The sequence below is a fragment of the Anolis carolinensis genome, chromosome 5 (assembly GCF_035594765.1).
Source record: "Anolis carolinensis isolate JA03-04 chromosome 5, rAnoCar3.1.pri, whole genome shotgun sequence".
Classification (NCBI taxonomy): Eukaryota; Metazoa; Chordata; class Lepidosauria; order Squamata; family Dactyloidae; genus Anolis; species Anolis carolinensis.
Genome location: NC_085845.1, coordinates 87,485,650 through 87,557,738, shown reverse-complemented (window position 1 = coordinate 87,557,738; position 72,089 = coordinate 87,485,650). Strand labels below are relative to the sequence as shown.

At 39.4% G+C, this 72,089-nt stretch overlaps 1 protein-coding gene across 1 annotated transcript; it reads right to left on the bottom strand.

The window, feature by feature from the left end:
• Nucleotides 1-20,554: 20,554 nt before the first annotated feature.
• Nucleotides 20,555-50,270, bottom strand: gnai1 (G protein subunit alpha i1). Its single transcript, XM_003221527.4, has 8 exons — nt 49,739-50,270; nt 36,670-36,712; nt 36,444-36,585; nt 35,010-35,167; nt 32,345-32,473; nt 29,211-29,340; nt 25,381-25,534; nt 20,555-24,083 (listed from the first exon to the last, which is right to left on the bottom strand). The coding sequence occupies exons 1-8, from the start codon at nt 49,854-49,856 to the stop codon at nt 23,893-23,895; spliced, it is 1,065 nt and encodes a 354-aa protein (XP_003221575.1). The 5' UTR covers nt 49,857-50,270; the 3' UTR covers nt 20,555-23,892.
• Nucleotides 50,271-72,089: the final 21,819 nt, after the last annotated feature.

Genomic DNA, 72,089 nt, shown 5'->3' with positions numbered 1-72,089 from the left:
AAGCAAATATGTTGGATAATAAGGAGAGATTAAGGAGACGCCTATTAAACATCAAATTAGGTTATGATTTTACAAATTAAACACCAAAACATCATGTTATACAACAAATTTGACAGAAAAAGTAGTTCAATATGCAGTAATGCTACGTAGTAATTACTGTATTTACGAATTTAGCACCAAAATATCACGATGTATTGAAAACATTGACTACAAAAATGCGTTGGATAATCCAGAACGTTGGATAAGCGAGGGTTGGATAAGTGAGACTCTACTGTAATAATAATGCAACATAATAAAATTAATTATACATAATATTACTAATAACATTACAGTATAGTGGTATACCGGTAGTACAATATAGTAATATATATAATGCTAATATTGTGCTATGCCATTAATATATTGTATGTACATACCAACCTGTAAGCCGCTCTTGAGTCCCCTTCGGGGCGAGAGAGGGCAGGGTATAAATGTAGTAAATAAATAAATAAATAAATGTTGTTGGGAGGGTTGTTTTTTTTTTTTTTTTTTTGCACTACAAATAAGATGTGCAGTGTGCATAGGAATTTGTTCAGGTTTTTTTTTTTCAAATGATAATTTGGCCCCTCAGCAGTCTCAGGGACCATGAACTGGCCCTCTACTTTAAAAGTTTGAGGACCCCTGAACTAGAGAATGATAAAGGAAAATGATGCTTGATCTGAGGTCTTTTATTGATCTTGTGGACTGCATGTGTTTTCCTTGGAAAAGTTGTGGTAATAATGGATCACCAGGCTCATATCCAAATGGATTGCTTTGTGGATGCATCTACACTGTAGAATTAATGTGGTTTGATACCCCTTTAACTGCCCGGGCTCAATGCTATAGACCCGTAGGAGTTGCAGTTTTAGAAGGTCTATAGCAGGCATCCTCAAACTGCAGCTCTGCAGCTGTATGGGCCTCCAACTCCCAGAATTCCTGACCATTGAGCATGCTGGCTAAAGCTTCTGGGAGTTGGTGGTTAGCTGGAGAGCTGCAGTTTGATGATACCTGGTCTATAGCCTTCCTTCGAATGAATGCTGATGATTCACCAAATGAAAAAATCCTAGAATTCCATTGCATTGAGCCATGGCAACTAAAGTTTTAAACTGCATTAATTCTACCATGTCTTTTAATGAAGTGGGAATGGCAGATAAGATTAATTTGATTAATCAGCCCGGAAAATGCACCGCAACCCATTAATTTGACTGTTTGCAACTTGTTTTATTTATTTATTTATTTACATCATTTATATTCTGCCCTTCTCACCCCAAAGGGGACTCAGGGCGGATCACATTACACATATAACCAAACATTCAATGCCTTTTAACATAGAACAAAGACAAGACAAACATAGGCTCCAAGCGGGCCTCGAACTCATGACCTCCTGGTCAGAGTGATTCATTGCAGCTGGTTGCAGCTGGCTTGCTCTCCAGCCTGTGCCACAGCCCGGAGCTGTTTTAACTTATTTAGAACTGAACTTCTTTTAATTCTATGTGATGTAACATATTAGTTGTCTCTTTTTACCATGAGAATGTAGAAAAAAGTATGCCTAAGCAAATAACATATTGCGGGGGGGGGGGGGGGTCTGCTGCCAGATTCCTTTGACAAGACTGACTTCATCAACACAAAAACTTCTGTAATCCAATGTAGATAACTTCTAAAAAAATATTCAGAGGATAATATTTCTTCTAGAAAGAAACTCGGCTACAAATGTTTATGCAGAAAGATTGCTCAGCTATGTAGAATGTCACTTCTTAAAACATAGTTCTTAGTATGGCTTTGCCAAATGCTATTTTGAGATTTCTTAAGTAACTAAATATGTGAGGAAAGACAGATACGAGATAAGGTCATAAAAAGGCATTCAAAACAAGAGCATAATAAAGAAGGACTTGTGAAATGTAGATCATGGGAGATCTTTCACAATGCAATGTTGTGGAAAATGTTGAATGTGTGTTATTTCGTATAGGAGGAGAAATCAGAGAGAAATCTCAGAATAAGCCTAAATTTGGGGTTGAAATATGTTGTTTTCTAACTGTGAAAAAGAAAGAGCCTCTCAATCTATTATTTTCTGAATTGTTTGGTTCACTGCCCCTTTTGGCAGTAGGTTTTATGTTTGATAGGTTTTCTTCTTTCTATGTTAATCCATCTAGTCTGGGAACACGGAGTGAACATGACAATGGCAATGTCACTGTCATAGCAACCATTATTTAGCTAGGTGATAACATCACTATATAATCATACTTTCATGCCATTCTCAGTGAGAGAACATCAGTTCCACTAACCTTTAGTGAGACATTTTAGTAAATATGAATTCAGCTGTATCACTGAAGGAGTCAAACTGTTTCCCAACTTTAAACAAAAATTGGCTGTCTTTCTTACAGTTCTACTGCTTTGAAACCATATCTGATCTGATTTGCTTTATCTCAGCCCATCAAGAATGAAGATTCTGCTTTAGATTCTCATCAATTAAGTGCTCAGGAAATGCTTTGAAAGGAATAAAAAGACATGATTTTCCTTTGTAAAATCAAACACTTGAAACTGGATCATCATTTCTTTCTCAGTTGTTATAGGGAAGATCCAACATAAATATCAGTAGGTTTATTACACAAAACAATAAGAAAGGTTACATGGTTCTTCTCTTTACTACAAACATGTGAGGTAGGTTAGATGAGAGATAATGACTGGTCCAAGGTAATTCGATGAAATTGTTTTTTTATTAGTAATGATCACAACCATTTCAAAATCCAGAAGAACAAGGCAGCATAAAATTCCAATACTCAGAACAGGAATTTAGCAAAACTGGAAGCATGGAATTAAAAATCCACTTGGAATCACAAAACAGGAACTTGGCAAGACTGGAATCATGAAACTGGAAATCCACTTGGAAATAAGACTGGCATGAATAATCAATGTTGACCACTCTGAGGTAAAAAGCTTGGTTTGTCTTTCAGTGAGAAGAACACATTCCACTTCAATTTCCCACCAGATAACAATTTACTTTCTCTTTTTCCGGAAGGCGGGCTGACCTTCGATGGATCTGTGTACTCTTCCTTTGTTTACAAAAGTCTTGTTGTCTATCTTCTAGCTCATTAACTTCTGCACCTGACAAATCATAGTCAGAAAACCAATTCTCAGAGAAAACCTGTGGAGGGCCTCTCTCCAGAATGTGGCCTTGAACATCCTCAGACTGTTCTATAATCTCAGGCTCAAAGCCAGGCCTGTCAACAGGCTCGAAGCCAGGTCTGTCAAGAAAACCATCATCCCCATTGTCATTAAACGAAGGCCCAAATCCTTCATTAATATCAGACACAACAGACACATTCACAGGCTGGACTACAACACTTACTTCAGACAGTGAATAACAAATGTAAATGATGCTGTACACACTATAGTACAGTAATAAACTTACATATTTTATTGTCTTTTATTAAGAGCATTGGCATCGCTAAGTGCTAAACTGGATTTCTTTTCAGTGTTAATCAAAAACTAAGTAATAATGGGCCAATAATTTTATAAATTTACATTGCCCTTTCACAATTTTCATTGTGTAAAGAAATGTCATCTTGCATTTCTTCCTGGGTAAAGCTTTCCTCAATAAGCATAGCCTGTGAACAGATGGTTTGTCTTGAGCAAAAGAAGTGAATTTCCCTAACTGCTACCATGTCATTCATACCAATGTGTTATAGCAGTGGTTCTCAACCTGGGGTCTCCAGATATTGTTGGCCTTCAGCTCCCAGAAATCCTAACAGCTGGTAAACTGGCTGGGATTTCTGTGAGTTGTAGGCCAAAAACATCTGGGGACCCCAGGTTGAGAACCACTGTATTATAGGTAGTTTGATAAATCTCCAAATATAATGAGCAGGAAAGTTACTGCTTCCAGAAAGTTTAAATGCAGTCAGTTCCCAAATCCTGAAAATACTAGATCAAACATGTACACTTCAGTGAAAATCTTCTTGTGGTACTGTATCAACAAGATGACCTGTACCCCTTTTCAATGCATTCTGCCTTTCAATTTTTTTGTCATTTGTTGATGTCTTTAAGCCATCTTCAACTTATGATCCTATAAAGAGGAGATCTTTGTGTCACTAACATAAACAGTCCTGTTCAAGTCTTGCAGATTCAGGAACGTGGTTTCTTTGATTGAGTCTATCCATGTGGAATGTAGTCTTCCTCTTTTCCTATTGCCCTCCACTTTAGCAGACATTATTGTTTTGACTAATAAATCATGTTTTCTCACTATATGAAAAGGCGATAATAGACATCTTAGCTTCCAGGGAGAGTTCTGGAAGAACTTCTTGACCATAACAGCTGTTCAACAGCTCTAACAGCTCTACCTTAGAATGTGGTGAAGGCTCCTTCTTCAGAGGCTTTTAAATAGAAGCTGGATGGCCATTTTTTGGGGGTACTTTGATTGTGTTTTTCCTGTATGGCAGGAGGTTGGACTGGATGGCCCCTGTGGTTTCTTCCAACTTTATGATTTTATTATTATAAGTTTCTGAATAGTCTCCAAAAATAGTCCAATGTTCAATATGCGATCCGCAATGGGTTGGGATAATCCAGATCACTGAATAGGAAGCACCCCCTCTCATGCACCAGATTCATGCACCCCAATGACACCAACATGGCAAATATACAAAGAGTATTATCACATTTACTGCACCATCTCTGACTGATATTGCCAATGTTGCTGCGGCCCCATCTGCACTGCCATATAATGCAGTTTTAAAATGTAGTTTAACTGCATTGAACTGCATTATATGGCAGTGTAGACTCCTATAGTCCAGTTCAATGCGGTTTATCTGCATTAAGTATTATTATATGGCAGTGTAGATGGGGGCGGAGAAAGAAAAAATAGTGCTGAGGCAGCAATATAGGAGTAAAACTGGGGGGAAAGAGTGGTATATAAAATAAATAAATAAATAAATAAATAAACTTCCAGCAGTACTTTAAGGTGAATAATTCTCATGATAGGCTAGGTAGATATTTTGTATACAAATATCTCAGAGCACTCCTATCAATCTAGAAATAAAAGCAAGGCAATATTTGTCATAGAACATCCCCAGCTCTACGGTGACACACTTTTATTTACTTGAAATCCAAGTCAAAATTCATTTGGAAAAAAAGAACCTGGCATTAAAGCAGGAATTCTTTCACATAGTAGTAGCAAAAAAAACAAAACAAAAACCTCTATTGCTTTTGCTGTTGTGAAAACAAACCTTTCCATGAGGTCTTTGCATCCTAGAGCTCATTCCCATGTGAAATGTTGCTCACGGCCAGCACATTTTTGGCCCATAATACATCATTTATTGAACAATTGCAGGAACAGCTTACTAGGCCATGAGCAGGATGACTTCACAATAATTTGTTCTTGGCAGAATTTGGCCATATCTCCTGGCCGATCAGTATTTCCATACAGATTAATTTTTTAAAAGTGAAAGTGTGTTTAGCATGAAAAGGCAGTAACACAGATTCAATTACGGGTTTGAATTTCTCAGCTCTCTGGCATCATATCCAACAGAAACAGAGGATATCAAAACTGAACCAAGACATTCAAATACAAATGTTGTTATCTGAGTATTTAATGGATATAGATCTTGCTTGTGGGGGAAAGTTCTGGGATTCCTTTTCTTCTAACCTCAGCATGCACAGCTCAACTGGTGACTTTCACATTTTCAGGAACCCTGAGGAGAAGGATCTAATACAGCACGGAGACCAGCAGTCCTAACTGCAAGTGGCTCTTTGGAAAAGGATTGGTTTTATTTATTTATTGTGCAGCATAAGGAGTATTCATGCATCTTTTGCATTCACTGGTGCTTCTGTTTTTATATTCATTTTAATCTGTGTAATTTTGTTTTATATGATATGTTTTATTTTATATGTTTGTATGATATTTCACTGATTTATCCTTAATTGTATGCTAATTGTTTATTATATTTTGTACTGGCATTGAAGTTTGCAATTTTTACTTTAGTTTGGAAGTGGCCCTGAGTCCCCTTGGGGAGAGAGGATGGGTAAAAAATAAAGTGTATTATTATTATTATTATTATTATTATTATTATTATTATTATTATTATTATTATTATTTGGTCATAGTCTTCCAGTGATTACACTTTACAGCTACATTTGCATAGGACTCTTATACATGATTTGTATCACAATGGAAACAATCACATTCCTGGATAATAAGAAGGAAACATACACATGTAATCATAGAGGTACAGTAGAGTCTCACTTATCCAACACTCGCTTATCCAACATTCTGGATTATCCAACACATTTTTGTAGTCAATGTTTTCAATATAACATGATATTTTGGTGCTAATTTTGTAAATACAGTAATTACAACATAACATTACTGCGTATTGAACTACTTTTTCTGTCAAATTTGTTGTATAACATGATGTTTTGGTGCTTAATTTGTAAAATCATAACCTATTTTGATGTTTAATAGGCTTTTTCTTAATCTCTCCTTATTATCCAACATATTCGCTTATCCAACGTGCTGCCGGCCCATTTATGTTGGATAAGTGAGACTCTACTGTACTTGGATTCCATCACTTATTGATGCAGAATATTGTTCAAAAGAGCATATTGTTGCAATCCAGTTTGCCACAGAGAGACTCTATGTGACCATTAAGAACCTTTTTCTTCTGCACATACAGATGCTAAAGCTTAGTTTGGGATAATAAAGGCTTTGAGTTATCTCCCACCTTCCTTGTTAAACACTCCTTGCTTCCTACAGCCATATGTCCAGTAGACACCACAAAGCTGCATACATATTGTGTTCGTCCATCAAATTGAAAGCTTCCAACTAGTAATCCTGCTTGCAGGAAGAAAATGTATGTAGACAGGGCTCCTTCTTCATTGATGCTAAATTCTCAATGTTTCCTTGAGAAAATGTCATGATGTGAAGTCCCTATTTAGCTGGGTTTCTGTGAGAGTTCTGATTTCAATCCTTTGACTGAAAAATCCATGTACTATGTAAAAAGCAAACAGTGGAACTCTCCAACCTATGAAGGTCCAAGTTATTGATGCCATATCCATCCTAGTCTGTGCGCATTCAGAGGAAGATCTACAAGCCACTCTAAACACCTTTGCGGAAGCATACGAGAAGCTCGGCCTCTCATTTAACATTGAGAAAACCAAAGTGCTCTTCCAGCAGGCACCATCCAATCCCTATAAAATGTTAAGAATATAGCTTAATGGTCTAACATTAAGCTGCCTCACAAGTGCGCCTGGTGGGGACGAGAGACAGGGCCTTCTCGGTGGTGGCTCCTCGGCTGTGGAACTCCCTCCCCAGTGACATCTGGCAGGCTCCATCCCTTCTGGGGTTCAGGAAGAAGCTGAAGACCTGGCTATGCACGCAAGTGTTTAATGAATGAACTCATTGTTGACATGGATCGGATTAAGGCTCTTGGCACAAGGTCTGATGGATGATTGGCACAAATATTCTGTGCTGCACTGTGTTAAATCTTTTATATATTGTATATTGCTATGTTATTTAACTATTTTTAACTGTTTTAATTCTTATTTTATTGTATTATGATGTACTGGTAGTGACCCTGACAGTTGTGTAAGCCACCCTGAGTCCCCTTGGGGAGAAGGGCGGGTAGAAATATCGGAAATAAATAAATAACATTAGAAAATGTTGACCATTTCTGCTACCTTGGCAGCCACCACTCCACAAAAGTCACATTGACACTGCAATACAACACCGCCTGGGCTCTGCGAGTGCAGCATTTCTCTGAATGAAGCAGAAAGTGTTTGAGGATTAGGATATCTGTAGGGATACCAAGGTGCTTGTTTATAAAGCTATTATCCTCCCAACCCTGCGATATGCCTGCAAAACATGTACTGTCTACAGATGTCACATTCAACTCCTGGAAAGATTCCACCAGCATTGCCTCTGAAAAATCCTGCAAATCTCTTGGGAAGACAGGCGGACTGTTGTAAGCCATCCTGAGTCCCTACGGGTGAGAAGGGCGGGGTAAAAGTGATGTAAATAAATAAATAAATAAATGTCAGCATGCTGGAAAAACCAAAGACCACCAGCATTGACACAATGTTCCTACACCATCACCTCTGCTGGACTGGCCACCTCGTCTGAATGACTGATCACCATCTCCCAAAGCAGTTACTATATTCCCAACTCAAGAATGGGAAAAATAATGTTGGTGGACAGGAAAAGAGATTTAAAGACGGGCTCAAAGCCAACCTTAAAAACTGTATCATAGACACAGAGAACTGGGAAGTCTTGGCTCTAATTGGAAGTCAGCTGTTACCAACAGTGCTGCAGAATTCGAAGAGGCAGGAATTGAGGGCTTAAGAGACAAATGTGCCAAGAGGAAGGCATGTCAAGCCAACCCTGACTGGGACCGCCTTCCGTCTGGAAACTGATGTCTTCGCTACGGAATAACATGCAGGTCAAGAAAAGATCTCCACAGCCACCTATGCATCCACCACTAAGAAACTACACTTGGAGGGCCATCATCATCGAGCTACGAGGGATCACCTAAGTAAGTACATTCAATGTATATTAATTACTGGTGATAAAAAGTTCTACAATGGCTTCCTCTCTCAACTTTTAAGAAATCACCAAACCAAGAGTAGGCTGAGATTTATTCGCTTTTAAAAAATGGAAACAGAATTCAAAAAGTACACAGCTAGGGAAGATGCCAGAAATGAACAAAACAAGATGCACGCTCTCTTCGCTCTTCGGGGGAGGCCCTCCTCTCGCTTCCAGCACCTTCGCAATCACGGTTGGTGGGGACGAGAGAGAGGGCCTTCTCCGTCATGGCCCCCCGGCTTTGGAACTCGCTCCCTAGGGAGATCAGGCAGGCCCCTACCCTACTCTCCTTCCGGAAGAGCCTAAAAACCTGGCTCTTCCAAAAGGCCTTTGAGGATTAATCTTTGTTGGTTGATTCATCTGCCCACTCAATAATAGGATGCCTGGCCATAATTACTTTCACTTTATTGATTATTTTAGCCATGAAACTACCTCTCCCATGTGATGTCATTCTGCACTTTGGCCCAGATCTGTTTTTGGCCTCCCGTTTTATGCAGTATATTGATTTTTATGACTGTTTTACTGATGTTGATGTCTTATTGATGTGTAAAATTGTTTTTACTGTTTTATCACTGTTATTGTATTTTTATGTCAGGCATGGTCCCATGTAAGCCGTTCCGAGTCCCTACGGGGAGATGGGCGGGGTATAAAAATAAAGTTGTTATTATTATTATTATTATTATTATTATTATTATTATTATTATTATTATTATTATGTCAATGGTAATCTGTAGTGTAAAAGCATAAAGTGCAGTTAAGGGAAGAGGAGGAGGAGGAGGAGGAGGAGGAGGAGGAGGAGGAGGGGGGGGGGGGAGGAAGAAGAAGAAGAAGAAGAAGAAGAAGAAGAGGAAGAGGAAGAGGAAGAGGAAGAAGATCTTTATTTGTATCCCACTTTTCACCCACAAAGGGACCCAAAGAGGTCTAGAACATATTAAAAGCAATACAAGTCCAAAACAATCAGAGTAATTAAATTGTACAACTTGCTGGGAAAAGACTTTTGGTGCATACCTTGGCTATGTGCAGCAGCTTTATTGACTGAAGTGAACTTACTGGGCTGCAATAGCCTACCTGTTCATCTACCTTCATTCAAACAATTCTGCTAATGTCTAGAATAGGCCTGCACAACATGCAAGCCGCGGGTCGCAAACTGCCCACACAAGTCATTGATGTAGCTCACCAAGCAACACCGCCCCTGCCACATGGAATTCTAGGCATCTAATTGTACACAAGAATAAAAGATTATACAAGTCATTTTACTAGTTTACACTGAAAAGCAAGAGTGCTGTGGGAGGCACTCCACCTTGGAAACTTGTCCTTAATAGCATGCCAACAGCCACAGCCAGTAATGGTGAAGGATAATGAGAATTCCTGTCTATTAATATATGGTTTAGATACCCTAAAGACAAAAGATCCTGTATGAAGTGGATGCTAAGCAGGATTAGCACTGGTTAGCACTTGGATAGGAAACCTCAAATGAATACCAAGTGTTGTAGGCTGTATTTCAGAGGAAGGAACTAGCAAAACCACTTCTGAGTTATGCTTGTCCAAGAAAAAACAATGAAATTCAGGAGATCTCTATAGGTCAACAACAGCTAGAGGTGCTGTCGAAGGCTTGCATGGCCGGGATCACAGGGTTGTTGTATGTTTTCCGGGCTGTATGGCCATGTTCCAGAAGTATTCTCTCCTGACGTTTCACCCACATCTATGGCAAGCATCCTCACAACCTCTGAGGATGCCTGCCATAGATGTGGGCGAAACGTCAGGAGAGAATACTTCTGGAACATGGCCTTACAGCCTGGAAAACATACAACAACCCAGCTAGAGGTGCCTCATTAAAAAGCCTACTGTTATATTTCCATTTGTATGAATTTGAACTACCCTATGGATTCATGTCAGAGTTTATAAGGCTATTCACAAATAGGGAAGAGAATGGAATAATAGCTATATCTACATGATTTTGCTTAACAATGGTTAAGTTGCACACATGAGCTGGAACTAATTTCTACTGGCCAGCCACATTGCATGGCTCAATTATCTATGACATGCTTTCATTATGATGAATTACTGGGAGGGGGAATAGTGTGCAGAATCATACTACTTTCTTCAGGGAGGTAAAAAACATTTGTGGCTATGACAGAGATCAGAAATTGAAGACAAATGCAAAGAAAGTGGAAGAAAATAGAAACAAACAAGCTCAAGGACTGTTTGCGAAAGTGAAGCATAGAGCTGTGGGAATCAAAGGAAATGGATGTGACAGTTAAACCCTAAGGAGACATCAATAGTGGTAGAAGGAAAGGGGAGGACTCTCAGATAGTATGTTGGCCTTTCAGGCTTCAGAGACCTTTGGGTTGATTGAAACACACAATGGGGATGGTAGAGATATGAACATGGAGAAAAATGGACCATGATGTGGGGAGCAGACAGTCAGGTACACACAGCAAAATTAGAATTGGTTAAAAGTAAAACAATAAGCCAAATCATAAATAAACGTACTTGTCCACAATTAATGTAGTGTTTATATGAGTTACAGATGTATGGACAAGCAATAGCTGAGAATGTTCAATAGTCTGTAAATGTTACAACCATGCAGCATTGATGCTGTTACTGTGGTAACCATGACCTCTCTCTCTCTCTCTCTCTCTCTCTCAATCTCAATCTCCCCCCCCCCCCCCCGACATGGTAGTCCTCCTTGAAATCCCAAGTCATGTTCCAACAACAAACCAAATCCAGCTCCTTGAGTGAAGTGTTAAGAATTTAAGACAATCCCTTCCCTTTTAGATGAGTTGTTGGGCTGTTGTTGGGCTGTATCTCAAAATGTTGTTCAAGTTTCTTCAGTGGTAATAAGAAATAAAAACAGCAGAAACCTGTCACATGGCAATATTCCAAATAGACAAGGATCTTGCCCTCCAGAATGAGTCTTAAAATGAAAAAGGAACCAAAAGTGCACAAACACAGGAATTGCCTTAAGCAGCACAAGGCTAACTTGTAGCCCAGAAACCTGCTGATGTCTTATATGTAAACTTTCCTAGGGATAATTTGTCTGATGTGTAATATCCATGCTGAGTTCAAAGTTGCAAATCTGGAGTTGCGTGGGTTTCATTTTCAGCATCTATGCATCTATCTGACCTTGATGAAATTGGCAGCACTATTCATTTGTGTATTTAAGAATGCCATAAGTTGTCCATGCAATTGGTTGCATATTTGGATGTGTATTTGGTTGCTATGGTTCAAGCTATCTGTTACGAGTCAGATGCCAGCCAATATAAATAACTCAGTTTATTGCAAAAACAACACAAAAGAGCCCAGGAAACAACCAAAAAGGGGCTCAAAACACTTTCTCTTCAGTGTGAAGTAACAATGTCCAAAAAGAACTCAAAAAACCCAAACTGAGGATATAGTCCAGATTATCCTGGGAAATAATCAGGATTAAAACAAACTAAGCTGAAACGACTGCAAACTCGCCCCACCTACTCAATGGAGCTTAACAATCACAGGAAAGCTACCAGCAACTAACCACAGTGACCAGCGGCCACACTATGCCCCAAAACGACGTGGTCTGTTGAAGCGTCATAAAGGAGAAGTCACAGCCGCTACATCCGGTCTGCATTGTTAGGGAGAAGTTACAGGCATCGAGTTCCAATCCACGTCGTTAGGGAGAAGTCACAGGCATCGAGTTCCAGTCCGCGTCGTTAGGGAGAAGTCACAGGCATCGAGTTCCAGTCCAAGGTCAACACAAAGAGCCAAAGCGACGGAGGCAAGCCGGCAGCTAATGCATAAAACCAACACAGGACAATCCAGCGCAAACCCACACAATGCCAGCCCCCGTTGCTACTGAAAACCCAGGTTAACACTTATGTCCCAAAGCAGTCTTCCAAACACGTCTTCTGAAACAGAGATCCCAAAAAGCGCCCAACAAACACCTTGCCAATTGCAAGGTTACATTAGCAACAAACTTACTTTTATCTACAAGTCCTCCTCCAGCTAACGCCCTATCCACAGCTGAACCTTGTTGCTGCCTATCCTCATCAGAGCTGGAATCGCCCAATGCCCCACCTCTAGCTGCTGCCCTTCTACGATCTCTCCAGCCAGACCACCTTCTATCCAAACCCATAACTCCCCAGGATCCATCTGTATCTTCTCTGTGCCATCCCTCAAATGTACCACTGCTTGTAGGTTCCTCAAGAATCTCCCAGATCTCTCCTGAACCCTAGTCCAATCCATCTCTTCAATCCCAGAGTCTGACATCCAATCCTCCTGACTCCCAGCCCCAAAATCCCCTTCAAAACCCTCAAAGGTATCATCATCAGTGGGTTCCATAAGTATTTCCCAGATTCTCTTCCTTTGTTGCTCCTCATCGGAGTCTTGCTCACGAGTAGTTTTCCTGCCTCTTCTAACACAACTAGTAGTATCTCTACTCGAAGACTCCATCGAAGACACAACCACAACACTATCTGACAGATTGTGGCCGGAATTCATGTACCTAGTCATTGACAGATGTTGCAAAATGCTGCTATTCTGCATAGGGGTTGTATATTTATGCCACAGTATGTATATTTATGCTACAGTAAGTGGATGTTGTACTACACCTATTGATAACTGGCAAATAGAAGGAGAAAACGTGGAGGCAGTGACAGACTTTATATTTCTAGGCGCAAAGATCACAGCAGATGCAGACTGCAGCCAGGAAGTCAGAAGACGTTTACTTCTTGGGAGGAGAGCAATGGCCAACCTTGATAAAATAGTGAAGAACAGAGACATCACACTAGCAACAAAGGTCCGCATAGTGAAAGCAATAGTATTCCCCATAGTAACCTATGGTTGCGAGAGCTGGACCATAAGGAAGGCTGAGTGAAGGAAGATAGATGCTTTTGAACTTTGGTGCTGGAGGAAAATCCTGAGAGTGCCTTGGACCACAAGAAGATCCAACCAGTCCATCCTCCAGGAAATAATGCCCGGCTGCTCACTGGATGGAAGGATACTAAAGGCAAAGATGAAGTATTTTGGCCACATCATGAGAAGACAGGAAAGCTTGGAAAAGGTCATGATGCTGGGGAAAATGGAAGGAGGAAGGAAGAGAGGCCGACCAAGGGCAAGATGGATGGGTGGTATCCTTTAAGTGACTGGCTTGACCTTGAAGGAACTGGGGGCGGTGACGGCCGACAGGGAGCTCTGGCGTGGACTGGTCCATGAGGTCACGAAGATTCGGAAACGACTATGTGATTGAGCAGCAGCAGCAAGTGGATGTTGTACTAAGGCACATGAGCTTGCCCAGAACTTGAGTTCCACAGGAGATGCCCTTCTCTTCCCCACTAGGTACATTTGGGGATGGGGGCGGGAAGGGAGGGAACAAGAGACAATCTTCTCAATGGCTGTTCCAACACTTTGGACCTCTCTTCATTGGGAGGCTGAGAATAATCCCCTCATTGCTGTCCTTGTTTCAGCAGATATTATTATTATTATTATTATTATTATTATTATTATTATTATTATTATTATTATTCAGACAGGCTTTCAGAACTGAAAACCTTTAAGGAAAGTTCTGTAAAAGCCAATGTTATGGATAGCGAGGATAACAATGATGAGGAGATGCTGGTTGAAGGCCCGGAGTTGGAGCTGTAGTCCAGCAGTGCCCAGGAGCTCCTTCAGCTGAGCTTAGAAGAAGAGCCTTTGAGGGTAGCCACCACTTCTCAGTCTGCAGAGCAAGTACAAGCAAGCTCTCTGAGCACACAGAAGCAGGGTTAAGTGTCCCAGCTTTTGTGGACCTACAAAGAGAGAAGGCTCAACTTCACAGGTCCTCAAGATTAGCAGAGAAACAAGCTAGCAATAGGAAACACCCATGAACCTAGCTTTTAAGGAGCAATGTGTTTGGAACTGTGACTTTGGACTATTGCTTATCTTGGATTTGTGATCTCTGGACTTTCCTTTGGACTCTGGCTTTTGGATTGGCCTTGGCCGCTAGACTCCCTTGGATTCAACATTCGACCTTGGAATGAACTATTGGCTTCTCTGATGTGTTACTCTGATGTTGTTGCCCCTCAGCTGGACTATTTTGCTTGAACTTGAAAGGTTTGTTAACTCCCTGCTTCTGAACCGGGTTGAGACTGGGTTGTCTGTTTTCCGGGCTGTATGGCCATGTTCCAGAAGTATTCTCTCCTGACGTTTCACTCACATCTATGGCAGTCATCCTCACAACCTCTGAGGATGCCTGCCCATAGATGTGGGCGAAACGTCAGGAGAGAATACTTCTGGAACATGGTCATACAGCCCGGAAAACAGACAACAACCCTGTGATTCCAGCCATGAAAGCCTTCGACAACACACGGGTTTGAGACTCATGACAACTTGATTTTATTAAATAATTGCACTGTTTAATTTTTAAGATCTTGTTTAAAATGATTAATAGTTTGATTCAGTTTTAAGTTTGACTTTTTGTATATTTGTAATTGTATCTTTTTAATGTGTAAGCAGCCTTGAGTCCTAGTCTTGAGGGTAAAGGCAGGATATAGAGGAGCAGATGCAACCCTGATCTTAGTTCATGGCTAATGATTTCAGCCCCAAGTGGTTACTTACACATGCCAATGGGTATAATAGATACAACACCACAACTAGTATTGTATCTGCAAAGTCTGTATATCCTTGAACACAACTGGTTTCTGTTGAGTTAATTCTACTGTCAATCCTCTCCAGTGTGGAGCAATCAATTGTTCAGCCCTGATGCATATCTAGACAGAAGAGTTGTGTTGTGATTAATCCTGACAGAGTTTACAAAAGGCTTAAGAAACTATGGTGACCTTTGTGGAACACTTGGCCTAAAATCACATTCCACCAGCTCCCTGAGAGACTGTTAACTCTGTTCCTGATCATGTTACAAAGCAATACAAAGGTCAGAACAAGACATACACACACACACACACACACACACACACACACTGCTAGGGTTTTCACAATACGCTATCATTCTTGGATAATAGCAATACAAAGGTCAGAACAAGACATACACACACACACACACACACACACACACTGCTAGGGTTTTCACAATACACTATCATTCTTGGATAATAGCAACCTTCTTAAAATGATACGGCAATGCACAGAAGGAATATAGCTGCACATTTGCTATGTTTGTATTACCTTGGTAATTTGCCAGCCCTTCTCATTTAATGCGTAAACTGTGTTTCTAACTGCTCAAAATATTCATTTGTTGCTTACAATTTGCAGATCTCTCTAGAATAAGGATAGACCTTGTGAGGGGAACCTGAGTGATGAATGTTGGACTATAAATACCCCTGCTCACTGGGTGACTTTGGTGGAATAACAGTTTCTACAAAGAAGGCAAAAGCTAACCTTCTCTGAACAAGAAAAGCCTGTTGAAGATTTGCCTTAGGTTCACTATAAGTGGGAAATGACTTGAAGACACAAAAACAACAAGACATTTAGAGATCCTCCAGAAATGAAACTCCCAGCAGTTGCCCCCAAAATAGACAGTAGTGAGGACATTTGGGAGTTGCATTTCAACATCTGGAGAGCCACAGAATTCCTAACCCTGTTTTAGCAGAATGAGACAAGTGTTTTTCAGGATCAAGGAAAGTTTCCTTGTGGGATTTCTTTATGTTGATTTTTCATGCTAACTTCTCTTCATTCTTCTAAACACATTGGGACAACTGTTTTGGAACTAACCTGATTGTACTTAAGGAAAGAAACAGTCTTGTTCGTATGCCCTCACCTCCATCACTGCTAATTCCTTTTAAGGCAACCAAAGAAAAATAAAGCTTCCTGTTGTGTGTCATAATAATTTATGTTTTTCAGACTATGGACACACAGTGGTGCTGGGTAATCATGGCCCTATTTATAGAAACAACCTTGAGCATCTTCACAGCAGGCATCTCTGTCGGCAAACAATGCTAAGGTCTGTTTTCACTTTCTTTCTCTGTCTGATTAATCCGACTGTTTTCCATTATCAAAGAGCACTTTTAAACGGCCTTATGTAACTGTCCAGAGAAGCATACCTGGATAAAATTCAGTTTAATCAAGTTAATGTTTTTAAAGGAGTATTTAGCAAAAGATGAAGATAAGTGGAATAGAGGTTAAGGCTTAACATTTCAGTTGAGGACAAATCACAGCTGGAATTTGGTGAATTTTGCCAGGTTGTTTTGCAGATCCTTGAAAGTCTGAATTTGATCCCTGAGAATAGAGAAAAAACATCCCCAGAAATCAATGCACTCTTCTTGAAGTATAAGAAACTGTAGCTTGGTGTCAGAGGAAGCATGCAAGAAGCCCCAAGTTCAATTGTTGGCCAGTCCTATGAAAAGCCCAGATCTCTGCTTGAGCTTAGATCCAGATCTTGGAAGAGTTTTCCACTGATGTTCCCATTGTCATCCTTGATGCAAAATCATGGTAGAAGGCAACTCCTTATCTTCTGCAAGACATGACATTCTGGAGCAGTCAACATGGCCATTTTGTTGGGAAAGGAAAGCCTTTCCAGGTCATAAGACGACTAGCAATCCTGAGGGAATGCCCAGTATTGGTTACAAGGAGAAAGGGGAAATATCACATATACTCAGTATCCACTCACATACATTCATCATACTCACCATCTCTCTCTATAAAGTTCATCAGGTTTGTTGGGCGGAAGGAAGCAAGTAGACAGACCCTGTATCCCTGAAGGTCTGGCACACAGTAAAAAAGACTCACCTTATGTAGTAATTCTGTGTTATCCATTATTTAGTTGTTTAAATAACCTCTGTCATTCAGCTCAGATCTACTGGAGCCTCATCAATCCCGGAACAGATAAGTTGTTTAACTTCTTTCTTAAGGTAACAGTGTCTTTGACTACGTAAATAGATGTTGTTTACACCAAAAGTTTTCAGGTTGGTTCAGCAGTTTTCTCATTACACTTTTCATCCCAAGTTCATCAAATTCTTCACTTCCTTTGTCCATAATGCAGTTTTCCAGGTTCCATCTTTAGGATGGTGTCTTCAGCCTCGCCAGACCTTTAAAGGCCCAGCCAGACCTCAAACATACAATTAATTCAACCCATTCATTACAGGAACTTGGGCGAGAGCCTTCTTGGTGGCTGCTCCCATACTTTGGAATTGTTTCCCTGAGGAATCCAGAATGGCCAATCCTTGCTCTCGTTCCATCAAGTCAAAGTATTTTTTATCCCATTAGGCTTTGAAAAGTTAATTGAATTGAAGTTTTAATGCTGTACACTGCTGTTTTTTTTTAATATTTGCGTATGGGCTTTTAATATATTTAATACTTTAATTTTATAAATGGTTCAATAACTTTTATTAATGTTATTGTGTAGTTTTAATCTGCATCATTTTTAAAATGTGATCTGCCTTGTGTTCTTTTATCAGGAGAAAGGTGGAATATAAAATGAGTGAATGAATGAATGCTGTAGGCAAAGCAATCTGAGTTTTGTCTTAGTAGCATAAAATGGGATTGTTAGTCTAGGTCCCAGATTTCCTCTGTCCAAGATTTTGCTAGTACAACTATTTTCATGCCACCAAAATGCCATTGGCACGTGTCAATGTAACATAGGATTAACCCTCCCCTGTTGTCCTTTCACTGGCAGTCAAAGCTCTATTTATCCAGGCAGACTTTTGATAACTAATTAATGCTGGAAAAGAAGCTTTTAGGGAATGGAGTTCTTCCAAATTGATTTTAATTCAATTGTTTTCAATATGACATTCTATTCAATTGTGATGTACTATTATAAACTTACTGTGTTTTACCTGTGCCTGTTTTATATCATTTTCTCTTCTGCCTGGGGATGCAAGATGCTTGCTATAATGAAACAATTACTCAAGAAAAAACAATAATAAAAATAAATGGCAAGCCATAAAGCAGCAATCTCCTAAGTGTTTAATGCAGGCAAATAAAATATTTAGCAATGATCCAGCGGAAGTACACTCAAAGATATGAGTGGAGCTAAAAAGCTGCAATTTTGTTAATCACAGTTTGAGTTTTACTGGATCTTGTGATTTCTCTTTCTTAATGGGTCTTAAACCACCATAGCAGAGGTTTGTTTTCATTTATAACCTGTTTGAGTTGCAGCATTTTTGTAATTGCGGAGCTTTAGTAATTATTTCACTTGAACATTTCTGCTTTCATAGGGTATAATTTTAGAACAAAGGTTTTACATATTTACAATACAGTCCTACTTGCATGCATGCAAAATGAAGTCCCAGTGAGCTTAATGGATATAATTTGTGAGTAAATTAGTATAGGATTACAGTCTTAATTTAAAATATCACATTTGCATTGAGTTTATTGAGATTTATAGAGGAATGATACCTCTGTTTAGCTGGCAGGGAATATTGCATCTCATACAAGTATATGCTTGGGAGTGGTGCCAGCCAGCAGTCAAGCTTCTGCAGCATTCGCCTTCTGTCTCAGTTCTACTCAGCAATTCATCCAAATGCATTTAGAGTTAACTGGGAAGGACTAGAGACCATATTTTTGCTCCCAGGTTGGACCTGGGAAAAATCTAAAAATGGGAAGAAAATAACATTGGGAATAATCACATAGCCATTTCCTATTCTGACTTTTGATTTTGGGGAGGTAACTTCTGACCTCTCTACACACAACAGTTGCATCCTCTCCAAGTGCTCCAATTTAACAGGGACAATCTGAATTAATTCCCAGTCATCCCACTTTTTCAGCTGTTTCCAAAATGTCCCAGTTACTCTCTCCTTTTCCCACTTTACTGCTTTGTCCTCAGCTTACTTTCATGGTTACAAACAAAGTTGAAAGTGTAAAAATAGTCTGTATTCAATTAACTCAGCAAAGGGGAAATTACAGGAGAGTGTGGAATTTTGGCTGGACATAAGCAAGCCTCTCCTAGTGTGTTCCCCCTCATTAGTGATCTTGCATGTTCCAGTTTTCATGTATGAAATGATGGAGGATATAAAATTGACTTTTCTCTCTGGGAGCAGTAAAACATCTTTCAAGAGAAGAGGCAGGGCTCTGTCCAGAGTTGACCATAGGTAATTTTCAAGTGTAAGCAAACAATATCCTCCCCCCCAACTAATCACTGAAAAATAAAAGGTAGAAGGTAGAGTTGAATAGAATAGATAAAAGAGTTACCTTACAAACTCTGACTGAAACTTCTCCCATAATATATATATATAGTATGTGATGAGATATATAGCATGAAACATATATTTTTGACATGATGCAAAAGAAATGTATATATTTATCTACCTCGTTGCCCTAAGCTGGACACGTACCCCTTGAACAAAGATGAAGTGGAGCAGAACACTTAGAAGCCAAGGTGTTGTATGCAGCCCAAGCACCCAGCAATGAGATGCAGGGAAGGGGGGCAGTTATGGGGCGAGGAAAGCAGAAGTGGGGGTAGGTGGGAATGAGCAAGGAAAGGGGGAGGGCCCCTTTGCAAACTGGTGGGGCTGTGGGCTTCCCTCTGCCCTCGAGCGAAGATGCAGTGGCAAAAAAGCAGCAAAGAAAGCATGCATTTTTCCTCCTCCTCCTCTCATTTCTTCCTCTCATTTCCAAGCCAGACAGACTTGCAAGGAGCACTCACTTCTAATATACAGGTCCAGTGCCCTCTCCTCACATCACGGGCAGGCATTTTTTCAGGGCTTTACTTATCCCATGTGATGAAGTCCCTAACTTGGGACTATCAACTGGAGTGAAGGGAACACCTCTGGTGAGGCAAAGCATGGTCTTAATATTATCCTGTGGGGAGTTCAGAAGAAAAGGCTCCATGTGCTTAAAGTGATGTGTGCAAAGGGGGGGGGGGGGTCTGTGTGTAAAGGCAAATGTAAACATCACTCTCTGGTGATGGTTTCTAATGATTCTTAGATGGTCCGACTCTTAAGACAGTCCTTTGTTGCCAACAGTGGAGTGACAACACACGAAAGAAGCCATTCTGAACCAGTTTGGCAAAATCCCTTTCATTAGGAAAAGGTAGTACAATTTTATGTGCATATTTCCACACAAGCCTTTGAATTTACTCAAACTTTATTTCTTTTTCCAGTTGACTTATAATTACAGAAGGATGTTCATCATTTTTGTTCTAATGAAAAAATATCTCTTTCAGACAAGGCACAAATAACTTAGATTGAAATCTTACTGTAATTTAATTTTCTTGCTTAAAAAAAACTGCAATAATATAAAAACCTAATCTTAAGGAGCTAGAAACATTAACTACCAAATACTTTAGCAGACAGAACTATATAAATCAAATACTATGGTACACAACTCTAATTGTTCGAGAGCACATGAATCAATTCCCAGAATTAATACTTCAGAGACCCTTTAGTTTTGTTCAATCAACTGTCAATATTTTCTGTGGCATTTTTTTCCTTTAAAAATATGTAGATTACCCTGAATTTCTTTGAGAGCAAATGAAATTAATATTGGTAATTGCTCAGAATAGTGGGATGAAGAAGGAAGTACTTTAATAGCAATGTGACAATTGGCATAAATGCTGAAAAATTCTAGGCTAAGGAATACGTAACAACACATGGGTTTTTTTCAGGAGTTCTTCCTTGCTTTGGAATAGAAAAGGAAAATAGGGTGCTAACATGTATTTTGTCAGTGCTGCAAAATACATAAAGCTATATTGGCAACTTTGTTATGCTCATATTTTAGGCAATGAATCACTTATTTACAAAACTCCGTTTCCTGTGTTTATGTGTGTATATATATGGCACTACCATAAGGTAATGCATAGTGCACCTGCAAATAAGAATTACGGTACATTTTCTGTAGGAGTGGAGCACAGCACACACAAGCTGGACTTAATTGCACCAGAGGTTTCTATTCCTGGTCATGTTCAATATGCAGCTTGCTTTTTCAGTAGTGGAAGTAGAAGCTATTGGTGAGAAAACTTCAATGGAATCTACATGAGCCCAAATCCAAACTGCTACATGGATTCACGTGCTCTGAAGATTTGTAACATCACCAAATCAACTATGAAGGCTGGAGACCAGAGCACAGTCATCAGAAAGATGAGGGATCTGTACACCAGTTCTTCATACAAGGATGGGAGTACTTTGCACACGTGATGCCACTTTGGATCCAAGGGAGAGGACTGATGAGCACGTATGAAAAGTCAAAGCAAATCAGGAGACAAAACTCCATGTGCTTATAATGGTCACTTATGTTTACCATTTTGGTCACTAACAATGCTGGCATTCCCAATATTCCTGATTGTTTTATAGACTATATGAGATTTCCCATTGCATCCTGGGATATCTGGAGGATACACATCCCAGGATGCAATGAGAAACCTATTATATCTTAACTGCAAGATTTAATGGCAAAAAACAACCCGACAATATAAGCATAATAATGGGTGTGAAGAAAGCAGAAGAACACATTCATGTGGACATTGTACATCCACAATCAAAATGATAGAATTTATAAATAATAGTTCAAAAACAGCACAAAATGAACATTTCAGGACATGTTATTTATGCCATTCAATGTATATGTATAAAATATGTGGATAAACCTCCAGAACTGTCAAAAGAATAAGAGAGCATCTTTCCGACTTGAAAAATGAAAAATTGGGTGCTCCTTTAAGTCAAACATTTCTTTTTGAAACATATTTTATATCAGATATGGTGGTGGGGGGGGGGGGGTGGATTCTGGAGAAAATACACAATCACAATGAATATACCCTTAAGAAAAGTGATATAATGGATTTTAAGATTAAAATCAGAAAAGCCTACAGGACTAAATGAAAATTTTAATTTACAATTGCTCATATAAAAATTATAGTGAAGCTATAATAGTAAACCGAGGTAGCATTTAAGATGACTGTATCAGATCTCTTTGTAACAAACTTCTGGTTCTTTTTTCTCTCTCCTGATTACCTGAGTCCATAGATATTCATGGATAATAATCTAGTGCTCTTTGCTTAATGGTCCATTTCTATGGAAAATATATTATACATCTCCAGAAATTTCTGTGCAAAGGTATGTATTATGTTTTGTAGAATAATGAAATATACATGTTTGAAGATAACATAACTAAATTTGTGTTGTCCTTGCTAATGTATTAATTTGAATTATATTTGTATTTTTGTGAAGTCACTGAGGAAGGCCAATGCTGCTAGTAGACAAAATATGTTGGGTTTTAAAAAAATAAATAAACCAAGTGACCATCATTTGCACATGGGGCTGATGAGAATCCAAGCCATAATGTTAAAGTTACTAAAATGGTGACAATATTCCATAGAAAAATCCATTCCAAAAGTGACCATGCTACCAAACTCCTTGTATTTCAAAAATATTTTGATGATAAAGGATATTGATCTATCTAAAAATAATTCATGTTTAAACACTAGTAAAAGTTAATGGTTAAATCTTTGGGAAGCGGAAAAGAAAGTCAACAAGCTAAAACTGCACTAAGTCTATATCCGAATACTCATTCTGTTATTTGTTTTAATTCCAAGAATGAAATTACACATTTGAGATACTTGCACACTTAAAAAGATACACTCAAAGCAAATATGAAACAGCTTCAAAACCCCTACATTGGATTCTCAATATTATGTTCTGTGCTACTCATGTATAGATCATGTAGTTTGACATATACTTGAGTATCTTGCTTCTACATACTATATCATACCTGCTTCTATTTGTTAAATGTCTGGCAATGAAAACCACAAGATGGAAGAATGGATTGTTTCACAAAATTTTGAAATTGGAAAGAAATCAACAAAACAAAACAAAAAACAATCTTTGGGAAAATCAATGGGGCATTTCCCATTTAATCCTGAGCAAATGTAAAGAATACTTTATACCTTTTAAATTTTGTCAATCTATAAATAAAAAACTAAGGAAAATAAAGCAACCTGCATTATATAGAAAATTATTTTAAAGGAACTGCTTCAAGAATGAGAAATCAACAATCCCTAATATTTTCTCTTACAGAAAAATCTGTTTTTAAACATAGATACTTTGCAGGATCCATGTTATTAACTTATTATATCCAATGTTTGCATACACAAAATACATAGAATTAAAAGCAGACACATAATCAACATGTTTTGATTCCTGACCAACATTATTGAAATTGACACAAACATAAATAAAATCGTTTTAAGGAGTAAGTACTATAGTGTTCTGGCAATTGTTTGCACCTGTTATTATATAAATCAACAGATCTGAATTTTGTGAACTGACTGCACAAACTAATTCAAAACATTATCAGATTACATAAATAAGAACAAACAAGCTCAAAAAATATACATAGTCTTTAAAAAAGGGTTGTGACTCATTCAGTGAACCTAAAATTGGGAGGGGGGAGGAACAACGTGATGTAAACTTTTAGAACAAGCCACAGTCTTTCAGATTATTCTTTATGATAACATCAGTTACAGCATCAAAGACAAACTGTACATTCTTGGTATCTGTAGCACATGTGAAGTGAGTATAAATTTCCTTTGTGTCCTTTCTTTTGTTCAGGTCCTCAAATTGACACTGGATATATGCAGCTGCCTCTTCATATGTATTTGATCCTAAAGGGAAAAGAGACACAAACTTAACATTCACAAATAAAATCTCAAACCCAGAATCATTTCTTTGCTACACTGTCCGTCCAGATTCATAAAATTTGCCAGAAGAGGACTGCCAATTGGATGGCATGGATTTTTACTGATATGATTTCAATGTGTTTTAACCTTAATACTGTATATGTATTTTAATGAAATTATGGTTACTAATGCACTCTGAAAGCAGACTAAATCTGAACTCTTCTTGGAAAGCTTGTGAAGGTATGACCCTTCATCACCCTGAATGTTTACTGGCCAGTTTTCAATTTTTGCCATGGCAAATAAGATTTAGAAATTACTTCCCAATCATTTTCCAGATGGAACAGCAGCACAGCAGATGTATAGCAAAAAAAGTAACGTCATAAAAGTGTATATCCTTTTCAAAGGATCTTCCTTGTCATACATTTACACCTCTTCTAACAGATTTTCCACCCACACATTCTACTAGGAAATGCTCTTCTTTGTGACTCATCCATTGTACAACCTCAAAATCTCTGCCATAAACGTTTATGTGTTGGAAGCAATTCTGAGACATGTTCTAGAGCAGTGGTTCCCAACCTTTGGTCCTCCAGTTGTTTTTAGACTTCCATTCCCAGAAATCCCAGCCAGCTTACCCTATTACAAATTGTGGGAGCTGAAGGCTCGTAAATAGGAACTAGCCAGATGTTCTAGCCTTGCCATTGCTTCGCGTAAATTGGAAATATGTTTTGCAACAGAGGCAACTTTTTGTTACATGAACTTCAAACTTTTCTTTCAAGAAAGCCTGCCTGCATTCCTGATTTTTTCACTTGGGAATCATTGAGTTAAATGGGAGATACATCTATAATCAATACACTAATATCTTTTTAAACATTAATAAGTAGTAAGTTGGTTCTTCAGAAGAAAATAATGGCAAGCCTGAAGCTTTTTAGGCACTGTACAGAAGTGAGTGTATAGCCCATGTCTTCAAGCTTATACTGAATGGATTTTTTTTACAAGCAACAGATCAGTCAAAAGCTTACATCAAAATCAAACTCCATTCACAAATAGATTATACACATATCATTAATCTGACAACAATACTACCAATTGATAGAGCACACTATCTTATGTATGATATCAGTGGAGCCCACATATGCTACAAAATGATTCCCTCTGAGATAGAAAACCATCCAAATCTTACCAGGGTCTTATTATAGTCTTATTAATAAATCTAACACCTTCCCGCCTCAGAGGTGTTAAAGGTGTTATCTCTCCTTGCCCTTCCAATTAAAAATATAAATACCTGGATATTCTGGATAACAAATAGTTAGAGGACTCCTTTTGACTTTTTCTTCAAAGAGATCCTTCTTATTTAAAAAGAGGATAATAGAGGTGTCCGTAAACCATTTATTGTTGCAAATGCTGTCAAATAATTTCATGCTTTCATGCATTCTATTCTGCAGTTGAAAGAGAAGATAATACATCAATTTAGTCTTTCCAAAAACACCAGTATGACCAATTCCCCTCCCCCCAAATCCATTTGTTTGAATGTTGACTATCAGGCCATTCTGCAAATTTTTAAATTTCTGAAGAAGGTAAATGCCCAAAATATTTTTGGATAATTATGTATTTTACATAATAATCTCCATTAACTCAGCTTCTCTCCCATTAATTTTACTGTTTAATGAACCAGTCCTCAATAATGTTAAATTGTGTTCACAATATGCCTTTTACCTATATTAGAATGTGCTGCATCTGATCAAATTAGTTTTCAGGGTCAATTTCAGAAATATTACATTTTCCAATTTATAAAATAAACACGTTATCATCTAACTAGGCTTGAAGATCATACCTCACTAACTCTTTGTGCCCAGTAATGATACATAACAGGTCATCATTTTAATTCAGTAAAGTTAAGACAATAACAAGGTGGTATGTGTGTGCACCTCCTGGAGCACAGGAGCAGTTTTGGGGTGTCTATACACCATAGACTATCACATAGATCCTTCCCATGCCAGCATCACACTTAAAAAAAATATGTAATGCTAACCTTGTAGAATGCTGTTATATGGCCTATGACAAACAAAATGACAAAGTACTACAGGAGTAGTATGCTATCACATAGACCTGAATCATGCTGATTGCTCACAACTAGAGTACAACATCCCAGTGATTTGAATGGTTTACTATAGTTTAGACTAGTGGTCTCCTGCAAAGGATTGTTACCTTGCTGTGGTGCTGGAGCTTGGGCACCTCAATGCTATGAGTGAAACTGTGATGGGACACCCGAAATGGGAAGGTCATGGCAGAGGTCAGACTAAATATGATCCCTGGGGAAAGTAATGGCAACCTACCCAAGTACTCTTGCCATGAAAACTAAACACATTAGTACAACCAGAGATATGTCGATATACCATCAGAAGATGGGACTCCCAGGTCGGAAGATGGTCAAAATGCAAATGGGGAGGAACAGAGGATAAGTTCAACTAGTCCCAGATGTGATGATGCAGTTAGCTCAAAGCTGAAAGGAAGACTAATGGCTGATGGCGCTTGAGGTGAACAACAAATCCGATGTTCTAAAGATCAACACACTATAGGAACCTGGAATGTAGAATCTATGAGCCAGGGGCAAATTGGACGTGATTACTGGTGAGATGTCAAGATTGAAGATAGACATTCTGGGGGTCAGTGAACTGAAATGGACTAGAATGGGCCACTTCACAACAGATGAACACCAGATCTACTATTGTGGACAAGAGGAACACCAAAGAACTAGAGTAGCATTCATAATTAATAATAAAGTCACTAATGCGGTGCTTGGATACAATAAAAAAAATGATAGAATGTTCTCAATTCAGGTTCAAGGTAAGCTGTTTAACATCACAATGATCCAAATATACACCCCAAACACAGCTGCTAAAGAAGCAGAAGTAGATCAGTTCTATGAAAATCTGCAGCACCTAGTGGATAATACACCAAAAAGAGACATGATTTTCATCATAGGAAACTGGAATGCTAAGGTGGGTAGTCAAATGAGAACTGGGATCACAGGCAAGCATGGTTTGGGACAACAAAATGAAGTGGGACGTAGGCTGATAGAATTTTGCCAGGAAAACTCACTATGCATACCACTATCTTCCAACAACCTAAAAGACAGCTTTATACATGGACTTCACCAGATAGTCAACACCGAAATCAGATTAACTACATCCTTTGCAGCCAAAGGTGGTGGACATCCATCCAGTCAGTGAAAACAGGACATGAAACTGACTGTAGTTCAGATCACGAATGTCTTATTGCACAATTTAGAATCAAACTAAAGAGATTAGGGAAAACACACTGACCAGTTAGATATGATCTCACAAATATTCCTAGGATATATGAAGAGGAGGTGAAGAAAAGATTTCAGGGACTAGATTTAATAAATAGAATCCCAGAAGAACTATGTTCAGGAGGCGGCAACAAAGTACATCCCAAAGAAAAAGAAAACCAAGAAGGCAAGATCGTTGACTCCTGAAACACTGGACGTAGCCCAAGAAAGAAGGAAAGCAAAAGGAAGCAGTGATAGGAGGAGATATGCCCAATTAAATGGATAATTTTAGAGATTAGCCAGAAGAAATAAGTAACTGTTTTTAAACAAGCATGGAAGTGGAAGAAGACAATAGAATAGAAAGGACAAGGCTGTGTGTGAGAGAGACTAGTGGTAGGATTTAAGCCGAAATGTCAACAAAACGCACCAAATTAATCTGTTGCTTAAATCAAGAATTTGTATCTGTAGTTGCATGTATTATGGTAAAAGGAGAACAAGAAATACACAAGTGAAGGATTTCCTTTTTAAGAGTTCTGACACAGACACTTCTGAAACAGAGAAGCATGTAGAGTGTTTTCACTATTGGTTGAGTATAGCTTATCTGGAATTCCAAAATCCCAAATACTCCAAAATCCAAAATTCCTCACACATGTCTTGAGATATTGACAACTTTGCTTTCTAACAGTTCAAGGTATACAACATAAAATGTGTGTATAAGAAGGTGTTTATAAAGCATAAATGAATTTTGTGTTTAGACCTGGATCCCCATCTCCATATTATTTCATTATGTATGTGCAATTATTCCAAAATCTTAAAAAATCCAACAGAAAAAATACAAAGTATTTTAAAGTACAAGGCATCAAAGGTTGACTATCCCTTATCCATAATGCTTGGTTTTATATTTTGGATTTAGGAATATAGTACAGTACTTGAATATACATAATAAGATGTCCTAGAGATGGTACCCAAGTCTAAACATGAAATTCATTTATGTTTCATATGGAACTTGAAGGCTATCTTGAAGGTCATGTATACAGAGGATTTTTAATAATTTTATGACTGCACAATGCTTGTGTACGCTGAACCATCAGCAAGCAATGTGTCACTATCTCAGTCACACATGTGGATGATTTTGGTGCCTTTTAGATGTTGAAATTCTGGGTATGGGACAATCAAGCTGTATTGAAAAATAGAGTCTATATGCATTAAAATAACATTTTAAACTACAAAGCATCGCTAGTAGCACAGAAAATATAATTCTGAAGCTATCAGCCTAAATTTAGTATGGTGCTGTCACAATAGGTTCCTTCCTTTCCTTCCATCTTATAGTCCACAGAGCTGCTGTCAAAACAGCTCCAAAGATTTGTGTCAAACTACTGGGGGTTGCTCCACATCTGCTTCCACTGATCTCACTTTACTACTCTTGGAGGTCCAGAATTGGAATGTGTCCACAAGGTACTGTCTAATAATGAATATGAAATACAAAGAGATTTATAGCACCTTTGAGACTAAGTGGAAGAGACTAACTGGGCTTATGCTACAAATTTCTTTCTCCCAGTTTAGTCTCAATGTGCTACAATATCCCTTTATATACTGATTCAGACTAACAGAAGTATATATTTAAATTCTATCATCATGATATACAAGTTAATCTATCAACATGCATTATTATCTATTTACGAAAGGATATTATTACCTCTTAAAAACTTAAAATACGCCTCTAGTGAACTGAAAGAATACACTCCTATAGTAAAAGTAGATTACAGACTAAGTTTTTAAGGTGTTCTACGCCTATCTGATGTTCACAATGTGGGTTTACTTGCCATTTCTTCATCTTCAGCAAGGACCAAGTCATAATCACTTAGTGCCACACAAAAAATTATGGCTGTGACTCCTTCAAAGCAGTGAATCCATTTTTTCCTTTCTGATCTTTGGCCCCCAACATCAAACATTCTGTAACAGAAAACTCAAAAATTAGCATTTTACTAAAAAAAGATTCTTCTGAAAACAAAACATTTCCTCTAATTAGGCCAACTATATAAAATGCAAAAGCTGTCAAACTTCAAGCAAATTAAAACAGTCTTTCAAACCATTTATTGTATTTGTGAAAGCAAAATTAAACTGTGTTACATTTAAAATTGCATGTTTTTATGCTCATTAACACGGATTATCCATGACTCTACACTGAGTACAGAGCTGCAGTAGGACATGTAATTTCCTACTAAGGTGGAAAAAACAGATTTTTGTTAAAATGGATACAGAAAATCAAAGGATGATTTGGACTGAGCTGATATCAATTCTCATGAAATATTATTCCTTTGAGCATTTTGGTATGAGAACCCTTATTGTTTGAGGTTAAATTCTGTTTTGCTCTAAATAACATTGCAAAATGGCATCAAAATATTGGGTGTCTGAAAATTTCCTTTACAATTTCAGTTTGATAACTATAAATTCTTATAACTTAAGTTGTAAAGATAATTTTGTACACCCTGTGTAAGGAAAGAAATGAGAATGAGGACAAAAGAAGAACTACAATTATTTCTGAAATTACCCTGTCCTCTAAAAAAAAAAAAAATCTCCAGTCAACTTCTGATAGATGTTTACCATATAATTGTGCTGGAGGACACAGATAGGTCTACAAAAACAATTTTCACTATGCAGCAACAGAGGTAGCATCAAATACAATAAACTGTGAATAATTAAATGCACGAATGCTTAACCCACAAATGACATGGGATGGCTGTATTAGAAATTACATATTGATAATATTATGATGTAATACACTATTATAATTGTATACTTATATTACATGCAATATTACTAATAATATTGCAATATAGTCGTATAGTACAATATAATAATATATAATGCTTATATAGTGCTTATATTGAGCTATACTAATAATATAATATATTGTATGTATATATAACTTGTAAGCCGCCTTGAGTTCCCTTCGGGGTGAGAAGGGTGGGATATTAATGTCAATAATAAATAAATAAATACTAAAATTTATTACAACCTTTGTCCTATAAGTGCGGTAGTCAAAATTTGGTATGTCTAATCAATTCTACATTTACCCTTTAAAACTATTAATATGTTCAAGCAGTACCATTTCATACACTCTTGGATCTCACTAATTATAATTTCAAGATTTTAAGTACTTTCCTTTTTTTCTGTAAGAAAGGTTAACCTCTGAGATACCTATAATCCAACGTATCCAACTAGAGAGCTCTGGAAAAGGACGTATTTATCTCTGATAGAACCTGGGACATGAATTCTGAATCACAGTAGCATCTACCACAGAAAACGTCAAAGATGCAATTATAACTGAAAGCCATGAATAAGAATATGATCAATTAAGGAACAATTTTGGAGGATAATAAACTTGGCTTCAGTAGTACAGAAAATTTCTGGGACAAGATTCTTCAAAATGATAAAAAGGAGATAACAAAAATTTATGACAAATTGTTAGGCTGGTCAACAGAAACGGAAGTGATAAAAAATTGTATGGTAAAGTGGGCCAAAAATATCGGCCGTTCAATAAATATGGATGAATGGGAAACAATGTGGAAGAAAAAATTAAAATACACCTATGGTTGGGACTTAAAGGAAAATTGGATGAAAATGTTCCACAGGTGGTACATTACATCAAAAATGTTAGGGAAAATGTATAAAGGGACTCAAAACACCTGCTGGAAATGTAGAAATCATATTGGATCGTACTTTCATGTATGGTGGACGTGTCCTGAAACAATTAAATATTGGAAAATGATACATATGGAATTTCAAAAAATATTTTAAAAAAGGTTTCTGATGAAACTAGAATATTATTTATTGGGACTGACAGATATTGAAACAAATTTGAACTCAAATGAAGATAAATTGTTCACTTATATAAATACGGCAGCAAGGCTTATATATGCGAAGCAATGGAAGTCACAAGGCATTCCAACAAAAGAACAATGGCAAGAAAAAATGGAAGAGATTCGAGACATGGATGAACTAACTTTTTTATTAAAAATACATAGAAGACAGCCAATAAAGAAGACAGACTGGACTCTATATAGAGAATATATGAACAATTAGAAAGGAATGACATTGGAAATTGAAGATTCAGATAGACAATAATAGTGCAACCAGGACCATAAAAATAAAAAATTAACAAACTAATAGTCCCGAGATGGAAGGATGGAAGATCAAATATTTTCTACCTTCCCCCTTATTCCCCCCCCCCCTTTTTTTTGGCCCTTTAGCCTTTTCCCTGTTCATTAACCTTATATGCTACCCTATTTACCTACTTTTCCGCTTATATTTCGCTTTTCTTTTTCTTTTTTACCCCAGATCTCATTGCCCCTCCCCCATTTTATGTAAAATGTCTTGTTTTTGGAAAACTTCAATAAAAATTATTTTTTAAAAAAGATTTTTTACTTCCATCAGTCTAACCTTGAATTCCCGAACTTCCACCATCAATTCTTTTTAACAGTTAAGTCCAAGTCCTCCATCAGGCTCATTAAATAATCTAATTTGTCATCAGTTGTCATTACCTTTTGAGACTCTCCAGCTGCATCCATGTTGATATATAGTCTGATTCCACAGTCCACAGTCTGCCTCCTTGTTCAGACGCAGCCTTGAAACTGTTGCTTTCAGTTGCAAGATTTAGGACTTTCTCTGCTTCCAAGTATTTTTGTAACTAGCTTTTAATTGCTAGTCTTTGCCTTGAGACCCTATCAGAGAGTCAGTCTTGCCTTTCATTCATGAGGATATAACCTCTCACAGGGAATTAAATAAATTCACAAAAATCTACAGAGATCGGATCAGATCCTTAACCGCACTGCATGCTCCACCCTCATCTGATATTACACCTAATGTGTTATTGTTGTCAAACCTGTAGACATTTTCTTTCATTATTTTAAATATTTATATCAAAAATATGGACACATTTCTGGTAGTTACTCACTTAAAGTGGAGATCTTTGAAAGTAAAATGAGTTTCTACTATTCCTGTAGTTTTTACTCTGGTCCGGAGAACATCCTGCTGCGTTGGGATATAGTTAGTGTGGGATATCCTGTCCAAGTCATTCAAGTAACTGAAAATATATAATTATTAATAGAATAAAATAAGGATAAAAGATAAAAAATATCAGTAAAACATTATATCTCTATCTCAGGGAATTTTAAAACAATCTGCATGCACAAGAAACACCAACTTCAGATTTGTTTGTTTTTTAAATGCAATACCTTTTAATAAAGTTAATAGCAAATTGTTTTCCATACACAATTGAATTTAGGAGTAGGTTGGAGAAGTGACTACATTTAAAGTGCACTCTACTGGGTTTACCCTCAGGCAAATACATACAGAGTTGCAATCCAATAAAACGAATCCTCTACACTTCTCTGGAAAGATGTTACACTGAACATGAGGGACTTGTTTCTGAATTAAAGTACTTCTACTGAAAGGCTGCAATCCTGTGCACCTTTAATTGGAAATAATTCCCTTTGAGAGCTGGCAGACTTATTCCTGAGAAAACATCAATAGGTACATTGCTGATATCAAGCATTATTCATATAAATATAAAGGTTAGTTTTATCACACTAATTACTAAAAGCAAATCAAAATTTCAAATAATGAATTTTGATTTACTAAATCATTCTTTTAAAACTATGCTTAATTCCACATACAAGTTTTAAATTGCTTTGTAAGATTTCTGAAAGACTGCACAACAAAAGAAAAGATTCATAGATAAAAAATATTATGACTTATTTTGTTGAAATTCATTAAAATGACTTTTCCCAATTCAAAATATTATGCTTATGTCTAATTTCAAACTGGCAGAGAAATCTTCTCCCATTATCTTCTATTTCAAACTTGTATAATTACAGGAACAAAATGAATTAGATCTATAGATGGTTTTTCTTACTTATAGATTTGATTTATAGACTCGGATAACAAAATTGTTTCATCTGTGACCTCTTCTGTACTTCTTCTTAATAGAAATGCAATATTGTCTTTTTTCGAGTGATAACGAATTAGAAGATTTGTTATCAATGCAGAGAGAAAACAGTATTTTAGACATATAAACAGAATGTAATCTGACCCACTCCTTTAGAACAAAAAAACCCCCAAATAATCAAGGAGAGCTCTAAATTAGGGTTTAGCAATTTCAGTGAATAAGAGGGCTTCTTGGACTGCCTACATATCACAAAAACACACAGGAGCCAAAAAATGGAGGAGGGAGAGAAACAACGCTTTCAGAGGCAGAGAAAAGGGGGAAGGGAAGAGGGGACAGGCTGTTGCGGAAGATCTCTCCAGCAGCGGCCTGTCTTTCCCTCTGCACTCTTATCTGTCTGGGGAGATGGCAGCTCACTGATTTCCCAGGCAGTGAAGAGGAGGAAGAGGAGGAGACAGCCCAAACCTGGAGATCTCTCCGGCAGCGGCCTGTCTTTCCCTCAGCACTCTTCTCCACCTGGGGAGACTGGAGCCAGCCGCTTTCCTAGGCAGTGAAGAGGAGGAAGAGGAGGAGACAGCCTGAACCTGGAGATCTCTACGGCCGCGGCCTGTCTTTCCCTCAGCACTCTTCTCCACCTGGGGAGACTGCAGCCAGCCGCTTTCCCAGGCAAAAAGGAGGAGGAAGAGGAGGGGACAGGCCGATGCCGGAGATCACTCAGGCAGCGGCCTCTCTTTCCCTCAGCACTCTTCTCAATCTGGGGAGATAGTGGCCTGCTGCTTTCCCAGGAGGGGGGAAGGAGAAGACACATGGCTGCATGTTTCTGCCTCGGCCCTCCTCTCAGTCCGCATGCTGAGAGAAGGGCTAAGGCAGACAGGGGCCAAACCTGAGTGACCTAGTGAGAGATAGAATCACAGTGTGTCACTGTCACTCTTCAATGTCTCTGATTCTGTAGCAGAGGAAATCCAGATAGGCAGAGCTAAGCTCCTTCTGTGTCCATCCAGTCTCACCTTTCTCAAATAGAACAGTTTAGCATGCATGTGCAAAGTCAAGTCCAGCCTGATTGTTGTTCTCCATTCATCAACCTGGTATTTGGTATCAGCATTTTGAAGCTGACTGAATTAGAGGACACTTTGTGGGCAATCAGCACTATGTTGCATTTCTTCCCGCACAGTAAGATGACATTAAATCATTTATTTATATGGCATAATCACTGTAAATAGTGCTTTACAAGCAGAAAACCAACCACAAAACTCATTTCTTGACCTCAAACTGACAATCTATACATAGATTATCACTGCCTGTTTCCTTCTAGCCCCTAGTTTTATTGACTGCTTCTTTTACCAAAAATGATCCCACATGACCATTACATACACTGGTGATCACAAAACATTACAAGTACATATGACATAAATAGAAGACTCCACATATTCCAAAATACCTAGTATATCATGACAGAGCAGGTGTAGGTGTAGTTTGATCTCAGCTGTATGTATCAAGGAATAATAGAATTATAAATTTGGAACAAAAGGGCCATCCAGTCCAAACTCCTACCATGCAGGAACACACAATCACTTCTCAATTGGTGTATCCCTTTTTCAGCAATGACATGAATTTGGCACCTGAAGTCTTACAATGACACGCGTAGTAAAAGGCATAATTCTTGTTTTATACTTACTATGCTGCTGAGTCATTAAGCTGATATTCTCTTGATCTGTTAAAACATGCTTTAACACCACTGTCTTTCCATAACCTTTTGATAACTCCAGCCAGTTCTGTCGTCATGAAGCCTTCCTCTGCTGCTCCAGCTAAAACAAAGAGTTGACGGGCATCATCCTGATAAAAGGAAAGAAAAACTTGTTAGAAATACCACTAACTTTATTTAGTGAGGGAGCAATTAAGTCATTCAAAGTTTTCAACTACCATAACGACAACAGGGTTTTTACAAGACTTCATTGCAAGTCATTGGAAAAATGCTGAGGGCATCAATGCCCTCCCGCTCCCCAAGGAAACTCTAAGAGCTATACTCTTCGTTTTGCAAAACACTGGAATTTGGCCGCAAATGTTTTGTGGTAGCCTTTTCGCCATATTTTAGAGTTTACTTTGACCATTTTAGGACCATTTTTAATTATAGAAAATGAAAGGAAATCATTTCCTATTTCACAAAAAGCTCTTTTAGGTGGCTCCCAGTGTGTGTTAGATGTACTTCCTATGCCTCTACAGAGCATATGGGGGTGAAAAAATTACTTTGAAAAATGCCATTTTTTTTATTTCAGGATGGATGGGGACTCAAAACATAATGGAAATTACTTCTGCATTATCTAAAAGTGATTTTCAGACATCTTGGGGATTTTTTAAATTCCTGGGCACTACAAAAATAGCCCTCAGGGATTACATGCAGCCCAAGGACTGGCCCTCTCCAATCCCTGATCTAGATGAACCAAATTACCATAATAAAATCTTAATGCCTATGTTACAATTAGGTTTTCTAAAACAATATTTTTATAATGTCACAAGTGCTAGAAAATTAGAATGATACTATTTAGGAAGTATTTACTTGCTTATTCTTGAGTCCCCTTCGGAGTAGAGAAAGGCGGGATAGAAATATTGCAAATAAACAGTCATAGACTTTGATCAATTTAAAACATGGTAAATTAAAAATTAAAAAACAATTAAACAGTACTGTGTGTGTTAGGTTAAAAATACAGTTAAAATACAATAAATACAATAAAATACATTTTAAAACACCCAATCCACCCAAATCAATTTTTCTTCTTGTGATGGCTAAACTATCATTTTATGAGAATTCTTAAAATAGCCCTATTTTGGAAACATTGTACAAACATTTCATCTGCTTTAGCTTTGGACGCTGGCATAAACTTATTACATTGGCAGATTTCCTACACATTTCTATGTTGAATTGAAGGTTTTGTATTTATTTGTTTAACATTCAGTCATTATAGAATGCTAAGATATGAAACTTCTCCTCTGGGAATCAATAGGGGTAGATGACAGTAAAAAACAAAATTAGTAACAGAGTTCATAAATTCTTTTAAGTCAGTTCCACAATTAAGTACAACATTTAAGTTAAGTAAAGAATTGTAATACTTACTGCCCTGGCAGAATCCCCAAAATCTATCTTCAACCTTCCCATTGCTCTAATTATAGCAATAATTGATTGAATTGTGTTACTGTAAACAACAGCTTTGTATTGTTTACATTCTTCTTCTGAGTAGCCAGCTTCATGGATAATTCTAACAAGAAAAAAAGATCTTTGACTCACATATCATCGGTTAACTTTATTAATTTAATACTTTCACTCTTTAACACAAACTTACTTCATTTGTTTGACAATTGTGCTCTTTCCTGATTCACCAGCTCCTAAGAAAAAACACAAGCATTCAAAACATTGTTAAATGAAAACTTACGGTTCGTTCCATGTTTGAAACTACATACATAGACTATATCTGAACTTTTCCCCATGAAACTTGGAGATTCTGCAAATTAAAGAGAAGTTCGTACTCATTTTTCTATAGAAAGCTGCTCATCACTACTGATCTTCTCCTGAAATCCAAGACAATGGGATATATTCCTATGCAGAAGAGACAGGTAATAGCAGATGTCAGGCTTGTGAGACCCCTCCCCTTTGTTTTTTGTTTTTTACTAGAAGCTTAAAGTCTGTAAAGTTGAGTCAGATATATATAGTTTCTGAGGTGGCAGGATAAATTACCTACTGAAACCCATAAGCTAGAAAAGTGGGATGACCAAAATACATCAATACAAATCTACTGAGGTGCCCCCTTCAAAAATGTGATGGATACACTTCATATGCTGATACAGATCAGGGATTCTAACAGCCTAATTTGGCCCGAAACAGAACTACTGTTTTAATAAGTGATAATGAAATATATTTGCTTAGTGTACCTTGGAAACATATCTGACTTGTTGGAGAGGGGCTTTGGGACTTTATTTGTTTGTATGTTTGTTTGTTCCATGTCAAAAGCATTGCACAAATAAGTATAAAACTGTAAAATAGAGGGCACACAAACGGCTAAATAATTTTTGACCAAAAACAGGCAACAGCAACTGCATTGTCTATAGCTTCCAGCAATTCTTCCTCTGTACATGAGGAAGGGCATTGTAGGCAAGCATACAGATGCTGAATTGTTCGTTCTGCTCTACAGTTGCACACAGTGGAGGATTCCTTTAGGTTTCACTACAGTTTTCACTGTTACCTAGAAACAAGTTCACATTTCTAGTTAGGTTTTTCCGCCTTCAGAATGACCAAAGATAACATATGGGCCTATTTAAAGGGAAGCAATGGTGAAATTCCTGAAAACCACGTATTTACTTCAACTCAGAATTTTCAATGAGAATTAAGTAGAATTCACTATGATATATTGATGTTTGTATGATTTGGATTGCAACAGAAGGTAATGTCCAAGTTTTCAAAGCTTGTGAAGGGGTCCATTGTCCAGGGAAGAAGCTTCTAAACAGAAATTTCTTCAAAACATTAATAGTTTACTTTTATGAAATTTTCTGGGTATTCTACTGTTTTAATAGCAAAAATGTACATAAGAATTTACTGAAAATTTTAACCAGGTTTCCCTCTCATCTCTTCCACAGAAAAAAGGAAAACATTTTGTGAGACAGCTAGACAGTCTTGTCACCAAACTATTGTGAACTCTTCCAAAAAACCTGGCAAGACAGAAACTATTTCATTCAAATTATGGACAGTGCATTTTAAAGCCTACACCTGTTTCTGTGGTTGATCAAAGTCAGTTAAACAGAATAATTTATGTTTCTGAAAGACGTCCAAAAGGAAGCTCTTGAAAAGAGAGGGAGTTCTTCGAAACAAATTATTAAATGGTTAGAATCCTTAAGTGTAATTAAATACATTGTTTTGCACACTGTATCAATTATGTTCCAATTTCCAAGAAATAGCCTTGTAAGTCTCTTGTAACATAAATGGGAGGAAGGAAGAGCAAGAATAAAAGTAAGATACCTGAAAGACAGCAAAAGATCAATGGTGTGGCCACATACTCTTTTCTTCCCCTCCCTTTATGTCATTTTGCTCCAACTGATATCCACCCAGGTAATAAAAAAGCAGAAGAAAATGATAACATAGCTGAAGAAAATGTAGAAACTATTTTCCAACATACACAACCTACTCAGAAGTTCACCTGTGGACTGAAACAAAATGGGAGTAACTTGACTGAAAACCTTTTGAAGTATCAATGGAATAGGTATACCCAGCCATTCATGTTCAATTCTCAGTCAGACTTTCCTTTTTCTGGATCCCATTATTTAACTCCACAGAAGTCCAAAAAATACAGGTTCCAGAGCAAAATCCAAATAACACATTAATGTGACACCTTCATTAGGGGCACCATCAAATGCAAATTGGATAACACAGACAATGAACACCCAAAACATAGAACTGCTATTATTGCAAGGGATCTGAGGTACCTCCAAAAGACTCAGAGAGCAGGAGAGAGACAGCTGAAGGAAGAAAAAGGAAGCTACTGTACACCTTCTGGAAGAACTGTGAGAACAAGAATGTAAAATACATGGAGTCAGCTTTGCTATCAGAAACAACCTGGTGAAACATCTGTCTAAAGCACTCATCAGCATTAACAAATGACTCTCTTCCCTCCAAATTATTGTTGTCAAAAACCAGCAGGCAACTATCATAAGTGCCTATGAACTAACACTATATGCTGACAAAGATATCATGGAAAAAATGTACTGTCAGCTGGATACTAGGCTTGTACACGGATTCGGTTTGGTCAGTTCCCTTTGGCCAATCTAGCTTGTTCAGCTCGCCATAAAGGTAAAGGCTCAGCTGCCATGTTTTTTCAGCCAAATCGGGCCACGCAGATCGTCACGATTCCTCCTCTCCTATTCGGCATCACGCAACGTGCATCATGCTCACACGGGGTACCCCTGTGAGCCCTTGTCTGTTGTGCCAAACAGAACAGAAAAATGCCATGACGTGTCTTACGCAAGCTGTATCGCTTTAATGGGGGAGGCACCTCCATTGTTTTCAGTTGCGTCCTGGCTCTAGAAAGGTGCTTCAGTCCAATTGCCTTGCAGCTTGCTCTCAGCTTTATTTCTTGGCTTGACCTCTCACTAGCATTGAATCTTTTTTATTTTCCTTGATGTTCCTTGATTTTTTTCATTCTTTTTATGTAATGGGACTGGAAGTTGGGAAAGTGTGGGACGGGTGGGTGGGGTGTCTCCATGCATTTGGGAACTTGGAGAAAGAAAGAGCATCTCTTTGCTCTTCGTGTGCTTTTCATTAAAATATTTGGGTGGCTCTGAGAACCTTGAGTCACCTTTTAGCTTCTTTTTCTCCTCCCTTCTCTCCTTCAGAAAATACTTTTAACAGATAAACAAATAATAATAATAACAATAATAAATCCCAGTAAACAAACATAAAAATCTCATTCTCAGAAAACTACTACCTATTTACTTACCTACCTATAATTTTATTCCTTTGCAAACAAATCTCTCTGTTTATATTTCTCTCTGTGCTCTAAAAATGAAAAATCCTAAAAATCAAGGGATGACCCAAATATTATGAAACTTGTTGGGCTAACAGTGGTAGATGTGTCATTCAAGTGTGGTCATTTTCATCCTGATAGTCCTAAAAATGACAGGAAGGGGAGCTCGGGGAGCTTCCCCCCCCCCCATTGCAACCAATGGGCTGGTTCTAGACTTATTTTTCAGCTGCAGACCAAAAACGGCTATTTGCTACCTGTCCGTTTTTGGGAGGCACATGAAAATTGATCCAGGGGTCTCCTGAAATTCGGCTAGTAGAAACAAATCAAGGTTTAGCTGAATTGCACAAGCCTACTGGATATCATCCTATCTGAGATAACTAAGGAGGACATAGTCATCCCCCTGGGTGATTTTAATGCAAGAGCTGGGCAAGAATTCAACCTGTGGCCAGGAACTATAGAGAAAGACGATATTGGAAACAGCAACTCGAACAGCAACACCTTGAAAATGTTGAGGAACATTGAAATAAACTGAAGACTTCTATCATTACAGCCCGTGAACAGATCATTGAATACCAAACTAAGAAACATCAAGACTGGTTTGTTGAGAATAACAAGATCCAACATATAATAGATAAGAAAAGTAAAACCAAATATGGGAAAGAGATATCAACTGTGCTGCTAAGAAAAAGATCCACACTAGTGCAAAGGTTGAGGTCCAAAGAAGGACCAGAGAACTTAAGAACATCTGATGGACAAAAAAGACTCAAGAAATCCAATACTTTGAAGATGTCCATGACACACAGGGATTCTTTAAAGCCACAAATGTCATATATGGCTCACCCAATCATAGCATATACTCTTTACATTCATCAGATGGAACCAAACTTCTAAAGGACAAAAAAATCTATAGCACTACATCGGAAAGAGCATTGTCATAACCTCCTTAACCACAGTTCCAATGTGGCTGAAGAAATCCAACAACAACAAACCAGCTATGAGTTTGCAGCATCGCCTACCTTAGAGGAAGTCAATAAAGTCATCAACCAATTAAAAATAGCAAAGCCATTGGACCTGATGGAACCCCTGCTACAAACTTTAAAGAGGTTGGGCCTGATCTGACACAACTCCAAAAGCTCAATGAAAAAATGTGGATTACCAAGAAGATCCTAGCAGACTTCAAGGATGCCATTATCATCACCCTTTTCAAAAAAGAAGAAGAAAGAACAACTGTGGAAACTATTGAGGTATCTCCCTTATAACCTCTGCCAGGAAAATCCTCACAAGAATCCTTACAATCTTCTACCTATTTCAGAAGACATCCTCTCTGAATCCCAGAATGGTTTCTGCACCTCCAGAGGACCAGTTGGTATGATTTTCACTGCACAACAGCTCCAGGAAAAATGCAAAGAAGAAAATCAGCCTCTGTAAGTGACAATGCTCTGACCCATCCTCCTGAAGATTGGATGCCTTGATAAATTTATGAACATCCTGCAGCTCCTCCATGATGGCAACAGCCTTGGACAGCAACAACTCCCAAAGTGACCCTTTAAGGTTGTATCAGGTGTCCAACAGGGATGCATTATTGCCCCAACCTTATTTAGCATCTTCATAGCTATTATTGTACACCTTGTTGATGAGAAGCTTCCCAGCAGTGTGAAAATCACATATCGGACAGATGGCAAGCTCTTTAAACTCAGCAGACTGAAAACCAAAAGCAAGGTCACAGCAACTTCTGTTACAGAACTCCTATATGCTGAGGATAATGTAGTCTGTGCTTATTCAGAGGAATCCCTACAAGTCACTTTAAAAACCTTTGCAGAAGTATATGGAAAGCTTGGCCTCTCAGGGAACATCAATAATACCAAAGTACTTTACCAGAAGGAACCAACCAATCCATCTGCAATGACAGAAATAAAGCTTAATGGTCTAACACTGGAAAATGTTGACCATTTCTGCTACCTAGACAATCACCTCTCCACAAAAGTCAACAGCGACATCAACTACAACATTGTCTGAGTTCTGCAAGTGCAGCATTTTTTTTTAATAAAGCAGAAGTATTTTAGGATCTGGATATTTGTAGAGATACCAAGATGCTTGTTTTAAAAGCTATTGTCCTTTCAACTCTATTGTATGCCTGCGAAACACTGTCTACAAACATCCCTCTGAACTTCTAGAACAATTCCATCAGCGTTGCCTTCAAAAAATCCTACAAATCTCTTGGGAAGACAGGTGGACAAACGTCTGCATTCTGGAAGAAGCAAAGACCACCAGCACTGAAATGATGATTCTACACCATCAACTTCGCTAGACTGGCCACGGTGTCTGAATGCCCAATCATCGTCTCCCAAAGCAGTTACTTTACTCTCAGCTCAAATGGAAAACAGAATGTCAGTGGACAGGAAAAGAGGTTTAAAGATGGGCTTAAAACTAACCTTTAAAAGGTGGAATAAACACAAAGAATTGGGAAACCTTGGCACTTGAGCGTTCTAATTGGAGGCCAGCTGTTACCAACAGTGCTGTGGATTTTGAAGAGGCAGGAATAGAGGGCAAAAAACAGAAATGTGCCAAGAGGAAGCCGTGTAAAGCAAACCCTTGTCAGAACCACCTTCCATATGAAAATGTATATCCTCACTTCGAAAGACCAAGCGGATTTAGAATAAGTCTCTACAGTCACTTACAGACCTGCCGCCAAAACTCTACCTTTGGAAGACAATCACACTCAGCCACGAGTGATAGCCTGTGATGAAAATGCAGGTTTTCAAACATCACAAACCTCTTCGTCAGACATGGAAGTTAAGTCATTTGATTATGGCTATAGAGGTGCATCTTTCTTGGGATTGTAATGCTGAGTTTAAGTTTAAGATGGTAGTGGAGGGAATTATGATGCAAGTAAATTCACAACACTTACTGGCCATGTGGCACTTGGATCTGGTATCACAACAATGTATTTTTTCAAATTTTGTTATATTTTGCTGCATGGCCAACAAAATCACTCCAGATATGTTATCTTAAGTTTTAACTCTGAAGATTTTCTACCAGCAAAATATTACGGTAGCCACCGTAATATTTTTAAAACCCACAAAAATGCAAACAGAAACAGCAGTCCATATTATAACAAGGTTTGCAAATCTCTTCTTTACAACCAATCCTGTTCATTATATAATTTAGCACATCTTAAGTTTTATTTCATAAGAACATAAGTAGTGCTGATGAGCCATGCCAGTAGCTATAGAGCTGTCATCATTTTTCAGGAAGGCTAAAAAAAGAACCAGGGATATCTATTGGGGAAATGTCTGCTTCTTTTAAGAAAAATATCAAACTGAAGGCAAAGTTAATAACAAATTTTCAACTAGCTACATAAGCTTGTTGTTATACATATGCCATCTCTAAGATATAAATCAAGTGATGTTTTACACAATGTTTACTGTTAATTCAACAAAAATTCTGTAACACCATCCCTTCAGATACAATCCAATCTCACACATGCAATATGCAACATTGATCTACCTTACAGGCTTGCTGTAAAAACTACAACAGTGAAATCTGTTGAACACTTGAAACCACTATATGAAAAAGGGTCCAGATAAAGATGCAGACAAAATAGAATTTACCGTAACTTAGTAACTGCTCCATAAATGCCAGACTGCATTTTTTCACTTTACTCTTATCCTTTATCTAAGGAATTTAGAACACAATATAGTATTCTTCTCTTTTTTCATAGAATTCATGCTTTCATTCTATTCAGCATTCGATACTCTGTCCGGCTGTAGATGCCACATTTTAGAGGGACATTGGCACACTAACAGATATCCTTATCCATGAGGGAAACAAACCACAATTACATCTATTAATATTACTTTCAGAATTGGGAGGAGCCACTATATCTGCCCCCAGAATTCAGCAGCAACTGCCAAATCTGTGGTGCAGGGAGGTGCCAGTGCACCCTCCTATCCTGTATCATAAAAACCATTCAGGATTACGACACAGAGTATCTCACAGAACCTAGAAATGCTTTTTTCCACAATTTTGGTGGCTGATATTAGTGATAACAGAAAAGTTGCATTTGCACTAGAACATGTTCTGAGAAAGCCAAGCATGATGTAAGAGGTCCAGAAACCAAGTCCTATCAGAAATGTTTGCAAAAGCTGTATGTTTATCCCCAAGAAAAGATTAAGAGGACATGACAGTTGTACTCAAATATCTGAAAAACTGTCATGCTGAAGATAGAACTGACTTGTCTTCTGTTACTCCAGAGAACAGAACTGGGAAGAAATTTCAATGTACCACATTTCAGCTAATGTCAAGAACTGATAAAATATAAATAGGCTGTCTTGAGAGATATAATGTTTTCTTTCATGTGAGTCATGAAAGTGACCATGTGCCTGGGATACTGTTGTTGCAAAATGGCCAGACTGAGCAAAAGGTAGGTAAGATCTAGTGAACTCATGCCTGCATTTCAACCCTAAAATCCTTTAGTTCTAGTGACTCTGGCTGATTCAGTACTTTTGTGTGAGGGTGTAAATCCCAAGTGCTGCAACACTGGAATGACACTCATTAAGACTTGAGACTTATTCAGTAAACATGAAGATCGGGCAGTAAGTTGTCCAGGAATAACTGGCCTCTCTAAACGAATTCATGTCCCCAGGGCCTGATCAACCAAGAGTATTGAAGGAACTATGGTAGCAGAAGTTATTTCAGAACCACTAGCAATAATCTTCGAGAGTTCTTGAAGAATGGGAGAAGACCCAGCAGATTGGAGGAGGGCAAATGCCTAACTTCAAGGGGAAAAAACAAACCCAAATAATTACCATCTGGTCAGCCTCATGTAGATACCAGACAAGATTCTGGAAAAGATTGTTAAGGAAGTGGTTTGCAAACACTTAGAACGGAATGTGATCATTGCTAATAGTCAACACAGATTTATCAAAAACCAGACTAATTTGATCTCTCTCGTTTTTTCGATAGAGTTACAAGCTAAGTAGATACAGGGAACACCGTGGATGTAGCGTATCTGGATTTCAGTAAGGCCTTCGACAAGGTCCCCCGTGACCTCTTGGCAAAAAAACTAGCCAAGTGTAGGCTAGGCAAAACTTTGGTTAGGTGGATCTGTAATTAGATAAGTGAACAAACCCAAAGGGTGCTCACCAACTCTTCATCCTGGAAAGAAGTGACAAGTGGGTTCCATCGTGGGCCTGCTTCTGTTCAACATCTTTATTAATGACTCAGATGAAGGGTTAGAAGGTTTGATCATCAAGTTTGCAGACAACACCAAATTGGGATGGATAGCTAATACTCCAGGAGCAGAATTCAAAACGATCTTAACAGATTAGAGAGATAGGCCAAAACTAACAAAATGATGTTCAACAGGGACAAATGCAAGGTACTCCACTTAGGCAAAAAAATAAAAAAAATAAAATGAAATGCACAGATACAAAATGGGGGATGCCAGGCTCGATAGCAGTATGTGTGAAAAAAATCTTGGAGTCCTCGTGGACAGCAAGTTAAACATGAGCCATCAATGTCACGCAGCAGCTGAAAAAGCCAATGGGTTATAGTGTCTAGATTCAGGGAAGTCATGCTACCCCTCTATTCTGCCTTACACAGACCACACCTGGAATACTGTGTCCAATACTGGGCACCACAACCTAGGGGAGATGTTGACAAGATAGAATGTGTCCAGAGAAGGGCGACTAAAATGATCAAGGGTCTGGAGAACAAGCACTATGTGGAGCAGCTTAAAGAGTTGGGCATGTTTAGCCTGCAGAAGAGAAGGCTGAGAGGAGACATGATGGCCATGTATAAATACATGAGGGGAACTCATAGGGAGGAGGGAGCAAGCTTATTTTCGGCTGCCATGGAGACTAGCACACGGACAATGGCTTCAAACTACAGGAAAGGAGATTCCACTTGAACATTAGGAAGAACTTCCTCACTGTGAGAGCTGTTCAGCAGTGGAACTCTTTGCCCTGGAGTGTGGTGGAGGCTCCTTCTTTGGAGGCTTTTAAGCAGAGGCTGATGGCCATCTGTAGGGGGTGCTTTGAATGCAGTTTTCCTGTTTCTTGGGGTTGGACTGGATGGCCCACAAGGCCTCTTCCAACTCTGTGATTCTATTATTTTAATCTGAATGGTGCTTCATGCCACATGACCTTGGGGGTGTCTATGGACAACGCCAGCTCTTCTGCTTAGTAATGGAGACCAGCCCCCAGAGTCGGACATGACTGGACTTAATGTCAGGGGCAAACCTTTACCTTTACTATTCTTAACTTGTTCAAGGAGACAAGACAAGGTATAATGTCCAAGCAGATTTTTTTCTGTAAAGAGGGTGGTTGATTACACTCCCAGCTTTACCTTGTAGGACTTGAAACATGTCCTTTCTGAAACCTTGGGAAAATGTTTGGCAGGCAGTGTAGGAAGCCCAGAGATAGAGGGCAATTTCCTATGTCACTTGACATAAGCACCAGTGAAGTCAATAGGGCTTCCTTATCACTCAACACAGACTATAAACCATCACACTATAAGACTGCATTGTCCATACCTATGTTCAAAAGTTTATTTTACACTGAAAAGGTATTCAGTTGTAACACATACCATTAACACAAACACATGATTGTTGCAAATGATGCAGTTAGAACTGTTTTTAAACAACGAAACAATACCAATGTAGAAAAAATATGACATGTGAGATGGCCATGAAAAGCGATGTTCTCTATGACAAAGACATCTACGAAATAAATGACACTAATATCTCTATAACATTAGCTTCCATAAGAAACAAACTTGCATCAATTGAAGTGAAGCTGGAAAATGATGGAGATAAATGAACTTTTTTGAAGGGGGGGGGGGTGATAGTCTATTTTGTCTCCTTCCACACCAAACCCTACAATATGATCTTAATAATACAGTAAATGCCTGTTAGTTTTCTAGATGTGCCCAGCATGGATAGATTTTCCCTTTTCTCCTAACATAAATTCCACTCAGCATGTGGAAATTTTTAGAGGTTTAGGTAAAAACACTGCTGGACCATTTTGGATCCTGATGACACCATCTATCCTAAGAAACATAACATTCCAAACCTATGCACATTCCTACAGCATTCCTCCACAGTTAGGTCTCATTGATATGAGTTAGTTACAACCTTATTGCCAATAGCTTCATAGGACACATGACTATTCAGACACTAGGGATCCAAATGGCATACTGCAGCTAAGTGACAGAAAGATAGCGTTTTGATTTAAGTATTGGGCTATGACTGCTTGGTCACCATATTCCTGGTTACTGGTTGGTTGAGATTTGTTTGTGATAGATTTTAATGATGTTTTTATACCCTGCTGTTTTTAATTGTTTAATTATATTGTTATTTTTAATGTTTTTAACTGTGTTTTAGTTTGGTAAACTCTGTTGTTGCTGTGGGCTTGGCCTGGCATGTAAGCCACCCTGAGTCCCTTCGTGGAGATGGTGGTGGGGTATAAAAATAAAGTTATTATTATTATTATTATTATTATTATTATTATTATTATTATTATTATTAGCCTTGAAAACCTGCAGGATGACCTTGGGCAACCCACACTCCCTCAGCCTCAAAGGAAGTCAATGACAATTCCCCCCCCCCCATCCCAAACAAATCTTGCCACAAAAACCCTGACAGATTGACCTTTGGGTCTCCACATGCAGAAATAACTTGAAGGCAGAATATAACAAGTGAGAAAGGCATCACTGATTCATAGAGCTGGAAAAGAGCACATGGACTATCCAGTCCAACCCCCAGCTATGCAGGAAAATACTACCAAAGCACTCCCGACAGATGGCCGCCCAGCCTCTGTTCAAAAACCTCCAAAAAAGGATGTTCCTCCCAACGTGTACTTGAGAATAGGCTTGTTCCAATGAAGAGGCCTATGGAGCTGGTCCCATTCCAAATAGGACTCAAAGTCAATTGATACAAACAGCCCCTCGCTAGCTACAAGAGTCTGTAGCAGGGGTTGTAAAATATTCCACCACAACCAAACTCTGAAGCAACAGTTGATTTTGCCATTTCATACAAGGGTCTCTATTTCAGTACCCCATCCATGGGGCTTGAACGTCCATGGTGTCCTGGAACCAAAGTGTAGCGGATATGCATGGCCAGTGCCAGGCCCGTAGCCAGGATTTTGATTTTGGGGGGAGGGGGCGAGGGGGGGGCTGAGTCTGGGTGGGAGAGGATCTACCCTAGCAAACCTTTTGTATCGTTATCCCAATACCCCCATGCATATGGGATATATTGAGCATGGTGATCAGATCATGATATGAATAAACATAACAGTTTAAATAATGTAAGGCCTTCTCGCGGACCACCCTGAGAATTTCGGGGGGGGGGGGGGGGCTGAAGCCCCTCAAGCCCCCCAACCCCAGCTACATGCCTGCCCAGTGTGGAATGCATCTCACCATGTTAAAAAAGTGGATGTGGCTCTTAATGAGATATGCCGCATCATCACAGGATGGATGGAGAAATTATACTGTTTAGCTGGCATCGCACCACCTAACATCCACCAGGAAGTAGCAGCCAGCAATGAAAGGACCAAGGTATTGACATCTCCGGTCCATCCCCTATTCCGGTATCAGCCAGCACACCAATGCCGTAAAAAATAAATAGTTTTTTAAGAACTACAGAGACACTCGCAGTAACGCCTCAGCAAGCAAGAGTCAAAAAGTGGCAGGCTAAAACCAGGAACTTCAATCAGTGGATGATTCTGGATGAAAGACTCGCTCCTGGGCACAGAGAAGACTGGGCAACTTGAAAGGTGCTGAACAGACTACGCTCTAGCACAAGATGCAGCGCCCACCTTAAGAAATGAGGCCACAAAGTGGAGTCCGCGACATGCGAGTGTGGAGAAGAGCAAACCACAGACCATCTATGGGCTGTGGCGCAGGCGGGAGAGCAAGCCAGCTGCAATTAACTGCAATGAATCACTCTGACCAGGATGTCATGAGTTCAAGGCCCACTCGGAGCCTATGTTTGTTTGTCTTTGTTCTATGTTAAAAGGCATTGAATGTTTGCCTATATGTGTAATGTGATCCGCCCTGAGTCCCCTTCGGGGTGAGAAGGGCAAAATATAAATGCTGTAAATAAATAAATAAATAAATAAATAAATATTACAATGCAGTCTGAGCCCTGCCACATGCACAATGGAGGACCTTCTCACAGCAACACCAGAAGCACTACTGGTCAAAGGTCATTTAGCATCATGCCAAGTTGTTGTTTTTTTTTAAAAAAAAAACTTTGTGTTTTCAAATACATTACAACTTGTACCCTTGGTTCGCTTCTGACACCATAAAGGGCCCAGTGTACTCTTTGAATAGGCTTGAAACAACACCTCGATGCAGATTCAGAAACTACAGTAGAGTCTCACTTATCCAACACTCGCTTATCCAACGTTCTGGATTATTCAACGCATTTTTGTAGTCAATGTTTTCAATACATTGTGATATTTTGGTGCTAAATTTGTAAATACAGTAATTACTACATAGCATTACTGCATATTGAACTACTTTTTCTGTCAATTTTGTTGTATAACATGATGTTTTGGTGCTTAATTTGTAAAATCATAACCTAATTTGATGTGTAATAGGCTTAATCCCTCCTTATTATCCAACATATTCGCTTATCCAATGTTCTGCTGGCCTGTTTATGTTGGATAAGTGAGACTCTACTGTATGTGGTTTGCCTTACCGCTTCCGATAGGAACTTATGAAGAAAGCTTAACGGGGAGGGGACTGCAGTTGGCATATCTGCAGAGGGGTGGTGAAAACCACTTAAATTCCGCAGAGGAAGCAACCCCCAACCCCCATCCCCGGGATCGTTGCGGTTCTTGGTCTTGGAGTCATTGGGCCACCCCAATGGAAAAAGTCGAACCCAGCCATGCCTTACCCAAGAGGAGCAGCTTGACTTCCCGCGCCGCTTTCTCGCCGTCCTCCCGCAGGTTCCTGTCGATCATTTTGCTCCGCTCCACCGCCGCCTTGTCCTCGGCGCTCAGCGTGCAGCCCATGGTCGCGTCGCGAGGGGAAGGGATAGATGGGGACTCAAATACCCAAACGGAGAGGGAGGCACCAAGGTGGCCCACTTTCTAAACCAGTTGAAGTACTCGGAGGCTGACCCACCCCGCCAAACCGGGGAGGGAGGGGGGTTCAAAAGTGCCCAGTGAATGAGTCAGAGAAGTGAGGAGGGAGGGGGCAAATCTCCCACCCTTTCTGTCTCGCCTCCGTCTCCTTCCCACCGCTCCGGGCTTCGGTTTCCCTCACACAACGACGTTGTTGTTGTTGTTTGGGTGTTGCGGAGGGGAAACGGTCCCACAGAGGAGCCGCCTCCCTCCTCCCCTCACGCACAGCAGCAGCGCCGCCGCCGCCTCACGCGCCAGTCCGCCCGCGAGCGCCGAGAACTGAGCCTCCCTCGCGAGCACGCGCGCGCCCCTGGCAGGGGGAGAAAGTGAATAGCGACGGTTGGGAGAGCACTGCGCATGTGCGAAGAGGAGAGTGAGGGCGGACGGGACCTCTTTCACATTTGGGAGTGGAATAGACAACACCGAGGCGGGAGGAGGGGAGCGCTTCTAAGACGGTGGACTTTGGTCTCATTTTACCCCTTTCACTGCAATTGGAATCAAGGCGCCTGTCATCACTGGCTTTTTCTTTTGAGATCCCAAAAGAAACAGCTCGTGGTTCCAGCCGTCCTGTTTACTGCCTGAAGATTTGAATATGTGGGAAAAGAACTCGGCAGAATGCTATGAGAGCCATTCCTACTTCATGCCTCACAACCTCTGAGGATGCCTGCCACAGATGTGGGTGAAACGTCAGGAGAGAATGCTTCTGGAACATGGCCATACAGGAAACTCACAACAACCCCATTCCTACTTTAGTTTTTCCCACCTTGTGAAGCTGTCCTGCAGATGTTCTTCTGCTTCATATGCAGGAGGGGATGGGCTCTAGTTACAGTATCCTGAGTTTCATGAAATATCTTCTGCTATGGGTTCAAACCCCTGGAGCGGCGGAGTGAGCGGCCTCTGTTAGCTCCAGCTCCTGCCAACCTAGCAGTTTGAAAACATGCCAATGTGAGTAGATCAATAGGTACCGCTCCAGCGGGAAGGTAACGGCACTCCATGCAGTCATGCCGGCCACATGACCTTGGAGGTGTCTACGGACAACGCCGGCTCTTCGGCATAGCCATGGAGATGAGCACCAACCCCCAGAGTCAGACATGACTGGACTTAACGTCGGGGGAAACCTTTACCTTTACCTTTTTAACTTTACCTGTATGGCCATGTTCCAGAAGCATTCTCTCCTAACGTTTCGCCCACATCTATGGCAAGCATCCTCAGAGGTTGTGAGGTATATTGGAAAACTAAGCAAGGGAGGTTTATATATCTGTGGAAGGTCCAGAGTGGGAGAAAGGACTCTTGTCCATTGGAGGCCAGTGTGAATGTTGTAGTTAATCACTTTGATTAGCATTAATGGTCTTGCAAGCTTCATTCCTGCCTGGGGAAATCCTTTGTTCAGAGGTGTTAGCAGCCCCTGATTGATTCAGGCCTGGAATTCCTCTGTTTTCAGAGTGTTGTTCTTTCTTTACTGTTCTGATTTTAGAGTTCTTTAATACTGGTAGTCAGATTTGGTTCATTTTCATGGTTTCCTTCTTTCTGTTGAAATTGTCCACATGCTTGTGGATTTCAGTGGTTTCTCTGTGTAGTCTGACATGATAGTTGTTGGAGTGGTCCAGCATTTCAGTGTTCTCAAATAAGCTTTCATACAGGGACAATTTCCTCCTGGATTTTCTTTTTTCCTCCACCACGGACATCCCAGTGTTATTTACTCTCTCAATTGGTGTGGAATTTGGATAACCCTACCCACTGCCTGCTCGGTGGCGAAGTGTGTTAAAGCACTGAGCTGCTGAACTTGCAGACCAAAAGGTCGCAGGTTCAAATCCCGGGAGCAGAGTGAGCGCCCGCTGTTAGCTCCAGCTTCTGCCAACCTTGCAGTTCGAAAACATGCCAATGTGAGTAGATCAATAGGTACCGCTCCGGCGGGAAGGTAACGGCGCTCCATGCAGTCATGCCGGCCACATGACCTTGGAGGTGTCTACGGACAACGCTGGCTCTTCGGCTTAGAAATGGAAATGAGCACCAACCTCCAGAGTCAGGCATGACTGGACTTAACACCAGGGGAAACCTTTACCTTTACCTACCCACTGCCTCTCCCTTAACCCTTTCCCATTCTTTTCTATGGCACATAGCAAACAGAAAAATTGATTAGTAACTGAACATACTAGAGAAGTTTGGAGAAAATTCACCATGATTTATACTGATTGTAGGCGCTGGGATGTATAGTTCTCCAGCAGTCTAAGAGTACTCTGAACCCTCCCAATGATGGACTTTGAACTAACTTGGCACATAGAGCCCCCATGCCCAACAAGAAATACTGGAGATCTTTGGGGAAATTCACTTTGATTTGTGAGAGTTGTAGTTCACTGTGAATCCGATGGATTAGGACCAAACTTGGCACACATACTTGATATGCCAAAATTTGATTACTGAAGGGGTTTGAAGGGAACTGCCTTCCTTTCTGGAAGTTGTAGTTCATCCACAACCAGGGAATTTCTCAGTTGGACTATTGCAATGCATCCTGAGTGGTTCTGCTTTTGAAGACAATTTGGAAATGACAGCTAATTCAAAATGAAGCCACTAGACTGCTCATTAAAATTCATTCTGATAAAATCTTTCAGGCAGCTTTTTAAGACCAAGCCAAGGGGTGTTGAATAGTGTTTTATGTATGTGAAAAGGGTTCTAATGGTTTTAATTATGTTTTGATAGTTTCCATGTTTAATCCTATTTTAATATTTCTATGTTTTTAGGTTTCAAATTGTATATTGTATTGTTTTTTATTGTTGTTAGCCACTTCGTGTCTCTTTTTAGAGAGACAAAGTGGGATATAAATGTAAATATAATAATAATAATAATAATAATAATAATAATATAGAATCTGTTCTGAAAGAACTTAGTAGGCTGCCAATATATTTCTGTTCTAAATTCAAGATGCTAATAAAAAACATTTACAGGCCTAAACACCTTGATACCTTGACACTTGAGGGTGTGCCTCTCTCTGTATATGCGTGTCTGCCCCCTGAATTAAAATTGGTTGGAGGGGCACTTTCAGTGTTTCCATCAGTAGACCAAATACATTGTGATAGAAGGCTGTTTCTGTGCTGGCAGCCCAGTTGAGGAATTCTCTCCCTATGAAGGCTGGATTCAAATCAATAATGGAATATTTGGATGCCAAGTAAAAACCTGGCTAAAGTGTTTGGGCCAAACCAATTTTATCCAGGCTGCATATGTTTTATAGTTATATTATTCCAAAATTTAACAAGCTTTATATTGGGTTGTTGTATGTCTTTCGGGCTGTGTGGCCATGTTCCAGAAGTATTCTCTCTTGACGTTTCGCCCACATCTATGGCAGGCATCCTCAGAGGTTGTGAAGTGTGGATAAACTAAGTAAGGAAAGTAACCCTTTCCTTACTTAGTTTATCCATACCTCACAACCTCTGAGGATGCCTGCCATAGATGTGGGCGAAACGTCAGGAGAGAATACGTCTGGAACATGGCCACACAGCCCGAAAGACATACAACAACCCTGTGATCCCGGCCATGAAAGCCTTCGACAACACAAGCTTTATATTGTTTGGGTTAAAAAAGAAAAGAAAAAACTACCGTGATATATTTTTCATTTTTTAAACCGATAATTATTTATTGTTTAAAATTGATTTTATGGTAGGAAAGGTTACAGAATCAGAATTATGACCTGCTTTCGGATCGTTTAACTTGAGGTATCCATACCATAGCTTTAGTTTTGTTTTTCTCTTGGTAGATAGTTTCCTTAGTTTCTGCTAATACCTTAAGAAATGGATTGTGATGCATATGAAGAGTGATATCTTTCTCCCTATTAGGATTCTAATAATGTAGCAATAGCTTTCTAATTTCAGCCATCAACCGGAGAGAAAGCTTCATCCCCTTTAAAGTTTCTAGTAACAACCCATATACATCTAAGCATTTTAAAGGTATGAGCCAATAATTGAGCATTTTCATAATCAGATCCCTTTATGAGAATCTAAGCCACCTTCCATGTACCCCAAATATAGTTACATAGAAGAGAAAGTATCATTTAAGTTTTATTCTTATATACAGTTGTGCTGAAATCCTAGGCACCCTTTCTTGGAAGGAAGCCCTATTGAGAAAACGTATAAGAGCTAGTTATGTAATTCTTCACTAATTTCATTCTCAAAGGAAGCAATGAGTAATTGTAACAATTTTCTTCTCACTATGTAAAAACAGGGCAGTTACAAATATTATGTGTAGTTTGGGACTTAGCCATGTGGCTTTTATGATGCAAAAAGCAGCATTTGTGAAATGCTATAGCATTTACATTGTTAAAAAAACCTGCATGTGGTGTGTTTTCTGCTCAGGAAACAGCATTTTCAGCACAGAAAACCCATATGAAAATTTTGTACCTGCAAAGCTTCTTGTCAGTGTAGGTTTCTCGTTCTCAGGAGTTTCCATCACATAAGAAGCACATTTTAAACCTTTTCTTTGAAGTATTTTCAATTTTCCCCATTCCTAGTAATATCTGGCAATAGAAAACTCCCCCCACATTGTCCTAAACTGATGGAGACAATGTGTTTTCTAGATTTGCTCTGTGATTTTGTACTAATAGTCCTGTTTTTTGTCTGTCTGCTCATTTCCATGAGACAAGCAAGAAAATTAAAATGCCTGTGACAGATTTCAACTATGTATATTACAAACACACACACAAATCTCATTAGCAAAAAAGGCAGCCAGGGAAGGCAATTTAATTGTAGAAATGACAAGCCCTGTTTATTAGCATCTCTTTTGATGTGGTTCTTTTTAAAATACAACCACATCATGGAAATATTCATTTTCCTCTTTTGAGAATTGGGTTTTATATTGATCAAGGACACATTCTATGTATCAACAGCAAATAATAGCAGCAGGTAACTTTGAGAAATGGGGAGGGGGTGACATTCAGGAGGTGGTAAGTCCCTTTGTGACAACAGTCACTTTTCTAAACCTTCATCTTTGCCTATGAATTGACAATTAGAAAACTAGGCTGTATTTTGGGAAGCAGTTGCCAATTGCTGACCCTAAAGCAATAAATAAAGCAATGAGCCACCTTGTCAATAGGTTTGCTGTGGAAAGAGTTACCTATTATCATTTCTGCCAAATAGTTTAAGTATTCCAAAGAAATATGGACAACTCCGGTATAAATTATATGAATTGTGTTACATATGGGAAATATGTGGGAATAGTATATCATAACATCTCACAAACAGTAGTTTGGGTTATATTATTTCTGGTCCCATCAGACCTGAAGATTGTACAAGTACCAATGTATTCTATTTAACAACTACCCAGTTACAGAAAACAAGTGCAGTCCTTTACACAATTTGTAGTTATAAGCGCCAATAATTTTAATCAGTTGTGTTTCAGCACAGCATTTTGAGAAGTGAGTGACCTATAATTAGCTAATGTCGGGGGGTGGGGAGCATGAATTAAATCCATGTCAAACATTTACATTCTTGGCTGAAAATCTGGCTAAAACCTTGTACACAAGCAAAGGCAATGAAGCCTAAAATGCTCATCAGTTACCTTAGGCCATATAATGAGCTAGGTGACACAGTTTGGTGTTAGTTCATTAATTTCAGCACTCAACTGATATCTACTTGTTTCAACATAATAGCTCACTAAGGGATATTTTATCCCTGTCATGGGTTTTGTTCACTTAAATGATCCCAGGTTGTTCCCATCAGTGAAACTATGACGTAAAGTGGAATGCTATTTATACTTTCTTATAGGTCTTGATTGCAATCCACATAAGCTATACACCATGATTCAGTAATACAAGCCTGGAATCTACCTACCAAACCTTTGTACCTCAATGTGATCATTAAATGATAAAATGCTACCCGCAAACTGCAGAGAAACTCTGCAAATATAGTTGCTGAGCACACAACCCCATTTGATTCAGCTACAAACCAGTATGGAGGGGAGGGAAATAATAAAACAATGCAACAAACTCCATCTATAGGATTTTCTTTCTTAAGAGGAAAGACTCAGAGCAAAAACCATTACTACACAAACTGTCTTCCAGCTTTTCCTATCAATCAAGATTAGTCCATTTGTTGTTGTTCAATCACTCAGTCGTTTCTCGCCGCCCCCAGTATTTTCAAAGTCAAGCCAATCACTTCAAGGATACCATCCATCCATCTTGCCCTTGGTCGGCCTCTCTTCCTTTTTCCTTCCATATTCCCCAGCATCATGATCTTTTCCAAGTTTTCCTGTCTTCTCATATGGCCAAAGTACTTCATCTTTGCCTCTAATATCCTTCCCTCCAGTGAGCAGCCTGGCATTACTTGCTGGGCTATGGACTGGTTGGATCTTCTTGCAGTTCAAGGCACTCTCAGGATTTTCCTCCAGCACCAAAGATTAGTCCATATTTTCCCTGATAAATCACTGGTCTGGTGTTGCTCTTATTTTTAGCTCTTGACAAGACCTTGTTATAATTTTCCTTTCTAAAGTTGGCTTTCTTCAGTAATCACCTCTGAAGTGTCAAAAAGTTAAATGTCAAAAAATGAATGCATCACTTCTTCATGCACTTCTTCATTTGGCACCTTTTGCAAATTCACATAATCTCATCATGGACTCTTTGCCTCAAACCATATGATTATGCCCAACTCTGGACGACACTCCAAACGGCTCTAGCTTCAAAGGAGCAAATGACAGTCTTCTATTTTTCCTGCCACGAAGGAAACTCTATCCACCTCTGATGTCATCAGGTTCACAGCCGATGAAAGCCCTGATCCTAACTTGGATTCTTCTGTGCCAGTCAGGGGAGAAAGATGGTCTTTTGAATTGCTGTCAAAGTCTTGACAGTACTGCATGTCTTGACAGTCTTGCACTGTACTGCATGGTTACATCCGGTTGGTTTTGATTAGATAATCTGTTTCAGATATCCATTCAGGTCTGGAAGTATATTAAACCTCTATTACTGCCTTCAACACTTCATACTCCAGTCCATACTCCAGGAAATAACACCCGGCTGCTCACTGAAGGGAAGAATATCAGAGGCAAAGATGAAGTACTTTGGTCACAGCATGAGAAGACAGGAGAGCTTGGAGAGGAGAATGATGCTGGGGAAAATGGAAGGAAAAAGGAAGAGAGGCCAACCAAGGGCAAGATGGATGGATGGTATCCTTGAAGGGACTGGCTTGACCTTGAAGGAACTGGGGGTGGTCACGGCCAACAAGAAGCTCTGGCATGGACTGGCCCATAAAGTCACAAAAAGTCAACGTCAACGACTGAATGAATAAACAATAACATTGCCTTCAAACACTGTCTACATTTTTCCTGGCTGTCAAGGTCGTATAGCATGCCAGGCAATGGATCCACTCCACTCCTTAAGTAGCTAGCTGATTTCGGCTACAGTATATGTGAGTTCAAAGTGGCCTGTACCAGAACAGAATGGCTACGCCCGGTTTGAGCTCTGGTTCAGACCACTGATAGCATCTGACACCAGCATATTCTCAAGTCTTCCTCAGAAAGCAAAAAAAAAAAAAAAAAAAAGGAAGGAAGGAAGGAAGGAAAGAAAGAAAAGAAAAGAAAAGAAAAGAAAAGAAAAGAAAAAAGAAAGCCTCCCAAGCTATGCCTCTAAAAGCTTGCAGCTCTATAAATGTCAGGCTTTATTAACCATAGACTTTATTACCTATTTGTTGTCTTACATCAAGACGTGTACATGGTAAATTCTACAGTTGCAAAAAGTTATTTCTGACTTCAGAAGCCAAAAGCATAAAGTTTGAAAGGCCTTAAATGGATTTTGTTAGGAGTTCAGTAGGGCCAGCTCTTTCCTTTTGTGGACTGTAACATTGATTTCTCCTTGCGGAACCCAGTTAATGAGCTAACCATCCTTGGAGCTCAGTTTTCAGTGTGTTAAATTAAATGAGCCTGCAGCTTAGATTCTTGAAGTGAAGCACCTGAATCAAAAGCTTTTTAAGTCTATAGTCTACAGAACAGTATGTGACTGTCCAGATGGACAAAATAGCAGCGTCTTGAAAGACAAGTGGAACATGTCAGACACAAGCTTATTTTGTAAAGTTCTTATACAAAGCAAATTTACAACTTAGGGACATGATGGGTTGCAAAGAACAATAAGTAAAAGAGGAAGACCTTTTGCTCTGGCCATTTTTGTTCTGACCCATTCTATGTTTTTCCAAATGAAGATCTGAAATAGGGAGCTGACTACTCATCCAAGGCCTGTCCCCACTGTATATCACCTCAATAAGGTAAAGGTTTCCCCTGACGTTAAGTCCAGTCATATCTGACTCTGGGGGTTGGTGATCATCTCAATTTCTAAGCCAAAGAGCCGGTGTTGTCTGTAGACCCTCCAAGGTCATGTGGCCAGCATGACTGCATGGAGCACCGTTACCTTCCCGCCGGAGCAGTACCTATTGATCTACTCACACTGGCATGTTTTCGAACTTCTAGGTTGGCAGAAGCTGGAGCTAACAGCGGGCGCTCACTCCGCTTCCGGGGTTTGAACCTGGGACCTTTCGGTCTGCAAGTTCAGCAGCTCAGTGCTTTAACACACTTCACCACCGGGGCTCCTGAATATCACCTCAATATGCATACATTTATCATGACATTTAACAATGAACTCTGTAAATAAAGGTCTTTTGTGAATGCTCAGATATGCATAGCAGTCACTGTGTGATCATGAACTCTTTTATCAGAATACATTACCCAAAGTATTCTGTTCATTTTCAAGTGGATATAAATGGAACCTCTCTTCATCATCAACAAAGGAAGTTCAGTAACTGAGTAAAAACGCATAGGAATCTGGCAGTTAGGCATACATGTAGCTCCGTGTCTTTACTTTCATCCTTTGTGTGGGCAGGCTAAAAGTCTGCTTAAAGTTTATATATCAAGTCTTCCCAGATGGCTTCCCTAGCAACTGTAGTATTTCTCAGAGAGATCAGTACCTATTACACAAGATACAAAATAAGCTTATTTTTCTGATATTTTGCACTTGTCTTTCAAGATCCTAATAGTTTCTCCAACCAGCCCTTCGCAAATAGACTAGCATAAAGGTTTCATTCCCCAACTTACTATGAGCTCCACCAGCTCCAAAAAGCAAGAAAGTGGGAGAGGGGCTTTAAATGCATGGGTAGCTACTAGGTTTTGTGAAACACTAAGTGAAAGTGAGGAAGAGCTGAGGAGCCTTATCACCAAGGTGAAAGAAGAAAGTGCAAAAGCTGGGTTGCAGTCAAACGTCAAGAAAACCAAGATCATGGCAACTACACCTATTGATAACTGGCAAATAGAGGGAGAAAACGTGGAGGCAGTGACAGACTTTATATTTCTAGGCGCGAAGATCATTGCAGATGCAGACTGCAGCCAGGAAATCAGAAAATGTTTACTTCTTGGGAGGAGAGCAATGGCCAACCTTGTCAAAATAGTGAAGAGCAGAGACATCACACTGGCAATGAAGGTCTGCATAGTCAAAGCAATGGTATTCCCCATAGTAAACTATGGATGCGAGAGCTGGACCATAAGGAAGGCTGAGCGAAGGAAGATAGATGCTTTTGAACTCTGGTGCTGGAGGAAAATCCTGAGAGTGCCTTGGACCGCAAGGAAATAATGCCCGGTTGCTCACTGGAGGGAAGGATATTAGAGACAAAGCTGAAGTATTTTGGCCACATCATGAGGAGACAGGAAAGCTTTGAAAATATCACGATGCTGGGGAAATTGGAAGGAAAAAGGAAGAGAGGCCGACCAAGGGCGAGATGGATGGATGGTATCCTTGAAGTGACTGGCTTGACCTTGAAGGAACTGGGGGCGGTGACAGCCGACAGGGAGCTTTGGGGTGGACTGGTCCATGAGGTCACGAAGAGTCGGAGACAACTAAACGACTGAGCAGCAGCAGCAGCAAGCATCAATTTAGATGCATGATTCTGATTCTTGGATTGGCATAATATTCATTGTTTAAAATAGCTACTATTGCTTCAAGAAATAGACTCATCGTAGCCTATCTTTGATTAGAAGTTGCATTTCTGAAAAGCAGTATTTTGTAAGCATCCTTTGATGAAAAATATTCTTCATTTAGTAGCAACTGATCAGGCAGGTCTTGCCCAGGTATGTAGTTAGGTGAACTGACCCAATTCAGATAGTATCATAGAAGCAAAGCATAGATTAAACCAAGCAGTGGTCAATTTAGTGCTGACCAGACCTTGTATGAGTTATATTCCTAGACCATAAAGTTGCAGAATCCTGCAGCAGCCATGATGATTGGAGTATCTTGGCAGTTGTAATCCAAGGAAAGTATTGCCAAGCTCTGGTGTTGATCTAAGTAGAGTATTCTTTTGGGCCAACTTTTGGCAGTACAGTAGAGTCTCACTTATCCAAGCCTCGCTTATCCAAGTTTCTGGATTATCCAAGCCAGTTTTATAGTCAATGTTTTCAATATATCGTGATATTTTGGTGCTAAATTCGTAAATACAGTAATTACAGCATAACATTACTGCGTATTGAACTGCTTTTTCTGTCAAATTTGTTGTATAACATGATGTTTTGGTGCTTAATTTGTAAAATCATAACCTAATTTGATGTTTAATAGGCTTTTCCTTAATCCTTCCTTATTATCCAAGATATTTGCTTATCCAAGCTTTCGCCGGCCCGTTTAGCTTGGCAAAGTGAGACTCTACTGTATTATGTCTTATACTAAACAGGGACTAAATTTCAGCAGCCATCAAATTTATTCAGTCCCCAAAGAACAATGTCATTCTCACAGAACAAAAAACCACCACCTGGTTCACCCTGAAGGCTAGGACTACTGGTTTTTTTTTCATTTGTTTGTTTTATTTTGTTTCTGTTTGCAGAAACTGTTTGTTGGAGCTCAGAAGTTACAATACTGAGCTCAGAAAAATCTGATACGAGGCACTTGGGAAATCTATCCAGTGTTTGATCCAAAGCTAAAGCTTAAATTACTGTTTCATATCAGTATTTGTGTGGGCCACAAGAAGATTTTTCTGAGAGGTTTTGACTTTGCTTGTACATGTCATGAGGGACAGCATGCCTTACATTTTGTTCAGGATAGATCCTGAGTTGGATTTCAGGTGTACATTTATAAAGCTAATGATGCAACTGGAATACTAAAACAGAAAAAAATTAAACAGTTGGGCACAAAAGAGAATTATGTAGTCGCTCCACTCAAAAGTGCAATCTAATGTAACTGTCTTTTAGTAAAAGCAAAAAAAATTGTTCACCCCCCCCCCCCCCCCAATATGTTGAGTTGTTTCCACATTTTGTTTCTGGGTTATAAAGATCATTTCCTAATTGGTTCTATGATAAAAAACATGGAAAAAGTTTATTGCAAAAGCTTTGTTTTTGCAGGACATCATGCAGCACATTTAGAATCATAGAATCATATAGTTGGATGAGACCTCATGGGCCATCCAGCCCAACCCCCTACCAAGAAGCAGGAAAATTGCATTCAATGCATCTCTGACAGATGACCACCCAGCCTCTGTTTAAAAGCCTCCAAAGAAGGAACTTCTACCACACTCCACTGCCAAACAGCTCTCAGAGTGAGGAAGTTCTTTCTAATGTTCAGGTGGAATCTCCTTTCCTGTAGTTTGAAGCCATTGTTCCGCGCCCTAGTCTCCAGGGCAGCAGAAAACAAGCTTGCTCCTTCCCCCCATGACTTCCCCTCACATATTTATACATGACCATCATGTCTCTTCTCCGCCTTCTCTTCTGTAGGCTAAACTTGCCCAGCTCTTTAAGCCGCTCTTCATAGGGCTTGTTCTCCAGACCTTTGATCATTTTAGTTGCCCTCCTCTGGACACATTCCAGCCTGTCAACATCTCCCTTCAATTGTGGTGCCCAGAATTAGACACAGCATTCAAGTATATAGAAAAACTATTTTGCTATAGTATTTTAATGATCATCTGCTAGAGTCTCAACCAATTCAACATAGTTTGTTGCAGCCACAAAAATGAAGTTTATCACGTATAAAACTACTTTCAAAGTGTGTACCACATAATTAAACAGGAAATAACTCTTTCAAACCAGGAACAGAATTTTTTTTTAAAAAATCTTGTTGGGAAATCATCCTGGACTACTCAAGTCCAAATGTAGTTAGATAGATGATAGAGTTAGATTGAGGGAATCCTTTCCCTGTTTCCAAAGCATGCCTAGATAGGCTTTACTGTGTTTCACTCTATCCTGTTTACGTCACATCCCTTACTTTGAAGTTGGTAGAAATGTGAATCTTTAGGGACCCTAACTTCCAATTGGTCAGAGTGTCTTTTATGGCCCCAATAAACTGGACCATGCGGTTGGAACCATTTTGGCTCTCTTCTCCCTTTGTTCTTCAAACTAACAAGCAGCATCCTGCCATCTCTCCTGGCAAGATGTAACTATGTAGATGTTTGTTATTTTTCCTTTCTTATTTTTCCTTAGAATCCAGTCTATAGTAATCTAGACAGCTCCCAAGCCTTTCTATCTACAATGGAGTTCTTTTTACCTAAATAAATATTTTTTGAACTTTTATTGAGACTCTGCAGTCCATTGCAATCCTAAAAAGGCTTCTCTTGCTCGCCAGTGTAAGTAACTGTTGCATTTGAAAGCTTTGCTTTTGCTACTCTGCTGATTTTGGTGGAATCTCCCCCAGAGAGGGTTAAATTGAGTCTAACCGCTCAGAGATTACCACAACAATTCTTACTTAGTGTAATAGTTAAAACACATAAACCAGTTAAAAGCACATAACATCAGTTTTTATATATAAAATATGAGATTAATACATATTAAAACAATCATTCCATAATTTAAAACTAGTTATTTAGAAATTATCTGGATAAGCCTGCCAGAACGCATTGGTTTTTATTGCTGCTTTAAATTCAGATAGCGCATTCAGCTGTCGAGACTCTTCCGACAGGTTGTTCCACTCCACTTGAAATCACAAACACAGAGAGACACAGACAGAGAGATTATCATTTTTGAAAACTCTTCCTATATCTCACAACCTCTGAGGATGCCTGCCATAGATGTGGGTGAAACATCAGGAGAGAATGCTTCCAGAACATGGCCATGCAGCCCAGAAAACACACAACAACAACAACCCTATAAGCACTATCACAACCAAATTTTGACTATTCACATAATCATTACCAACTTTCTACCAATTTACATTGCAATAGCAGCAATGACTGATTTAGTGGAAGTGACCCTAACAAAGAAACAATGGAACAGGAGCAAAGAGAAGAAGCTGTGTCATTGGACTTTATATGAACAAGGCTGTTTCTGAGGACCAAGTGAAAACTCAATTAGTGCAAAATTTACAGACTCCATTGCCAGGATATGTATTTCCTGTGGATAAGAAGAAACATCTAAGATTTCAACCGAATTGGTTCAGTGGATTTCCCTGGTTAGCCTACTCATTTCATGTACAAAGGTGCACTCTGTTAGTACGGATTGGTATTGGGGGTAAATGTGGTCATCAGCAAATTGGTGCATTGGTGGCTAAACCATTGGTGCGATGGAGAAATGCAATAGAAGTCTTTGGGCCCTTCCACACTGCCCCTATATCCCAGGATGTGATTCCAGATTATCTGTTTATCCCAGGTTATCTGCCAGTGGGGACTCATATATTCCAGTCTAAAGTAGATAATCTAGGATCAGATTCTGGGATGAATGGTAGTGTGGAAGGGCTTTTCGATAGACACCAAATAACAGAGTTCCATCAGAAGAATTTGTGCTTCACTGAAAAATCTTGCTAATTCACAGTGGAAAACATCTTGATGTAACCTGTCTTCATGATAAAGGAAATAAGAAGAAAGCATAAGGAAACAGAAAGAAACTTCTGCCAGTTGTGGAAACTATTGTCCTTTGCGGCCGACAAGAACTGAGGGCCCTTCCAGACAGGCCTTATATTCCAGGATCTGATCACAGGTTTTCTGTTTATCCTAGATTATCTGGCAGTGTGGACTCATATAATCCAGTTTAAAGGGCCTGTCTGGAAGGGCCATGACTTAAAGAGGAAGCAATGATTCAGAACTTAGCTAAAGGTAAAGGTTTTCCCCTGACGGTAAGTCCAGTCGTGACCGACTCTGGGGGTTGGTGCTCATCTCCATTGTTCATAGACACCTCCAAGGTCATGTGGCCGGCATGACTGCATGGAGCGCCATTACCTTCCCGCAGGAGCGGTACCTATTGATCTACTCACTTTTGCATGTTTTCAAACTGCTAGGTTGGCAGGAGCTGGGGCTAAAAGCAGGCACTCATTCTGCTCCTGGGATTTGAACCTGGCACCTTTTAGTCTGCAAGTTCAGCAGCTCAGCACTTTAACACACTTTGCCACCAGGGGCCCCTAATTCAGAACCTATTACCTGTGAAAAACATTTGCATAATGATTTCAGGGCCTTGTTGAGATCTCATGCCAGATCAAGAGACATTGACCTGAAAAATCATCTCAGGAAAAAAATTTCAACCCCTCCCAAAAAATTTTCTGGCTATACACCTGGCTGAGAGACAGAAATATGCATTAGTTATAGGGCTGTGACATTCAGCTAAACCCCATGCCATTTTTAGTGTCTGGATTTCGGTGGGCCCTCTGACCCATTTTTCGGGAGCCTCCCAAATTCGGGCGGGCAAAATTCTGTTTGCTGATCTGGCAGCTGAAAGACCCATTTTTATTCCTGGAGGATCTGTCCCATTGATGGCAATGGGGGAACTTCCCAGGCCCCCTTTTCTGTGATTTTTAAGGCCTCAGTCTTAAGAAACCACTTTTCTGATATCATTTCTCATATCCTTCAACTAGTCCTGGTTTAAGGCATCAGATTTAAGAAACCACCCCCAGTCTCTTATCACAGTTTTCTCACGAGAAAAAGTTAGTCCTTCCAGATGCTAGCACTGTCTTCCAGTAGTGCCTCCTACTGGTGTCGAGATGTCACGGAGAAGATTTATGGTGAACTTCTTAAATGGCAGAAATTGGCTCCTGATAGTGGTTAACATTAGGAGCAAGAGTGGGGAGTGGGTGTTTCTCCAGCTGTTTTTGTACTGCAGCTCCTTTCACCCCGACTACTGACATTGCTGGCTGATGAGATGCAGACCAATACCATTGTGGACATCCCCAGTCCAACATGGAGGCCAGTGAGGCCCCCCGCTTGGAGCGCATGGTCCCCTGGGGAGCCGTTGAGGACCCCCCACCACGGGGACCACCGGCTCAGTTGAAGCCTTCCACCTTCCACAGCGGTGGGCATGGCTCTCTCTTCCCTCCCTGCTTCTCTCTCTCTCTCTCTCTAAGAGGTTGCAGAGAGAGAGAGAGAGAGAGAGAGAGAGAGAGAGAGAGAGAGAAAGTCTCTTCCCCCCATTTGGTTTTGCTTCTTTCCAGACTTCAGCCAGGAGCCAGTTAGCCTTAAAGGGGAATGCCAGAGCCAGGCGAGCCTTCCTAATGGGAATCCTTAGAGCCAGAGGATATCCCTTTAAGAGATATCTCCAGGAGGAGAGCTCCTGGAAAGGATTATGGCACCAGCTCAATTGCAACAGATTCAGTGCTGTGTAATCATGTGAGTTGTAGTTTTACAAAGTCCCTAGCCCTCCCTTCAGAAGAGAGCCAGTACCATGCCAAACTACAACTCCCAGTTTTCTGTCAGATTATTTTGGATTTCAACTCCCACAATTCCTAACACCAGACATGGGCAAAGTTTGCCCTTGCCTGGTATGGAAGCATTCTATTCTTCTTCTCCAGACATGCCAACAGTTTGTATATTAAGTGAGAAAATCCTGGGCATTTTTTCCTTTAATGCTAAAAGTTGTTCAGCAACAGCCCACTGGCTGGGTTGCTATGAGTTTTCCGGGCTCCATGGCCATGTTCCAGAAGCATTCTCTCCTGACGTTTCACCCACATCTATGGCAGACATCCTCAAAGGTTATGAGGTTTGTTGGAAACTAGGCAAGTGGCGTTTATATATCTGTGGAAGGTCCAGGGTGGGAGAAAGAACTCTTGGCTGTGGGAGGCAAGTGTGAATGTTGCAATTGGTCACCTTGATTAGCATTGAATAGCCTGGCTGCTTCCTGCCTGGGGGAATCCTTTGTTGGGAAGTGTTAGCTGGCCCTGATTGTTTCCTGTCTGGAATTCCCATTTTCTGGGTGTTGTTATTTATTTACTGTCCTGATTTTAGCTTTTTTAAAAAATACTGGTAGCCAGATTTTGTTTATTTTCATGGTTTCCTCTTTTCTGTTGAAATTGTCCATGTGCTTCTTGTGGATTTCAATGGCTTCTCTGTGTAGTCTGACATAGTGGCTTTTAGAGTGGTCCAGCATTTCTGTGTTCTCAAATATTGACTGTTAGGAATTGTGGGAGTTGAAGTCCAAAACATCTGGAGGGCCAAAGTTTGCCCATGCCTGATTTAGATCCCTCCCCAAAAGGGGTATATTTGCCTAGCCCTTTGGGTACGACCTTGGAAATATCTGGCTATAGTGCAAAATGTTCTCAAGTGTTGGGTTTTGGAAGCTGCACAAGATGGCTTTAAGGCAATTTCTGCCCCCTCAGCCAAAACATATACAGCCAACTTCAATAAGCTGAAAATAATGTCTTAATCATGTATCCAGCTCAATAGCAGATTGTGATGGGAAAGTTCTGGAAAGTGCAATATAGAGCAGGCATGGGCAAACTTTAGTCCTCCAGATATTTTATAATAATAATAATAATAATAATAATAATAATAATAATAATAGTTATTCTATTTTATTTCTAACCTGCCCTCTCTCCCCAAAAGGACTCAGGGCAGCTTCAATGCCATATACAATAAAAACACAACACAATAAAATAGCAAATAAATCATAGCTAAAAGTGCATATAAAATTGATTCTATAGGGAGGATAAATGATTGGATTTCAACTCCTACAGCTTAGCTTTCTCTACCAATAATGGTACCATACCAAACTACAGCTCCCAAGATTCTGTAGCAGTGAGCCATCTTGGATATTGCAAGTGATGATGATGATGATGATGATGATGATTATTATTATTATTATTATTTTATTATGACACAGCAAACAAGATAGACATGCTGGATTTCGTATCACAAAATCACAAGTCGAACACTTCCCAAGCGTCTAGGACTGTGTGATGTATTTTCTGATGATGTGTGCAGATCCCAGTAGGGTGGCCTTTTGCAGGTGGCAGATGGTGATTTTGTCAATGTCTATTGTTCCCAAATGCCGGCTGAGATCTTTTGGCACGGCACCCAGTGTGCCCATCACCACCGGGACCACCTGCACTGGTTTCTGCCAGAGTCTTTGAAGTTCAATCTTGAGGTCCTGATAGCGGCTGAGTTTTTCCTGTTGTTTTTCATCTATGCGACTGTCACCTGGGATGGCAACATCAATGATCCAAACCTTATTCTTTTCCACAACTGTGATGTCTGGTGTGTTGTGTTCCAGAACTTTGTCAGTCTGGATTCGGAAGTCCCACAGTATCTTTGCGTGCTCATTTTCCAATACTTTTGCAGGTTTGTGATCCCACCAGTTCTTTGCTGCTGGGAGGTGGTACTTGAGGCATAAGTTCCAATGAATCATTTGGGCCACAGAGTTGTGCCTCTGTTTGTAGTCTGTCTGTGCGATTTTCTTACGGCAGCTGAGGATATGATCAATGGTTTCGTCGGTTTCCTTGCACAGTCTGCATTTTGGGTCATCAGCTGATTTTTCAATCTTGGCCTTAATTGCATTTGTTCTGATGGCTTGCTCCTGGGCTGCAAGGATCAGGCCTTCTGTCTCCTTCTTCAGGGTCCCATTCGTGAGCCAGAGCCAGGTCTTCTCCTTATCAGCTTTTCCTTCAATTTTGTCAAGGAACTTTCCATGCAGTGTTTTATGTGCCAGCTGTCAGCTCTAGTTTGTAGTGCGGTTTTCTTGTACTGGTTTTTTGTCTGCTGTGTTTTGAGGAGTTTCTGATTTTTGACTTCAATCAAAGCAGGTTCTTCACTTTGCTTTACATATTCTGCCAGGGCATGTTCTTCTTCTTTGACTGCTTGTTTTACTTGTAAGAGTCCTCTGCCCCCTGATCTTCTAGGCAGATATAGCCGGTCAACATCACTGCGAGGGTGCAGTGAGTGATGAATGGTCATGAGTTTTCTTGTTTTTCTGTCCAAATTGTCCAGTTCCGCCTGTGTCCAATTTATAATGCCAGCAGTATATCTTATGACAGGTATGGCCCAGGTGTTTATGGCGTTGATGGTGTTGCCTCCATTGAGCTTGCTTTTGAGAATTTTTCTGACCCTTTGTGTGTATTCTTTGCTGACTACAGTTTTCACATGTTCATGCTTGATGTTGTCCAGCTGTAGTATGCCCAGATATTTATAGGCCTCTGGCTGGTGACACTTTATTGTTTGGCCATTAGGCATATTTATGCCCTCACTTTCAATGATTTTTCCCTTCTTCAATGCCACTGTCGAACATTTGTCCAAACCAAACTCCATGTTGATATCAGTGCTAAAAATTCGGACAGTGTTGGTCAGAGACTGGATTTCAGTTTCCGTTTTCCCATATAGCTTCAGGTCATCCATGTACATCAAATGTGAAATTTTGTGAGAATTCTTAGATGTTTGATAGCTGAGATTTGTTTTTTGTAAGATTGTTGACAGAGGGATCATGGCAATAATGAAAAGCAGAGGGGACAATGAATCTCCCTGGAAAATTCCTCTCCTGATGTTCACAAGTCCATAGCTTTCATTTCCAACAAACAGTTCAGTTTTCCAGTGCTCCATCATGTTTTCAATGAAGGTGCCACCGTTAATAATAATAATAATAATAATTATTATTATTATTAGGCCTTGCTCCTGGGAAGGTTCCTCTGCTGTGGCTCCCTACTTATCTACCTACCTTTCCACATATTTTCCACATTGTGTGTATGTGTATGTATATTATACACACACACACACACACATATACACACACACACACACACACACACACACACATACACACACACACACAAACACATATGCAGGGTCTATAACACACACACACACACGCACACACACATATTCTATTAACCTCTACCTTCTACCTTTTATTTTTCAGTGATTGATTTCGGGAGGGGGGGCGCCAAAATGCTGCTTGCTTACACTTGAAAATTGCCTAGGGCCGGCTCTGATTGTGGAGCTGTATATTCACTGGTCTTATTAAAAGGTTGTTATTTTCTTGAATGAGATACAATGATTAAAGTCTGAGAAGAAAAGAATGGCTTTTTCCTATCATATTCTCCTTCCTTTTGTACAGAAGAATAGTACCCACTGTACATAGTCGTATTTTCGGTGACCTATCTTCAGACGGCATTATGAGAAATAAAATAAATAATATGTGAATAAATAATATGTTGGAGATATGAATGTCTTGGAGAAAAGTCATGCTCATCAGACAGTATTCACAGAAAGAAGCAAATCAAATTTGTAAATTGTGTAAGATTTTTCTGCCAGGGATTGTTTTAAAAACACAGCTTGTGGCAGAATGGAGGTAGCTGAGAGTGATTCGTTGGAGTCATTAAATCTTATTAGCAGAATTGTTTACAGACACTGCGGCTGGTGTCTATCTACAGCAGCTGTCCAGGACTCAGTTTGTTCAGATTTCAGTAAAAAAAATATAGATTGAATAATTGAGAAGGTTGCTTCTGTCTTTCTCTCTCACTCCCTCCCTCTCGTCCTCTTTCCTTATTGTGAAATTATTAATAAGAAATTTAATTTATTTACTTGAAACTAAGTATGCCTTTAAAATATTTTTTATTCAGCAGATTCTGAGAATGAAATACAGCTGGTTGATAAAAGCATTCTATCTATCTGATGAACTTCCTACCAACTATATAAGTTGGGAGTGCTGGTTGAGCCGAAATGGTGTAGGAGTTTGAGTATTGGACTAAGACTTAAAAGGCCAGGGTTCAAATCCCCACATTTTTATGGAAAACGATTGAATTATTTAGCATAAAATGGGTTCTGATTGTGGTTTTTGTTTTTTCATCTCTCAACGTGTGAGATAATAACCCATTGGTTGCTAGGCATGCAAATGGGTCAGTGAAAAGAGTGGGTTTTACAGTAATGGCTGTTCAGTTTGCCAGGCCACTGGTGTCATTCATAAACAAGATAAATGTTAGTTATTTCCTTGCATAGTCTACAGCAGAAAGATTTGAAGCAACTCTGAATATAGCTACATTATACATGTTCTATCATCTTGATACAATTTTCACTTTCATGACTGTCTGCTATAGCATCCTGGGATTGATACTTTGGTGAAGTCTTTAGAATTGGGACTGGGTTCCTCTTCTTATGAGCTGGACATTGACTGTAATAAAGTGAACTTGAACTTGAACTTAGAATTAGGGTTTCCAGATCTCAGGATCTGATGGAATCTTAGGACAAATCTATCTGGTCCTCAGGACTAGAACTTTCAGGGCAAGAGTGCTGCCTTGGAAAGTGTGTGTGTATGTATTCACTCCTCATTTATTAGATCTGAGTAGAGTTTTTTTAATAGCATGCTTTGTACAACTATAATTGATGCTTAATGAATCATGATATTATCAGGAGTCGTCCCTTTTAAAATCATTCTTGTAACATCACCAGGGCCTGTATCTGTGCCATTCCAAGGGGTTGTCATTAGGTCTTCAGTCTTGGCATTGAAAGCTCAAAATCTGGCCTACTCTTAACCTGATCACTCTTATGTACAGTCCTTTTCAAGAGAGCCGGAGCTATAGTTCATTGCTTCTTAAGCTAGCCAATATGGGGGAATCCCAATTTGTCAGGCACCTGTACAATATGTGTGTCCATTCGATCTGTTGTTTTCCTTCCTGGATACTCAATGAAACAACATTCAAGTGGATCAGTAACAGGCCTGAAGTACAGACTCAAACTCTCTAGTGGAGAATTCTAAGGACTTCACACCAAACTACAAATCTATAGGATGGAGCCATGACAGTTAAAGGGATCTCAGACTTCTATAACTGTGAAGTGTACTGTAGATACACTTTCCGTCCCACACGAAAGATTTTATATGACCTAATTTCTATTACTCTTTCCATGTAGCTTATAGGGAAATTCTCTCTTGTCCCCTAGAGAAAAATAATTGCTCAGGCATATGCATTCACAGATATATGAGATATTTTAGAGATATTGCTAGAGATATTACTATACCAGCTTAAAATTTAAGCTGGTATAGTAATCAGGATAATAGTGAGGAACGTAGCTTTAAACTGATATTAATATGTGTATGATGATCTCTTATAGGACAATAAGACATTGAATTTTATATTTTAAAACATTCTTTATGTGTTTACTCAGTTTTACAATTTGAATAATTATATGCAAGATTTCACCCTAGAAAAGCAAATTCAAATTGATGTTGATATTCAAGAATCATAGAATCATTGAGTTGAGAGAGACCTTGTGGGCCTTCTAGTCCACCCCCTGCCAAGAAGCAGGAAAACTGTATTCAAAGCACATTCAATAGCCATCCAGCCTTTGTTTAAAGCCTCCAGAGAAGGAGCCTCCACCACACTCCGGGGCAGAGAGTTTCACTGCTGAACAGCTCTCACAGTTAGGAAGTTCTTCTTCATGTTCAGGTGGAATCTCCTTTCCTGAAATTTGAAGCCATTGTTTCACATCCTAGTCTCCAGGGCAGCAGAAAACAAGCTTGCTCCCTCCTCCCTATGACTTCCCTTCACATATTTATACATGGCCATCATATCTCCTCTTCTGTAGGCTAAACATGCCCAGCTCTTAAATCTGCTCCTCATATGGCTTGTTCTCCAGACCCTTGATAATTTTAGTCACCCTCCTCTGGACACATTCCAGATTGTCAACATCTTCCTTCAATTGCGGTGCCCAGAATTGGACACAGTATTTCAGGTGTGGTCTGACCAAGGCAGAATAAAGTGTTACAAAAATCTGTCTATTTGATTTGAATGAATTTTATGGAAGGAATAAATGAATGAGAGTTAAATTTTGGCAACACCGTTCAAAATTATGAAGGCCTGCAATGACTAACTGATTGCTTGCTGAACTGTAATTAAAAGTTGCTAATGAGACCTGAAATAGTTGACCTGCCTGGTAAACTGTGATGGGAACTGTGACAATGATAAGAGAAATGTTTACATCAGTTAAGGAAATGTTTACAACTGTTAAGAAGGAA

Excerpts from the sequence above, each read along its gene's own strand:
- gnai1 (XM_003221527.4), bottom strand. The coding sequence starts at position 49,856 with ATGGGCTGCACGCTGAGCGCCGAGGACAAGGCGGCGGTGGAGCGGAGC. Across the intron at positions 35,168-36,443 it reads TTGGGGATTCTGCCAGGGCA|GATGATGCCCGTCAACTCTT; the intron begins GTAAGTATTACA and ends TCCTTTTATCAG. Across the intron at positions 32,474-35,009 it reads CTTAATGACTCAGCAGCATA|TTACTTGAATGACTTGGACA; the intron begins GTAAGTATAAAA and ends ATATATTTTCAG.